This window comes from Oncorhynchus keta, unplaced genomic scaffold (assembly GCF_023373465.1).
Source record: "Oncorhynchus keta strain PuntledgeMale-10-30-2019 unplaced genomic scaffold, Oket_V2 Un_scaffold_5444_pilon_pilon, whole genome shotgun sequence".
NCBI classification, from domain to species: Eukaryota; Metazoa; Chordata; class Actinopteri; order Salmoniformes; family Salmonidae; genus Oncorhynchus; species Oncorhynchus keta.
Window position 1 is genome coordinate 487350 of NW_026290960.1, and position 67651 is coordinate 555000.

At 43.3% G+C, this 67651-nt stretch overlaps 5 protein-coding genes and 3 long non-coding RNA genes across 65 annotated transcripts in view; 5 read left to right on the forward strand and 3 right to left on the reverse strand.

The window, feature by feature from the left end:
* Nucleotides 1-10458: 10458 nt before the first annotated feature.
* nnt2 (nicotinamide nucleotide transhydrogenase 2) lies at nucleotides 10459-33773 on the reverse strand. Of its 2 annotated transcripts, XM_052516807.1 has the most exons (23): nucleotides 33606-33773; nucleotides 32551-32738; nucleotides 31184-31413; nucleotides 30418-30635; nucleotides 30213-30300; nucleotides 29998-30086; nucleotides 29730-29917; nucleotides 29380-29513; nucleotides 29174-29274; nucleotides 28823-28913; nucleotides 24867-25020; nucleotides 24615-24776; nucleotides 24136-24246; nucleotides 23906-24051; nucleotides 23591-23786; nucleotides 22228-22461; nucleotides 20645-20805; nucleotides 19516-19695; nucleotides 19130-19289; nucleotides 12858-12939; nucleotides 12338-12456; nucleotides 11512-11627; nucleotides 10459-10883 (listed from the first exon to the last, which is right to left on the reverse strand). In XM_052516807.1, the coding sequence occupies exons 2-23, from the start codon at nucleotides 32684-32686 to the stop codon at nucleotides 10737-10739; spliced, it is 3243 nt and encodes a 1080-aa protein (XP_052372767.1). In that variant the 5' UTR covers nucleotides 32687-32738; nucleotides 33606-33773; the 3' UTR covers nucleotides 10459-10736. The 2 variants fall into 2 exon arrangements, with proteins under 2 accessions (XP_052372767.1, XP_052372766.1); XM_052516806.1 differs by lacking the exon at nucleotides 33606-33773 and having other exon boundaries at nucleotides 32551-32937.
* Nucleotides 16207-17793, forward strand: LOC127929158 (uncharacterized). Of its 2 annotated transcripts, XR_008133474.1 has the most exons (4): nucleotides 16207-16355; nucleotides 16706-16761; nucleotides 17095-17122; nucleotides 17506-17793. It is a non-coding gene; the product is annotated as an uncharacterized LOC127929158 (long non-coding RNA). The 2 variants fall into 2 exon arrangements; XR_008133475.1 differs by lacking the exon at nucleotides 17095-17122.
* Nucleotides 33774-34371: 598 nt separating the features above from the next.
* Nucleotides 34372-47776, forward strand: spata5l1 (spermatogenesis associated 5-like 1). The gene is made up of 11 exons (XM_052516808.1): nucleotides 34372-34529; nucleotides 37583-38280; nucleotides 41116-41301; nucleotides 41534-41818; nucleotides 43018-43203; nucleotides 43602-43760; nucleotides 43973-44182; nucleotides 44376-44603; nucleotides 44842-44976; nucleotides 45514-45639; nucleotides 46869-47776. Exons 2-11 carry the CDS (start codon nucleotides 37615-37617, stop codon nucleotides 47004-47006), a joined length of 2319 nt encoding a protein of 772 aa, XP_052372768.1. The 5' UTR covers nucleotides 34372-34529; nucleotides 37583-37614; the 3' UTR covers nucleotides 47007-47776.
* LOC127929159 (uncharacterized) lies at nucleotides 45667-46855 on the reverse strand. Of its 3 annotated transcripts, none has more exons than XR_008133477.1 (4): nucleotides 46663-46855; nucleotides 46506-46520; nucleotides 46175-46349; nucleotides 45667-45937 (listed from the first exon to the last, which is right to left on the reverse strand). It is a non-coding gene; the product is annotated as an uncharacterized LOC127929159 (long non-coding RNA). The 3 variants fall into 3 exon arrangements; XR_008133476.1 differs by having other exon boundaries at nucleotides 45667-46160; nucleotides 46208-46349; nucleotides 46506-46615; XR_008133478.1 differs by having other exon boundaries at nucleotides 45667-46207; nucleotides 46506-46615.
* Nucleotides 47777-49134: 1358 nt separating the features above from the next.
* On the reverse strand, nucleotides 49135-60261 carry slc30a4 (solute carrier family 30 member 4). 4 transcript variants are annotated; one of them, XM_052516809.1, is made up of 8 exons: nucleotides 60124-60261; nucleotides 58551-59104; nucleotides 57596-57742; nucleotides 57160-57313; nucleotides 53512-53740; nucleotides 52474-52579; nucleotides 51656-51790; nucleotides 49135-51162 (listed from the first exon to the last, which is right to left on the reverse strand). In XM_052516809.1, the coding sequence occupies exons 2-8, from the start codon at nucleotides 58963-58965 to the stop codon at nucleotides 51008-51010; spliced, it is 1341 nt and encodes a 446-aa protein (XP_052372769.1). In that variant the 5' UTR covers nucleotides 58966-59104; nucleotides 60124-60261; the 3' UTR covers nucleotides 49135-51007. The 4 variants fall into 4 exon arrangements, 3 of the variants coding, with proteins under 3 accessions (XP_052372769.1, XP_052372770.1, XP_052372771.1); XM_052516810.1 differs by lacking the exon at nucleotides 60124-60261 and adding an exon at nucleotides 59692-59837; XM_052516811.1 differs by lacking the exon at nucleotides 60124-60261 and adding an exon at nucleotides 59408-59747.
* Nucleotides 52586-53505, forward strand: LOC127929157 (uncharacterized). Its single transcript, XR_008133473.1, has 3 exons — nucleotides 52586-52927; nucleotides 52968-53123; nucleotides 53163-53505. It is a non-coding gene; the product is annotated as an uncharacterized LOC127929157 (long non-coding RNA).
* On the forward strand, nucleotides 59821-63262 carry bloc1s6 (biogenesis of lysosomal organelles complex-1, subunit 6, pallidin). Of its 2 annotated transcripts, XM_035768606.2 has the most exons (6): nucleotides 59821-59909; nucleotides 60861-60961; nucleotides 61655-61835; nucleotides 62177-62264; nucleotides 62416-62502; nucleotides 62731-63262. In XM_035768606.2, exons 2-6 carry the CDS (start codon nucleotides 60889-60891, stop codon nucleotides 62848-62850), a joined length of 549 nt encoding a protein of 182 aa, XP_035624499.1. In that variant the 5' UTR covers nucleotides 59821-59909; nucleotides 60861-60888; the 3' UTR covers nucleotides 62851-63262. The 2 variants fall into 2 exon arrangements, with proteins under 2 accessions (XP_035624499.1, XP_052372772.1); XM_052516812.1 differs by lacking the exon at nucleotides 62731-63262 and having other exon boundaries at nucleotides 62394-62502.
* Nucleotides 63263-65325: 2063 nt separating this feature from the next.
* Nucleotides 65326-67651, forward strand: part of LOC127929160 (uncharacterized) — a 5134-nt gene continuing 2808 nt past the window's right edge. For 19 of the 50 annotated variants that reach the window (XR_008133494.1, XR_008133508.1, XR_008133489.1 and 16 more), the window contains exons 1-2: nucleotides 65326-66270; nucleotides 66503-66815. Coding sequence is in view for 14 of the 50 variants with exons in the window: in XM_052516814.1 (XP_052372774.1) it covers nucleotides 66050-66270; nucleotides 66503-66592; nucleotides 66636-66836; nucleotides 66911-67024 (626 nt within the window). In the remaining 36 variants the exon portion in view is untranslated. Of the gene's footprint in view, nucleotides 66292-66377; nucleotides 66837-66910; nucleotides 67025-67651 lie in introns of those variants that run through there. The other 31 variants (XM_052516815.1, XM_052516819.1, XM_052516824.1 and 28 more) reach the window with 22 other exon arrangements.

A 67651-nucleotide genomic window follows, 5' to 3' on the forward strand; every position in this document is an offset into this window, starting at 1 on the left:
GTCTATCTGGCTCTATGTCCATAATAATGTCATGTAGACTATAGCTACACTGTATCTGTCTCTATGTCCATAATAATGTCATGTAGACTATAGCTACACTGTATCTGTCTCTATGTCCATAATAATGTCATGTAGGCTATAGCTACACTGTATCTGGCTCTATGTCCATAATAATGTCATGTAGACTATAGCTACACTGTATCTGTCTCTATGTCCATAATAATGTCATGTAGGCTATAGCTACACTGTATCTGGCTCTATGTCCATAATAATGTCATGTAGGCTATAGCTACACTGTATCTGGCTCTATGTCCATAATAATGTCATGTAGACTATAGCTACACTGTATCTGTCTCTATGTCCATAATAATGTCATGTAGGCTATAGCTACACTGTATCTGGCTCTATGTCCATAATAATGTCATGTAGGCTATAGCTACACTGTATCTGGCTCTATGTCCGTAATAATGTCATGTAGACAGACTATAGCTACACTGTATCTGTCTCTATGTCCATAATAATGTCATGTAGACAGACTATAGCTACACTGTATCTGGCTCTATGTCCATAATAATGTCATGTAGACAGACTATAGCTACACTGTATCTGTCTCTATGTCCATAATAATGTCATGTAGACTATAGCTACACTGTATCTGTCTCTATGTCCATAATAATGTCATGTAGACAGACTATAGCTACACTGTATCTGTCTCTATGTCCATAATAATGTCATGTAGGCTATAGCTACACTGTATCTGTCTCTATGTCCATAATAATGTCATGTAGGCTATAGCTACACTGTATCTGTCTCTATGTCCATAATAATGTCATGTAGACAGACTATAGCTACACTGTATCTGTCTCTATGTCCATAATAATGTCATGTAGACAGACTATAGCTACACTGTATCTGTCTCTATGTCCATAATAATGTCATGTAGGCTATAGCTACACTGTATCTGTCTCTATGTCCATAATAATGTCATGTAGACTATAGCTACACTGTATCTGTCTCTATGTCCATAATAATGTCATGTAGACAGACTATAGCTACACTGTATCTGTCTCTATGTCCATAATAATGTCATGTAGGCTATAGCTACACTGTATCTGTCTCTATGTCCATAATAATGTCATGTAGGCTATAGCTACACTGTATCTGTCTCTATGTCCATAATAATGTCATGTAGGCTATAGCTACAGTGTATCTGTCTCTATGTCCATAATAATGTCATGTAGACTATAGCTACACTGTATCTGTCTCTATGTCCATAATAATGTCATGTAGAAAGACTATAGCTACACTGTATCTGTCTCTATGTCCATAATAATGTCATGTAGGCTATAGCTACACTGTATCTGGCTCTATGTCCATAATAATGTCATGTAGACTATAGCTACACTGTATCTGGCTCTATGTCCATAATAATGTCATGTAGAAAGACTATAGCTACACTGTATCTGTCTCTATGTCCATAATAATGTCATGTAGACAGACTATAGCTACACTGTATCTGTCTCTATGTCCATAATAATGTCATGTAGACTATAGCTACACTGTATCTGGCTCTATGTCCATAATAATGTCATGTAGACTATAGCTACACTGTATCTGGCTCTATGTCCATAATAATGTCATGTAGACTATAGCTACAGTGTATTTGTCTCTATGTCCATAATAATGTCATGTAGACAGACTATAGCTACACTGTATCTGTCTCTATGTCCATAATAATGTCATGTAGACAGACTATAGCTACACTGTATCTGTCTCTATGTCCATAATAATGTCATGTAGACTATAGCTACACTGTATCTGTCTCTATGTCCATAATAATGTCATGTAGACAGACTATAGCTACACTGTATCTGTCTCTATGTCCATAATAATGTCATGTAGGCTATAGCTACACTGTATCTGGCTCTATGTCCATAATAATGTCATGTAGGCTATAGCTACACTGTATCTGTCTCTATGTCCATAATAATGTCATGTAGGCTATAGCTACACTGTATCTGGCTCTATGTCCATAATAATGTCATGTAGACTATAGCTACACTGTATCTGGCTCTATGTCCATAATAATGTCATGTAGGCTATAGCTACACTGTATCTGTCTCTATGTCCATAATAATGTCATGTAGGCTATAGCTACACTGTATCTGGCTCTATGTCCATAATAATGTCATGTAGGCTATAGCTACACTGTATCTGGCTCTATGTCCGTAATAATGTCATGTAGACAGACTATAGCTACACTGTATCTGGCTCTATGTCCATAATAATGTCATGTAGGCTATAGCTACACTGTATCTGTCTCTATGTCCATAATAATGTCATGTAGAAAGACTATAGCTACACTGTATCTGTCTCTATGTCCATAATAATGTCATGTAGGCTATAGCTACACTGTATCTGTCTCTATGTCCATAATAATGTCATGTAGGCTATAGCTACACTGTATCTGTCTCTATGTCCATAATAATGTCATGTAGACAGACTATAGCTACACTGTATCTGTCTCTATGTCCATAATAATGTCATGTAGACTATAGCTACACTGTATCTGTCTCTATGTCCATAATAATGTCATGTAGACAGACTATAGCTACACTGTATCTGTCTCTATGTCCATAATAATGTCATGTAGGCTATAGCTACACTGTATCTGTCTCTATGTCCATAATAATGTCATGTAGGCTATAGCTACACTGTATCTGTCTCTATGTCCATAATAATGTCATGTAGGCTATAGCTACACTGTATCTGTCTCTATGTCCATAATAATGTCATGTAGACTATAGCTACACTGTATCTGTCTCTATGTCCATAATAATGTCATGTAGACAGACTATAGCTACACTGTATCTGTCTCTATGTCCATAATAATGTCATGTAGACAGACTATAGCTACACTGTATCTGTCTCTATGTCCATAATAATGTCATGTAGGCTATAGCTACACTGTATCTGTCTCTATGTCCATAATAATGTCATGTAGGCTATAGCTACAGTGTATCTGTCTCTATGTCCATAATAATGTCATGTAGGCTATAGCTACACTGTATCTGTCTCTATGTCCATAATAATGTCATGTAGACAGACTATAGCTACACTGTATCTGTCTCTATGTCCATAATAATGTCATGTAGGCTATAGCTACACTGTATCTGTCTCTATGTCCATAATAATGTCATGTAGACTATAGCTACACTGTATCTGTCTCTATGTCCATAATAATGTCATGTAGACTATAGCTACACTGTATCTGTCTCTATGTCCATAATAATGTCATGTAGACAGACTATAGCTACACTGTATCTGTCTCTATGTCCATAATAATGTCATGTAGGCTATAGCTACACTGTATCTGGCTCTATGTCCATAATAATGTCATGTAGACAGACTATAGCTACACTGTATCTGTCTCTATGTCCATAATAATGTCATGTAGGCTATAGCTACACTGTATCTGGCTCTATGTCCATAATAATGTCATGTAGACTATAGCTACACTGTATCTGGCTCTATGTCCATAATAATGTCATGTAGAAAGACTATAGCTACACTGTATCTGTCTCTATGTCCATAATAATGTCATGTAGACAGACTATAGCTACACTGTATCTGTCTCTATGTCCATAATAATGTCATGTAGACTATAGCTACACTGTATCTGGCTCTATGTCCATAATAATGTCATGTAGACTATAGCTACACTGTATCTGGCTCTATGTCCATAATAATGTCATGTAGACTATAGCTACAGTGTATCTGTCTCTATGTCCATAATAATGTCATGTAGACTATAGCTACACTGTATCTGTCTCTATGTCCATAATAATGTCATGTAGACAGACTATAGCTACACTGTATCTGTCTCTATGTCCATAATAATGTCATGTAGACAGACTATAGCTACACTGTATCTGTCTCTATGTCCATAATAATGTCATGTAGACAGACTATAGCTACACTGTATCTGTCTCTATGTCCATAATAATGTCATGTAGGCTATAGCTACACTGTATCTGTCTCTATGTCCATAATAATGTCATGTAGACAGACTATAGCTACACTGTATCTGTCTCTATGTCCATAATAATGTCATGTAGACTATAGCTACACTGTATCTGTCTCTATGTCCATAATAATGTCATGTAGACAGACTATAGCTACACTGTATCTGTCTCTATGTCCATAATAATGTCATGTAGACTATAGCTACACTGTATCTGGCTCTATGTCCATAATAATGTCATGTAGACTATAGCTACACTGTATCTGTCTCTATGTCCATAATAATGTCATGTAGACAGACTATAGCTACACTGTATCTGTCTCTATGTCCATAATAATGTTATAGAATAGCTACACTGTATCTGTCTCTATGTCCATAATAATGTCATGTAGACTATAGCTACACTGTATCTGGCTCTATGTCCATAATAATGTCATGTAGACAGACTATAGCTACACTGTATCTGTCTCTATGTCCATAATAATGTCATGTAGACTATAGCTACACTGTATCTGGCTCTATGTCCATAATAATGTCATGTAGACTATAGCTACACTGTATCTGTCTCTATGTCCATAATAATGTCATGTAGAAAGACTATCCATAATAATGTTATGTAGGCTATAGATACACTATATCCATAATAATGTTATGTAGGCTATATCTACACTATCCATAATAATGTCATGTAGGCTATAGATACACTATCCATAATGTCATGTAGGCTATAGATACACTATCCATAATGTCATGTAGGCTATAGCTACACTGTATCTGTCTCTATGTCCATAATAATGTCATGTAGACAGACTATAGCTACACTGTATCTGTCTCTATGTCCATAATAATGTCATGTAGACTATAGCTACACTGTATCTGGCTCTATGTCCATAATAATGTCATGTAGACTATAGCTACACTGTATCTGTCTCTATGTCCATAATAATGTCATGTAGGCTATAGCTACACTGTATCTGGCTCTATGTCCATAATAATGTCATGTAGACTATAGCTACACTGTATCTGTCTCTATGTCCATAATAATGTCATGTAGACAGACTATAGCTACACTGTATCTGGCTCTATGTCCATAATAATGTCATGTAGACAGACTATAGCTACACTGTATCTGTCTCTATGTCCATAATAATGTCATGTAGACTATAGCTACACTGTATCTGGCTCTATGTCCATAATAATGTCATGTAGACTATAGCTACACTGTATCTGGCTCTATGTCCAGACTATAGCTATTTGTCTCTATGTCCATAATAATGTCATGTAGACTATAGCTACACTGTATCTGTCTCTATGTCCATAATAATGTCATGTAGACAGACTATAGCTACACTGTATCTGTCTCTATGTCCATAATAATGTCATGTAGACAGACTATAGCTACACTGTATCTGTCTCTATGTCCATAATAATGTCATGTAGACAGATATAGCTACACTGTATCTGTCTCTATGTCCATAATAATGTCATGTAGGCTATAGCTACACTGTATCTGTCTCTATGTCCATAATAATGTCATGTAGACAGACTATAGCTACACTGTATCTGTCTCTATGTCCATAATAATGTCATGTAGACTATAGCTACACTGTATCTGTCTCTATGTCCATAATAATGTCATGTAGACAGACTATAGCTACACTGTATCTGTCTCTATGTCCATAATAATGTCATGTAGACTATAGCTACACTGTATCTGGCTCTATGTCCATAATAATGTCATGTAGACTATAGCTACACTGTATCTGTCTCTATGTCCATAATAATGTCATGTAGACAGACTATAGCTACACTGTATCTGTCTCTATGTCCATAATAATGTCATGTAGACAGACTATAGCTACACTGTATCTGTCTCTATGTCCATAATAATGTCATGTAGACTATAGCTACACTGTATCTGGCTCTATGTCCATAATAATGTCATGTAGACAGACTATAGCTACACTGTATCTGTCTCTATGTCCATAATAATGTCATGTAGACAGACTATAGCTACACTGTATCTGTCTCTATGTCCATATAATGTCATGTAGCTATAAAGACTATCCATAATAATGTATGTCTATAGATAATGTAATGTAGGCTATAGATACACTATCCATAATAATGTCATGTAGGCTATAGATACACTATCCATAATGTCTAGGCTATAGATCCACTATCCATAATGTCATGTAGAGGCTATAGCTACACTGTATCTGTCTCTATGTCCATAATAATGTCATGTAGGCTATAGTACACTGTATCTGTCTCTATGTCCATAATAATGTCATGTAGGACTATAGCTACACTGTATCTGTCTCTATGTCCATAATAATGTCATGTAGACTATAGCTACACTGTATCTGGCTCTATGTCCATAATAATGTCATGTAGACTATAGCTACACTGTATCTGTCTCTATGTCCATAATAATGTCATGTAGACTATAGCTACACTACTATGTCCATAATAATGTCATGTAGGCTATAGATACACTATCCATAATAATGTTATGTAGGCTATAGATACACTATCCATAATGTCATGTAGGCTATAGATACACTATATCCATAATAATGTCATGTAGGGCTAATATGATAGGCTATAGATACACTATCCATAATGTCATGTAGGCTATAGATAATGTCACTACACTATCCATAATGTCATGTAGGCTATGCTACACTATCCATAATGTCATGTAGGCTATAGATACACTATATCCATAATAATGTTATGTAGGCTATAGATACACTATCCATAATGTCATGTAGGCTATAGATACACTATATCCATAATGTCATGTAGGCTATAGATACACTATCCATAATGTCATGTAGGCTATAGCTACACTATCCATAATGTCATGTAGGCTATAGATACATATCCATAATGTCATGTAGGCTATAGCTACACATAATAATAATGTCATGTAGGCTATAGATACACTATCCATAATGTCATGTAGGCTATCCATATGTCATGTCCATAATAATGTCATGTAGGCTATAGATACACTATAGCAATAATGTTATGTAGGCTATAGATACACTATCATAATGTCCATAATATCCATAATGTCATGTAGGCTATAGATACACTATCTAATGTCAGGCTATAGATCCATAATAATGTCATGTAGGCTATAGCTACACTATCCATAATGTCATGTAGGCTATAGATACACTATCCATAATGTCATGTAGGCTATAGATACACTATCCATAATAATGTCATGTAGGCTATAGATATGTCACTATATCACATAATGTCATGTAGGCTATAGATACACTATCCATAATGTCATGTAGGCTATAGATACACTATCCATAATAATGTCATGTAGGCTATAGATACACTATCCATAATGTCATGTCATGTAGGCTATAGATACACTATATCCATAATAATGTCATGTAGGCTATAGATACACTATCCATAATGTCATGTAGGCCACTATCCATAATGTCATGTAGGCTATAGATACACTATCCATAATGTCATGTAGGCTATAGATACACTATCCATAATAATGTCATGTAGGCTATAGATACACTATCCATAATGTCATGTAGGCTATAGATACACTATCCATAATGTCATGTAGGCTATAGATACACTATCCATAATGTCATGTAGGCTATAGATACACTATATCCATAATAATGTCATGTAGGCTATAGATACACTATATCCATGTAGGCTATAATACACTATCCATAATGTCATGTAGGCTATAGATACACTATCCATAATGTCATGTAGGCTATAGATACACTATATCCATATCCATAATGTCATGTAGGCTATAGATACACTATCCATACACTATATAGGCCATAATAATGTCATGTAGGCTATAGATACACTATCCATAATGTCATGTAGGCTATAGATACACTATCCATAATGTCATGTAATAGATACACTATCATAATGTTATGTAGGCTATAGATACACTATCCATAATGTCATGTAGGCTATAGCTACACGTCATGTAGGCTATAGCTACACTATCCATAATGTCATGTAGGCTATAGATACACTATCCATAATGTCATGTAGGCTATAGATACACTATCCATAATGTCATGTAGGCTATAGATACACTATATCCATAATAATGTTATGTAGGCTATAGATACACTATCCATAATGTCATGTAGGCTATAGATATACTATATCCATAATAATGTCATGTAGGCTATAGATACACTATATCCACAATAATGTTATGTAGGCTATAGATACACTATCCATAATGTCATGTAGGCTATAGATACACTATCCATAATGTCATGTAGGCTATAGCTACACTATATCCATAATAATGTCATGTAGGCTATAGGTACACTATCCATAATGTCATGTAGGCTATAGATACACTATCCATAATGTCATGTAGGCTATAGCTACACTATCCATAATGTCATGTAGGCTATAGATACACTATATCCATAATAATGTTATGTAGGCTATAGATACACTATCCATAATGTCATGTAGGCTATAGATATACTATATCCATAATGTCATGTGGGCTATAGATACACTATATCCACAATAATGTTATGTAGGCTATAGATACATATGTCATGTAGGCTATAGATACACTATCCATAATGTCATGTAGGCTATAGATACACTATCCATAATGTCATGTAGGCTATAGATACACTATCCATAATGTCATGTAGGCTATAGATACACTATCCATAATGTCATGTAGGCTATAGATACACTATCCATAATGTCATGTAGGCTATAATGTCAGATACACTATCCATAATGTCATGTAGGCTATAGATACACTATCCATAATGTCATGTAGGCTATAGATACACTATCCATAATGTCATGTAGGCTATAGATACACTATCCATAATGTCATGTAGGCTATAGATACACTATCCATAATGATGTCATGTAGGCTATAGATACACTATCCATAATGTCATGTAGGCTATAGATACACTATCCATAATGTCATGTAGGCTATAGATACACTATCCATAATGTCATGTAGGCTATAGATACACTATCCATAATGTCATGTAGGCTATAGATACACTATCCATAATGTCATGTAGGCTATAGATACACTATCCATAATGTCATGTAGGCTATAGATACACTATCCATAATGTCATGTAGGCTATAGATACACTATCCATAATGTCATGTAGGCTATAGATACACTATCCATAATGTCATGTAGGCTATAGATACACTATCCATAATGTCATGTAGGCTATAGATACACTATCCATAATGTCATGTAGGCTATAGATACACTATCCATAATGTCATGTAGGCTATAGATACACTATCCATAATGTCATGTAGGCTATAGATACACTATCCATAATGTCATGTAGGCTATAGATACACTATCCATAATGTCATGTAGGCTATAGATACACTATCCATAATGTCATGTAGGCTATAGATACACTATCCATAATGTCATGTAGGCTATAGATACACTATCCATAATGTCATGTAGGCTATAGATACACTATCCATAATGTCATGTAGGCTATAGATACACTATCCATAATGTCATGTAGGCTATAGCTACACTATCCATAATGTCATGTAGGCTATAGATACACTATCCATAATGTCATGTAGGCTATAGATACACTATCCATAATGTCATGTAGGCTATAGATACACTATCCATAATGTCATGTAGGCTATAGATACACTGTATCTGCAAGCTGTTGGTTGGAACACACATGCCAAGGCCAGAGTGGAACCATTTCCTATATAAACGCAACAAAACCATCAGAGGTAAATGTGATGGAACCCCATTTATTTTTTAAAGTTACTTCTATGTGCACTACATCAGCTTTTTATCCACAACAAGTCCATTTGATATGCATTTTCCCACCAGAGATGTTTATTTTCATAATCTAATGAAACCCATTAATTAGATGGAAACCCAGCTACTGTCTCAGATTTATGTGGAGGACAACTTATAGCTCTAATTTGATCCAAATGTAACAGATTGAAACTGTTGGTGCCGTCTTGGTTGTTACTGTGCAACATGTCATGTTGAATTATGAACGGTATCACCTGGTCTGTGTTTGGGTATAAAATGACCAAAGGAAATGTACTGTGAGTATATGTGAATACAGAAGGGTAAAGATTGATAAAGGCTGGGGTTGAATTCATTACGCTGGACATCTGTCAATGCAGCTTGTTCTTCATTTGTATGTATGGTGAACGCTGTGCATGTAGGTTCCATGACCTTTAACAGGCTAGATCAACACGCTGTTGGTGTTTACTGGTTGAGAGCCAGTCTACCGTTAGCTACTGGGAGCATGTGGTTTCAACTCCAATTGGTGCTGCTCAGTGCTTTTGTGTGAAATTATACCTGACAAGCTCTTACAAATACAATTGAATAGGGAACTCTAGCCAACAGATCACATTCAAAACAGATTTTTATTTACAAATCAGGGCAGGCAGTGCATGGGTTAATTTAAATGTAATCTAATCGTCGTGTCCACACCTTTGGTTCAACATCACTGCCCAACATCCAATAATCATATGTACTGAGGTCCTCTATAATCATCAAGCCACTAAGTGTAAAAATATTCAACGTTGTTTACTAATCTTAACCATACACCTGCATCTGGATTAAAGACAAATAAATAGATCCGTAAAGCCGATAGGGAGTGTGTGTGTACTGTCCATCTCTGTTCTAGTAGTAGGCCTCTCTGATCTTGGCCTGTAGTGTGTCACAGGTCTTCTTGGCGTCTCCCAGCAGCATGGATGTGTTGGGCTTGTAGAAGATGGGATTGTCTACTGCAGCATAGCCCACACCCATGGTCCTCTTCATCACAATCACCTACAGTACAGGGAGGGGAACAGGGTTGAGACATGGCTAACGTCACCTTTTATATTCCTCTTCCCACATCCCCCCTCTGTTTCCAACTGTTTAAATCAGGGGTACAGAAGTACTGTTTGAGAAGGTCAGGGTCACACACATTACCTAGGTGGCAAATGTCCAGATGGACATTGTCATTTATCGGCGTAACAAACCACCTCACACCCCTCTTGTTGGCGGAGAGAAAACTGCAGCTAATTTCCTGCAATTCTACACATTTTGTCATGTCTTATGTGTGTTCATATGAGACCAGGGGTCGAGGCATGACTAACCCTCATTTATCATTTTAGTTCAGGACCCACGGCCCGTCTGTTGCGTATGACTGGTCTAAATAAATAGTGTCAGAAATGTTTAAAATAACTAGTCGGAGAGCTCATCACAATCCCCTACAGAGAAACAGAAGACAGCACACTTCACAATCTCATGTTATACCTTTATACTCTATACCTGTGAGAGTCCTTGTCAACCAAAGAGTAGGAGGACTCAACACCAGAGAGCAGAACAAGACAATATTTTGCATCCTTCCTTCCTTTTGTAAACCAGCGACGGCCCTGTACTAATACTCTTATACTACCTTCTTCATTCCTACCTGTTTGGACTTCCAGACCTCCAGGACTGGCATGCCAGCAATGATGGAGTTGGGGTCCTCCTGGGCTGCTGAGTTCACTGTGTCGTTAGCACCCACCACCAGCGTCAGATCAGTCTCTGTGGGGGGACACACATGAAGTAAAACCAGTACAGAGACCCTGGCGAAGCTATGGATGGAACCAGCCAGGCAGCGTGACAAACACAACCAAGTGTGAGGGATGCCTGCTGGTCGTTATGATCAAATCAATGAATACATCAATCTACACTCAACACAAATATAAAACGCAACAATCTCAAAGATTTTATTGAGTTACAGTTCATAGAAGGAAATCAGTCAATTTAAATAAATTAGGCCCTAATCTATGGACTTCACATGTATGGGCAGGGTCACAGGGCCTATGCCATAAATACTCCTCAGACAATCTGGCAGGTGAAGAAGCCGGATGTGGAGGTCCTGGGCTGGCGTGGCTAGACGAGGCCTGCGGTTGTAAGGCTGGTTGGATGTATTGTCAAATTCTCTAAAACGACGTTGGAGGCAGCTTATGGTAAAGATATAAACATTTAATTTTCTGGCAACTGCTCTGTCGGACATTCCTGCGGTCAGCATGCCAATTGTCAGGTGGACAGATTATCTTGGTTAAGGATAAAATGCTCACTAACAGGGATCTGAAGACATTTGTGCACAACATTTTAGAGGTAAAGCTTTGTGTGTATGGAACATTTCAGGGATCTTTAATTTCAGCTCATGGAAAATGGGACCAACAATTTCATTGTTGCGTTATATTTTTGTTCAGTAAATTGATCAGTGTGAGTGTGTGTGTGCTGACCTTTGAAGTCCTCATTGATTTCATCCATCTCCAGAACCACGTCGTATGGAACACCTGCCTCAGCCAGGAGCACGTTTAGCTGACCTGGCATACGACCTGCCACAGGGTGGATACCAAACCTAGAAACACACACACACAGAAAAACACAAGCACACACATTAATGTTGTCTTTATGCAATTCCTCAGTCAGTCAGGGCTTCACAGCTTCGCTCCGAATTTGGAGAATAAAGATGTTTTCCACTAAAGCTTTTAGGCCCAGATGTGTTTTGTCTTCCTTGAACTTAAAAGGTGACCTGCCAGTGTTCCTGACCAGGAAACTCAAGACGGTCAGTGGGATTGAAAAACTAAATGGAAAGAATGTTATTTTAGAAGTCAGACTAATACAGGAAGATATCGTTCTCTCACTGTGACAGGAGGACTGATGGTCCCCAACAAAAATAAACAGAGTGGAGAGAGAGAGAGGAAGAGAAAGAGATGATTGAGGAGAGAGAGAGAGAATTATATTATTGTGAAGACCTACCTGACAGACTTGCCCTGCTCTACCAGCATCTTCACCATGTCAGCAATGGGGTACTGGGCCTTAGCCGCACACAGACCCCAACCTACACACACACACACACACACGTTATAAGCCGACCAACCTACACAATCACAGTGTCACTGTAGGTAAAGTTAAAATGTTACTGTTAAAAGGTATGACTCAGCGATGCACAAAGTAAACAGCAGTGGTGTTAAGTACTTCAGTAAAAATACTCAAAAAGCACTACTTAAGTAGTTTGTGGGATCTGTACTTTACTATTGATATTTTTGCCAACTTTTACTTCACTACATTCCTAAAGCAAATATGTACTTTTTACTCCATACAGTTTCCCTGACATCCAAAAGTACACGTTACATTTTGACAGGAAAATGGTGCAATTCACACACTGATCAAAAGAACTTCCCTGGTCATCTCTACTGCCTCTGATCTGGTGAACTCATTAAACACAGATGGTTAGTTTGTAAACGATGTCTGAGTGTGGTAGTGTGCCCCTGGCTATCCGTCAATACTAATAAATGGTGAGTTTGTAAACGATGTCTGAGTGTGGTAGTGTGCCCCTGGCTATCCGTCAATACTAATAAATGGTTCGTTTGTAAACGATGTCTGAGTGTGGTAGTGTGCCCCTGGCTATCCGTCAATACTAATAAATGGTTAGTTTGTAAACGATGTCTGAGTGTGGTAGTGTGCCCCTGGCTATCCGTCAATACTAATAAATGGTTAGTTTGTAAACGATGTCTGAGTGTGGTAGTGTGCCCCTGGCTATCCGTCAATACTAATAAATGGTTAGTTTGTAAACGATGTCTGAGTGTGGTAGTGTGCCCCTGGCTATCCGTCAATACAAATAAATGGTTAGTTTGTAAACGATGTCTGAGTGTGGTAGTGTGCCCCTGGCTATCCGTCAATACAAATAAATGGTTAGTTTGTAAACGATGTCTGAGTGTGGTAGTGTGCCCCTGGCTATCCGTCAATACTAATAAATGGTTAGTTTGTAAACGATGTCTGAGTGTGGTAGTGTGCCCCTGGCTATCCGTCAATACTAATAAATGGTTAGTTTGTAAACGATGTCTGAGTGTGGTAGTGTGCCCCTGGCTATCCGTCAATACTAATAAATGGTTAGTTTGTAAACGATGTCTGAGTGTGGTAGTGTGCCCCTGGCTATCCGTCAATACTAATAAATGGTTAGTTTGTAAACGATGTCTGAGTGTGGTAGTGTGCCCCTGGCTATCCGTCAATACTAATAAATGGTTAGTTTGTAAACGATGTCTGAGTGTGGTAGTGTGCCCCTGGCTATCCGTCAATACTAATAAATGGTTAGTTTGTAAACGATGTCTGAGTGTGGTAGTGTGCCCCTGGCTATCCGTCAATACAAATAAATGGTTAGTTTGTAAACGATGTCTGAGTGTGGTAGTGTGCCCCTGGCTATCCGTCAATACAAATAAATGGTTAGTTTGTAAACGATGTCTGAGTGTGGTAGTGTGCCCCTGGCTATCCGTCAATACAAATAAATGGTTAGTTTGTAAAATGTCTGAGTGTGGATGTCTGCTAGTCAATACAAATAAATGGTGGTATGTGTGTGCCCCTGGCTATCCGTCAATACTAATAAATGGTTAGTTTGTAAACGATGTCTGAGTGTGGTAGTGTGCCCCTGGCTATCCGTCAATACTAATAAATGGTGCCGCCGTCTGCTTTGCTTAATATAAGCAATTAGAAATGGTTTATACTTTTACTTGATAGTTAAGTTAATTTTAGAAATTCCATTTACTTTTAACACTTAAGTATATTTAAAACCAAATACTTTTAGACTCTTACTCAAGTAGCATTTTACTGGGTGACTCACTTTTACTTGAGTCATTTTCTATTAAAGATATCTTTTCTTTTACTCAAGTATGACAATTGAGTACTTTTTCCACCACTGGTAAACAGAATATTGGGCCGATTTCCACAACAACTAAGAGTGTTGAAGCGCGAGGTTGAACCTCTGCTGTTTTGGTCCGGACCATGTTGTAGCAGCAAGGAGCACACACACACACACACACACACACACACATATATATATTCCCAGCATTGTCTTGCTTCATGCTCATCTTAATATCTGCGGTGCTGCTCGTGGCCACGTCATAACTATACATTTAATGATAAATACATGATAGAGGTAACTAATGACCAGATAATGATAGAGGTAACTTAATGACCAGATAATGATAGAGGTAACTAATGACCAGATAAATGATAGAGGTAACTAATGACCAGATAAATGATAGAGGTAACTAATGACCAGATAATGATAGAGGTAACTAATGACCAGATAAATGATAGAGGTAACTAATGACCAGATAAATGATAGAGGTAACTAATGACTGAGTGTAATAATGACCAGATAAATGATATCCGTAATGACCAGATAAATGATAGAGGTAACTAATGACCCAGATAATGATAGAGGTAACTAATGACCAGATAAATGATAGAGTTAATGACCAGATAATGATAGAGGTAACTAATGACCTGGCTAATGACCAGATAAATGATAGAGGTAACTAATGACCCTTAATGATACAAGATAAATGATAGAGGTAACTTAATGACCAGATAAATGATAGAGGTAACTAATGACCAGATAATGATAGAGGTAACTAATGACCAGATAATGATAGAGGTAACTAATGACCAGATAATGATAGAGGTAACTAATGACCAGATAAATGATAGAGGTAACTAATGACCAGATAAATGATAGAGGTAACTAATGACCAGATAAATGATAGAGGTAACTAATGACCAGATAATGATAGAATAACAAATAAATGATAGAGTTTGATAATGACCAGATAATGATAGAGGTAACTAATGACCAGATAAATGATAGAGGTATGACCTTAATGACCAGATAAATGATAGAGGTAACTAATGACCAGATAATGATAGAGGTAACTTAATGACCAGATAATGATAGAGGTAACTAATGACCAGATAATGATGGTAACTAATGACCAGTAAGGTAACTAATGACCAGATAAATGTAACTAATGACCAGATAAATGTAGAGTTTGTTAATGACCAGATAAATGATAGAGGTAACTAATGACCAGATAAATGATAGAGGTAACTAATGACCAGATAAATGATAGAGGTAACTAATGACCAGATAAATGATGTAACTAATGACCAGATAAATGATGATAATGATATGATAGAGGTAACTAATGACCAGATAATGATAGAGGTAACTAATGACCAGATAAATGATAGAGGTAACTTAATGACCAGATAATGATAGAGGTAACTAATGACCAGATAAATGATAGAGGTATGTTTGTAATGACCAGATAATGATAGAGGTAACTTAATGACCAGATAATGATAGAGGTAACTAATGACCAGATAAATGATAGAGGTAACTAATGACCAGATAAATGATAGAGGTAACTAATGACCAGATAATGATAGAGGTAACTAATGACCAGATAAATGATAGAGGTAACTAATGACCAGATAAATGATAGAGGTAACTAATGACCAGATAAATGATAGAGGTAACTAATGACCAGATAAATGATAGAGGTAACTAATGACCAGATAAATGATAGAGGTAACTAATGACCAGATAATGATAGAGGTAACTAATGACCAGATAAATGATAGAGGTTGTAATGACCAGATAAATGATAGTGGTAACTAATGACCAGATAATGATAGAGGTAACTAATGACCAGATAAATGATAGAGGTAACTAATGACCAGATAATGATAGAGGTAACCTAATGACCAGATAAATGATAGAGGTAACTAATGACCAGATAATGATAGAGGTACAGATAATGATAGAGGTAACTAATGACCAGATAAATGATAGAGGTAACTAATGACCAGATAATTGATAGAGGTAACTAATGACCAGATAATGATAGAGGTAACTTAATGACCAGATAATGATAGAGGTAACTTAATGACCAGATAAATGATAGAGGTAACTTAATGACCAGATAATGATAGAGGTAACTAATGACCAGATAATGATAGAGGTAACTAATGACCAGATAAATGATAGAGGTAACTTAATGACCAGATAATGATAGAGGTAACTAATGACCAGATAAATGATAGAGGTAACTAATGACCAGATAATGATAGAGGTAACTAATGACCAGATAAATGATAGAGGTAACTAATGACCAGATAAATGATAGAGGTAACTAATGACCAGATAATGATAGAGGTAACTAATGACCAGATAAATGATAGAGGTAACTAATGACCAGATAATGATAGAGGTAACTAATGACCAGATAAATGATAGAGGTAACTTAATGACCAGATAAATGATAGAGGTAACTAATGACCAGATAAATGATAGAGGTAACTAATGACCAGATAAATGATAGAGGTAACTAATGACCAGATAATGATAGAGACCAGTAACTAATGACCAGATAAATGATAGAGGTAACTAATGACCAGATAAATGATAGAGGTAACTAATGACCAGATAAATGATAGAGGTAACTAATGACCAGATAAATGATAGATAGGTAACTAATGACCAGATAAATGATAGAGGTAACTTAATGACCAGATAATGATTATGACCAGATAATGATAAGTAACTAATGACAGATAAATGATAGAGGTAACTAATGACCAGATAAATGATAGAGGTAACTAATGACCAGATAATGATAGAGGTAACTAATGACCAGATAATGATAGAGGTAACTTAATGACCAGATAAATGATAGAGGTAACTAATGACCAGATAAATGATAGAAGTAACTTAATGCAGAAGTTATTCTTGGAAGACTAAAAACAGAAGTGAATAAGGTCTGTTTGAAACTATTTGTTATCTTCTGTCTCCTCTCCTGACCAAGGCTGCAGTACCTCTTTCCCCTCCTCTCTCCCAATACTCTTCCTTTATCTCTCCCCCTTTTCCCCTCCTCTCTCCCAATACTCTTCCTTTATCTCTCCCCCTTTTCCCCTCCTCTCTCCCAATACCCTTCCTTTATCTCTCCCCCTTTTCCCCTCCTCTCTCCCAATACTCTTCCTTTATCTCTCCCCCTTTTCCCCTCCTCTCTCCCAATACCCTTCCTTTATCTCTCCCCCTTTTCACCTCCTCTCTCCCAATACCCTTCCTTTATCTCTCCCCCTTTTCCCCTCCTCTCTCCCAATACTCTTCCTTTATCTCTCCCCCTTTTCCCCTCCTCTCTCCCAATACCCTTCCTTTATCTCTCTCTTACCTCTCCCTCTTTTCCCCTCCTCTCTCCCAATACCCTTCCCTTATCTCTCCCCTTTTTCACCTCCTCTCTCCCATTACCGTTCCTTTATCTCTCCCCCTTTTCACCTCCTCTCTCCCAATACCCTTCCTTTATCTCTCTCTTACCTCTCCCCCTTTTCACCTCCTCTTGCCCCATTTCACCCTCTATTCTCACTCCCCCCCCCTCCCTCTCTCCCCTCTGCTCTCCCTTCTGTCTTAAATCATAGGATTTCTACAGTCTGGGGGTGGTGCGTGCGAGGAAACCCCTTTCCCCTGCCTGTAAGCGTTATGGGGTTGTGTGTGTTATGGGGCGGGGGGTGAAGAAGAGGGCATGCGTGCGAGAGGAACCCCCGCTCCCATGTGTCTGTCTAACGCCTGCTTGTGTAACTGTCCTGAGGTATCAGCATACTGGATAGAGGTGTGTTCTGATACTGAGTAGAGTTGAGAGGTGAGAGGCCAGTGCTGTATGTTGATTACAACTAATCAACTATATTTGGAACAAATACCCCTGACCTCTAACCCCTGGGCCACTGTAGTCTTCTATATTACCAGTTACCTCGGAGGTCTGACTGCCTGCCTGTCTGTCTGTCTGCCTGGCGAGCAAGCTAGCTCCGCTTCACAGGGACATAGACAAACCGCACCCTCTACTGGACATTCCCTGTCCCCGTGTCAGGCTCCAGTACAGATGTTATGCCAGGGTTCATCACTAAATGACCTGGTAGCAGATTTCAGTCTGGGAGGAGAGCAGAACACACAGACAGATATATAGATACACGACTCTGCACACAACCCTCCTACAGTGATGACCACTGGAACACAGGTGTGTTCCATAAGACTACCTCTGAACCCTACCCAGAACTTGCGTGTTGTGCGAACGCATGATTGCATTTGTGCTGCGTGTGTGCGTGTGTGTGAGAGAGAGAGTGTGTGCGTGTGTGTGTGTGTGCGTGTGAGAGAGAGAGAGTGTGTGTGCGTGTGTGTGTGAGAGAGAGTGTGTGTGTACCTGGGGTGATGATGATGCTGTTGGCCTCTTTGATGAGTTCGATGGACTGGTCCACATTGACCTCTGTGTGGGTGCCTGTGATCTCCATGGGTTTCCCCCCCGCCGTGGAGCTGGTACCGAACCCTCCCAGGATCACGTTGGGCAGGGAACGGTTCATTGCCTGGAAAGAGGGGTGTAACCAGGATTAAATCCAACATTTATATTATATCTCTATGGGGAGCGTGATAAATCTTTTGATGAATTCCAAAACCAAAAAAATCTCAAAGTGCAAGAGCAAAACTAAGATGACAAAGCCACCTGACTGGCAGGTGAGTGAGTGTCTGAGTGAGAGGCTGAGAGAGAGTATGTGTGTGAGTGAATGCGACTGAGTGTTTAGCAGTACTCACCACACACATGATGTAGGAGAGGATAGCACCAGACGAGCCAATGAGAGCTCCTACAATGGTCATGAGGTTGTTGTCCAATAGGAATCCCTCGGCACACAGCGCCCAACCAGAGTAGGAATTGAGCACAGTGATGACCACGGGCATGTCAGCGCCCCCGATGGCCATCGTCAGGGTTACACCCTACAGGAACACAATCACAATCACGGTCAGGACAGGCTTCAGTCACTAGTAGGGTTGCAAAAGGTTTTCCAGAAATACCAGTTGGAGGATTCCTGGATTTCCTCTTAATTCCAGTAATCTTCCAACCTCGATTTCTCAAAGCTGCGATTCTTTGGAAAGTTACTCAAATCTTGGAACAATACCCAGCAAACCGGGAACATTCCCAGAACATTAGCTAAGATTCCCATTATGTTCCAGGTAGTGTTTTATCTAACATTAGGATAACATCCCAAAAACATTTTAAATGTATTATCCTTGGAATGTATTCCTAACATTCACTGAAAGGTTGTGCACGACACCTGTAACAACCACCACAGAACATTCCCCAAACGTTCTCATTAGGGTTCCAGGTAAGGTAGTAATGCACCAGTAATGTTTTTAGAGCACACTGCCGCAACGAAATATAGGATCAATGTTCTGGGAATGTTCTGGCAACATCAGGCAAATTTTTTATACAAACATTGTGTAATCATGAGCCAACTGGCCAGGTTTTGTGTTATGAGAACATTTGCCGCAAGCTAGCGAATGTTCTGGGAACTATTACAAAGCCAATTTTGGTTTGCTGGGTAGTCAATAGATAAACCCCTCACAGTGACTGTATGATACTGGGTTATTTCCTCTAGATCAGGGGTAGGCAACTAGATTAAGCCGTGGAACAATTTTTGTTGGAGCTGAAACAAACTAAACAAAAAAATGTTAACACTCAAGCCAGTTCTGGCCAGCGGGTCGCCTGTTGCCTAACCCTGCTGTAGATTGTGGTTGTCGTTGTAGCCTTTATCAAGGTCAGTCCCACCAACATTGTTGAGTGTCAAAGTTTTTCTTATTCTGATTAGAGCTGAATAACACTATTGGTCATTGGTGGGCTTCACCATGTCTGTATAAAACATGACATCTTTAGCCATGTTCTCACCATGACGGTGGAGAGGCCAGACACTCCAACCAGACAGCCCATGCCAGTAGCGTAGTCAGCACTGAGCATGAAGGGAATCATACCACCGACAGACGCCGTCATCAGACCGGCGTTCATCATGTGACGCCCCGGCAACATCAGCGGGGCGGAGTTCAGAACACCTGAAAGGAGGGAATACAGAACAATGTTCACAAAACTGCACCCAGAACTCAAAACTCTGAACTCACAATTTATCATTCTGAACTGGAAATTGGGAACAGAGAGGAGGGGAACGGGGAATCCTGGAAGGAGAGATGGTGCAGGGTTGTATTGATATATCACATTGATTAGAGTGAGGGGTGGAGGTCATGTGGAGCGTTGTAATATATTGATAACAGACCACAGATCTGGCAGGGACTCCTGCCTTCGGTCGGTCTCTCATTACCAGTGATCACAGAGGGAATAGAGAACTGACGGTTTCTAAACACAATAGAGAGACAACCGTTTCTCACGTGGGCTAGAAAAATAACTCCCCTCCGTAGAAAAGCAGCCCCCCCCCCCCACACATTTAAAGAGAAGATACACCCATTTTGAATGTTACATTACTTTTGTGTATCTCTGAGTGATTTTCTATCGATTTCCTGGGTCATTTAATGTTTATCGGAGTTACTGGTGTTCCAGCAGGCAGAAATCCATCCGGTTTGACGTAGCACTGTGATAAAGTCTCTCTCACTACCCTGGAAGTTAATAGGAATAGGACTTTTAGACAGTGAAAACATCTATCATGTCAGATTTCAATACTGTCTGATGTCATAACACGGCAGGATGTCTTCTCTCAAATGACTCAATGATCAGATTTTTTGCGATATTCCTACCTTCGAGAAATTTAGAATTTAACAGAGGGTTTAGCACATTTCTCCTATTTGTCTGCCTCTTCAGTCCAGGGTGCATTGCATGGTGCCGTTGCGAATGTCAAACTCCACTCTGAGGCACATCGATCTGCAGGTTGAACAGGTGAGATTGTAGACTCCTTAAATTGATAGTGCAGTTTGTTTTGGCAATTTTACAGCCAACTAGCTACTTCATATACTGATCTTGTCTTTGGTATTATTGTGTGTAGTTAAGTTTGCTAGCTCGCCAGCCAGCCCATAGAGAGCATTGCATTGTGGATTTGGTAGTCGACTTGAGCTGCAACATATTTCCACATAGATTTTTACGTTTCTACCAACCTTATTATAAACACCAAAATTAAACATTTGATCACAAAAAATATTGCTCTCACATATGCGTTACTTAACACTATACATCGTAGTGGTTTTGGGTGGATTTTTCCTTTAACAACTGTTACCTTACCAACATAGAACTCCTACAAACCTCCCGGCACTTCCACTCTGTCAGGCACAGCCAGCCAGCCAGCCAGCCAGCCAGCCACACAGCCACACACACACACACACTCCTGGCCTGGATTTCCCATGGGATCTTGGGCTTTGGCTAGATCAAAAGGAGGCAATCAGTACCACAGGACAGAGAGCTCAGAGCGAGAGAGTGTGTGTGTGTGTGTCTGCGTTCCTGCATCCACGTGTGTTAATGGCGGTCTACAGTACCTTGCAGCTTGCCATAGGCCACCAGTGACCCGCTGAAGGTGACCCCTCCGATGTATGTGCCGAGGTAGGCCACAGTCTTCACCATGTTGGCTGCAGGGTGTACGTCCAAGTGAGGGTACTCGATCATGTACTCTGCCACACAGGTCAGCACTGCAGCCAGACCCACCAGGCTGTGGAAGGCAGCTACCAGCTGGGGGAGATCAGTGATCTCAATACGCTTGGCAATGGTCAGACCTGGGGAAGCAGAGTAGCAGAGGGTCAGAAACACGCAGTAGGGCACAGGGGGAAAACAGACACCTTCACATTAGAGACCTTCAGTTCTATACATGTACCGATGGCTGTAGGTCCTAGCAGTTGATTTGGAATTCAGCAACAACAACAAAACAGCCCTGAATCTCTGAAGGACAAATGTATAAGACATTTTCTATGGAAATATTTTCTCCTGGTCTCAGTGCTTCACATAGAGTTGGACTAACTCCTAGTGCTACAACATACTGTATTTGCTGGGAAGGCAACCATCTGGACTGAATTACTTTTGTATTCATATTGGGCATTAACATCAGAAGTAACAGAATAGTCTGGAGGCACGCTCTAAACAGTGTTGTCAAAAACCCTAATAAAATAACAACTAGTTCTCTAAAAGGATAATATTACTAATATCAGACTGCATAAACACACATGCCCTGGGGGTGTGTGTGTGTGTGTGTGTGTGTGTGTGTGTGTGTGTGTGTGTGTGTGTGTGTGTGTGTGTGTGTGTGTGTGTGTGTGTGTGAGAGAGACAGCTGCCAGGGCCTAAGAGAATAATAACATCATATCAGTATAACACACCACTACTAAAGTACACACACACACAAAGTACTCTGACACCATGAAGATATCAGAACATGTATATCTGTCAATCTAGATCGCATGATGGATGGTCCATCATAGTTTCAATAATTCACACTCATTTTCCAAAGACTTCGGAAATAATATGCAAAGTCAATAACATGTAAAAACCTTAATCATGGTTTTACACACTTTTAAACAAATGTGGAATGGTGTATGAGATCAGATATCTGCCTGTGCCTGTGTTGTCCAGACCAAAATCCTCATCACCAATGGCAGAAGGAAAAGCTCAGAGGTAGAAACATGGCATCTTGCTGGAAAAGTTGACTTGGGCCCGTTTCCCAGACACGGATTAAGCCTGGTCTTGGAGGAAGGGCCTACTTACCCAGGGTCTTCTGGTGGCCATGGGCTTTTTACATTTCCATTTCAATCATAAAGTCTTTTTAGATGTTTAAACACACTTTCAATACATGTTGATTAGATTTGAGATGGTGTGTATCTGTATATGGCTGTGTGGTGTGGCAGGTCCACCTACCCAGGGTTCCTCCGGTGGCCATGGCAGCACTCATCTGTGCCAGCAGCTCAGGAGAGGGCTTCAGGGAGCCCAGGGTGGCAGCGATGCCCCCTGCTACCCCCATCATGCCCAGGGCATTACCCAGACGACTAGTGCCCTGTGAAGACAGCCCTGCCAATGCTCCCACACAGCACATACCAGACCCCAGGTACATCATCTGGAACACACAGTGATACACAACATAAAACACCTACACAACACAATTGGCTTCCTAACCCCAGGTAGTTACATCATTTGTAGAACAGCACTTCAACAACAACAGCACATCAGTGTCACCTGCTCGATGTGGTAGCCAGCTGCCACAGAGGCCCCGTAACCTCCTATGAAGACTCCTATTGGTAGACCGTACAGGTAGTTGTACTCTGGAGGGTCTGTAGGACGTTTAAACATGTCCAGCATCCTCTGGGTGATCATGAACCCACCTGGGAGGACAGAGACAGGTAGAGACAGTGAGTGAGTGCTTGCTTGTGTGTGTGCATGTGCGCATGTGTGTGTGTGTGCCAGACCTGCGATGTTGATGGAGGAGACGAAGGCTGCAGCCAGAGCCAGGCCCTCGGGGAAGGAGGAGGGGTGGAGACCTCCCCCCATCAGGACCAGACCACCCACAGCAGTCAGACCTGCCACGGGGAGAGAAGACAATATGTTCACACACCTTGTTCAACGTCCAGGTGCTTGAAGGAGTAAAGAAATGGAATAATGTAACAGTTTCTGCAGGGGTTTCTTAGAGGGAGAAAATAAGCGGAGGGCTTTGTTACACTACAGACACACCCAGTATGGAGAACAGGGTGACCATTACCTGCTGACACACCAGGGTCCTATTCACTAGACACCAAACAGCTGAAAACTGACCCACACGAGGAGGGACAGACAAAGCTTGTCTAATAAGTGCTCGTTTTTCATTGCAAAGCGTTTTAATACATTTTACTAAGGTGTGCACAAATAAATAGGACCCAGCAGTGACACTATTTGAGCCCTGACCTCTGACCTGAGATGGCATTGGTGACGGACATGAGGGGTGAGTGGAGGGCGGGGGTGACGCCCCACACCGTGTGGTACCCCACGATGCCGGCCAGGCCGAAAGTAGTGACCATCTGGGTAAAGGCTGAGTTGGGAGCTGCCAAGCCCAGCGCCAGACATGTAGAGAGACCTGAAGACAGGAGAGGACAGCAGAGAGAGAGGGAGTTAGGGTGTGTGTGCGTGTGTGTGTGTGTAAGTGTGTACGGTGTGAGTGTCTGACCTGCGGTGTAGACACCAGCGTTGGTCAAGGTCTTCTGGAAAGGTGAGACCACAGCTGCCTTCTCTGCCGCTAGCTCTGCTACACTTTTCTGTTTGACTGGAGCGGCCGGGGGTTGTGTCTTAGGTTGGGGGGATGGGAACAGGCTCTTGCCTTCCTGGAGATGTGACAAACACAATGTGAGAAACACACAATGTGAAAAACACACAAGATGAAAAATACACGTTGTTAGAAATCCACATGACAAATATACACATTGAGAAACACGTGAGCAATTGAGGAATATTCTAAATGAAAGGTTATTGTTAGAAATGGAGGGATCCTGTCATGATTTAATTGGAAACCTTGCTTTTTAAAAAGTGAGTTTCTACGGCACCAAGGTTGAATATAAGAGACTGACCAATCACGTGCAAGTTGAGGTTCTTAACTAGAAGACAGGATTCTTCATGTCACCTAAGGGACCTGAGTAACAACCGTCACTATCGGCTGCCTTTGATACTGTGAACCATCAGATCCTCCTCTCCACCCTCTCCGAGTTGGGCATCTCCGGCGCGGCCCACGCTTGGATTGCGTCCTACCTGACAGGTCGCTCCTACCAGGTGGCGTGGCGAGAATCTGTCTCCTCACCACGCGCTCTCACCACTGGTGTCCCCCAGGGTTCTGTTCTAGGCCCTCTCCTATTCTCGCTATACACCAAGTCACTTGGCTCTGTCATAACCTCACATGGTCTCTCCTATCATTGCTATGCAGACGACACACAATTAATCTTCTCCTTTCCCCCTTCTGATGACCAGGTGGCGAATCGCATCTCTGCATGTCTGGCAGACATATCAGTGTGGATGACGGATCACCACCTCAAGCTGAACCTCGGCAAGACGGAGCTGCTCTTCCTCCCGGGAAGGACTGCCCGTTTCATGATCTCGCCATCACGGTTGACAACTCCATTGTGTCCTCCTCCCAGAGCGCTAAGAACCTTGGCGTGATCCTGGACAACACCCTGTCGTTCTCAACTAACATCAAGGCGGTGGCCCGTTCCTGTAGGTTCATGCTCTACAACATCCGCAGAGTAAGACCCTGCCTCACACAGGAAGCGGCGCAGGTCCTAATCCAGGCACTTGTCATCTCCCGTCTGGATTACTGCAACTCGCTATTGGCTGGGCTCCCTGCCTGTGCCATTAAACCCCTACAACTCATCCAGAACGCCGCAGCCCGTCTGGTGTTCAACCTTCCCAAGTTCTCCCACGTCACCCCGCTCCTCCGCTCTCTCCACTGGCTTCCAGTTGAAGTTCGCATCCGCTACAAGACCATGGTGCTTGCCTACGGAGCTGTGAGGGGAACGGCACCTCAGTACCTCCAGGCTCTGATCAGGCCCTACACCCAAACAAGGGCACTGCGTTCATCCACCTCTGGCCTGCTCGCCTCCCTACCACTGAGGAAGTACAGTTCCCGCTCAGCCCAGTCAAAACTGTTCGCTGCTCTGGCCCCCCAATGGTGGAACAAACTCCCTCACGACGCCAGGACAGCGGAGTCAATCACCACCTTCCGGAGACACCTGAAACCCCACATCTTTAAGGAATACCTAGGATAGGATAAGTAATCCTTCTCACCCCCCCCTTTTAAGATTTAGATGCACTATTGTAAAGTGACTGTTCCACTGGATGTTATAAGGTGAATGCACCAATTTGTAAGTCGCTCTGGATAAGAGCGTCTGCTAAATGACTTAAATGTAATGTAAATGTAAACAACCACGGGGATATAACGATGGAACATAGCTAGCGAGAAAAATCACCTTTAAATAGCATGAATAATTCTTTGTTTAATACGTGGTAAGGTGACACACCTCGTGCTTTCTCTGCTTCTCTAGTCTGCCATAAACACTGTCAAAATGTCAAAACTTTCAAATCAAGACATTCCTGGAAAAGTGCATTTAACTGTTAGGGAAGTCGAGAATTTAAGCAGCTTTTCACAGCTTTTTGTTAAAAATCGCGCAACATTTCAGCGCCCTGCTATTCATGCCAGGAATATAGTATATGCATATGATTAGTATGTGTGGATAGAAAACACTCAGACGTTTCTAAAACTGGTTAAATCACGGCTGTGACTATAACAGAACGTGCGTTTCATCGAAAAGTGCATGAAAATCTGATCACTGAAAATGGAAATAAATATCCATGCGCGACTTCAAGGAATTGTTCAAAGTGAACCGAATTAAATTAGGCCGAGGTTGCAGTGCCTACAGCTTCCACACGTTGTCTAGAGTCTTGTCATTTGATTCAGCTTTGATTCTTGGTCTAACCGAATCAAGGGAACCGATTCCCTCCGGTCTCCGACCGGATGTTTTGGTCGAGCTCTCTCCAAGACATTTTTTCGAGACGGACATCTATAGAATTTACATCGCCTCCTGATGAATTTTATCGCTTATTAACGTGTACTAATACCTAAAGTTGCATTACAAAAGTATTTCGAAGTGTTTTGTGAAAGTTTATCGTCAACCTTTTTAATTTTAAAAAATGACGTTATGTTAGAAAAAGCTATTTTTTTCCGTTGTTCACACAGTATTCTTAAAATCGATATCTAGGCTATATATGGACCGATTTAATCGAAAAAAGACCCTAAATTATGTTTATGGGACATCTAGGAGTGCCAAGAAAGAAGCTCGTCAAAAGTAATGAATGTTTTATATTTTATTTCTGCGTTTTGGTTCGCGCCGGCTAATGCAAAATCTGTCGTGTTAGGTGACGTTGCAGTATTTTGAGGGTGCATGGTATCAGATAATAGCTTCTCATGCTTTCGCCGAAAAGCATTTTACAAATCTGACTTGGTGGATAGATTCACAACGAGTGTAGCTTTAATTCAGTACATTGTATGTCCATTTTAATGAAAGTTTGAGTTTTATCAACCTCTATAGGTGGCGCTCATGAACATTTCCGCTGATTGATGTTCCCACCACGGGACCACGTCCCTAACAAGTTAAAAAATATATTTCATAACTAGCATTCCTGTTTCTCACATAAACTGTGCTATGTGCAGCCAGCTGGATTCCAGCTGAGAGAATATAGCAGGGTGGCTTATGGGTCATGGTGACGCTTCACTCAGAAATAACAGCATGCATCCCAAATGGCACCCTACTTCCTATATAGGGAGCAACTTTTGACCAGGGCCCATGGGATGCCATTTGGGAGGCAGAGAAAGTCTGAGCATGAAGGGACGTGGACTCTTCAACTCATTCAACAGAGAATATCTGCCAAACTTTGATTTTGGAGTGAAATATCACATTTAAAACTCCCTGCTTTCTTCAGTCTCAGTGTGACTGATTCACCTACTTTGTAGCTCTTTACTTATCGTGTCAATTGAAACAAAACCAAATCCAACCTTCTTTCACGGGAGAAGACAGTATTTGCACCCACAATTTGACGGGGAAAAAAATACTACCAACCTCAAGAGACATCTGAAAGAGAGTCCTCACAATATATACGTTCAGGTAATAACAGATTATTAATGCTAGTTAAGTAGTAACTAACTATGACAGAACTTTGATTGCAATACGCTACAGTATGTCAAAGGCTGTGATGTATCATCTGCTGCAGAGTAATGTGTTCTGACAATCTGGCTGTTGGGAAAATAATCTACAATAGAATTTTATGCAGAAAAATATGTTGGTAGGACAAGGCTGTGTGTGTTTGTGCACATGGAAGTCAGTGATTTATGTTTACTAAAGGTTAATGAGATAATGGAAATGGGACGACTAAAATGGGACTAAATCAAAAGGGCATTTAGTTGACTAAAACGGCCCGCTGTTTTATTCATTTTGACAATAACTAGACTAAATCATTATTCAAATGACAAAAATGTGACTTAATGATATTTGTGTCAAAATGAACTAGACAAAACAATAAATAAAAGGGTCCCAAAATGGACATATTCTACATAAAGTATCAACAGAGACACATACTACACACCTGCATGACCATGGTTCCTCTGATGACGTGGTCCAGTGTCCCGTGATCAAACTGTTCTTTGGGCTCAAAGTGGAAGTAGTCTTTGTCTGGGCTGATGGTGATAAGCACAATTAAAAACATTAATATATCACATTTATATACTGAACCACCTTTATCAAACTCCAATCCTTTTAGACTTGGCCAGGAACAACTCAGGGTCTGTGGGGCTATAACATAGGCCAGGTGTTTTTCCTGGTCAGGTAACGTGATCGGTCCTAGGGAAAACTACTGTCCCTGTCCATGTCTAGTAGTATTATAAAGTGTCCATCTATCCATCCAAATACCTGTCCACCCACCCACCCGTCCCTTTACCTGATGGCCTTGAGCAGTTTGAGCACGTTGTTGGAGTACAGGGTGCTGGCCTGGGTGGGCATGCGGCTGGGCAGGTCCGTGAAGCCGATGTGTGTCACACCCTGAGGAGAAACACACACAGTTCTCAGTTACACACACACACAAGCTCCAACTATACACACTCTAGGGACAGTATTATTCTTCCAGAACTGAGGTGGTCTCCCCACCTTGTGTACGTGCAGCTCTCCAGGCTTGGTGGTCTCAATGTTTCCTCCAGCCTCAGCAGCCAGATCCACCACCACAGAGCCATCCTTCATAGACTCCACCATCTCTGTCTTGATCAGGATGGGAGCTCGCTTCCCTACAGACAGAGGGCATGGTCACGGATCATTATAGAAAGGGAAATGATTAGGATAGAAAGAGTGGAATGATATTCATGGTGAGAGAAAGGAGGGAGAGACGTAGGAGAGAAACAAAGAGAGGAGAACAAGCAGACAGAGTATGTATGAATGAATGAATGAGATACTGAATGAATGAGAGCATGAATGAATGAGATACCGAATGAATGAATGTTCACCTGGGATGAGAGCAGTACTGATGAGGATGTCCACGTCTTTACACTGCTTGGCAAACAACTCCATCTCAGCTGCAATGAACTCTGGGGACATCTCCTTGGCGTAACCTCCAACACCATCCCCTGACTCCTTAATGTGCACCTCCAAAGGCTCCGCCCCGAACGACTTAAACTGTTCCAGAGCTGCTGGTCTGAGGGTGGATACAGAACATCATCAATACTGTACCTGGTATCGAAGACTAACTACAACTCATCTGGTACTGCAACTCACCTGGTATCAAAGCCTCTGACGATCGCTCCCATAGACTTGGCGGCTCCAGCTGCAGCCAAACCAGCCACTCCACCTCCAATGACCAGGACCTGGAAGGGTTAACAAGATGGCAAAACACTAGAATGTAGTTAATGCTCTGACATGTCACAGTTGTTCAGTTTTGACAGGTACATTCACATTGATCTAGTTGATACAACTGCTATAGAAGGACTTACCTTGGCTGGGGGGACTTTCCCTGCTGCTGTGATCTGGCCGGTGAAGAATCTGCCAAAGTGGTTAGCAGCCAGAACAACAGCCTTGTACCTGCAGGACACACACAGTTCTATGAACACATTGAACCAGTTTCAGAGCTGGAGGCTAAGACATATACGTATGCGTGTGTGTCTGCATGTCTGGGTCTCTGTGCAGGTCTCCCCTTACCCTGCAATGTTAGCCATGGAGCTGAGTGCGTCGTAGCCCTGTGCGATGGTGACTCGCGGGACCTGATCCATGGCCAGCACGGTGGTCTGACTCTGGGCCAGCTTCTCCATGAGATCAGGATTCTGGGCTGGGTAGATGAAGCTCACCAGGGTGGATTTAGGCTTCAGCAGCTCTGACTCATGTTTGCCAGTAGCCTCGTTCAACACTGGAGCTCTCACCTGGAGAGAAAGTTCAAGAGAGAAGATGGGTCAGAAGTTATCAGGGGCCAACAATGTCTAAGAGATTGAAATGTTTATTTTGTTTCCTCTACTAGCTCAAACAACCAGCAACAACGATTTACTCAGACTTTACCAGTGTTATCCCATACCTAATACTTTGGAATGGCAAAACTCATTCCTCACTCAATTTGTTATGTAAAACTCCCATTAACATACTACTATAAGTGTGAAGTATGGTTTACAATAAAGTTACATTTCAACATGTGTATATCTGAAGTTAGGATCTGACCCTCAATAGTTCAGTACACATTTTGTTTCCTAACAGCACGTGCGAGGGGATCTGCCTGAGCTAGGAGCTGTGTGGGATAACTAATCTTGATCTCATAATGAGTAGTTCATGGAATGTAGATCCATGATTCTGCACAGAGCCTTGATCAGGCCGATCCTCTCAGATGTAACCCTGCAGCCCTGGGTTCAAGTTAACTCCCTGCCCAGTATTGACCACACTGAGTTTGAGTTTAGTTTGAGTTCCATAGCCCAGTACTGACCTTGAGGACCAGGTCAGATCCGAAGGCCCCGTTAGTGTCTGTGATGGAGGCCCCAGCGTTTATGTACATTTGGTCAGAGAACTTAGCGTGGTCTCCTGCTCCAGACTCCACCTGGACGTTGAAGCCCTGTTTGACGAGCAGCTCCACCCCCGCAGGGGACACAGCCACACGACGCTCATTCTTAAAGATCTCCTTAGGAACTCCTACCACCAGGTCCTTATACAGCCGTCCTGCATCAACACACACAACCTCCTTTTAACAAACACTTGAGGACAACCACATAAGATATAACACACCTCGTGGAAAAACAAGGGGTGTGATTTACACACACAATCAGTGCGCACACACAAACACACCTGTACAGATACATGAGTGGAAGATATGAGTAAAGCATTACAATTAACAGCATGAAGAGTAACCCAATTATGAGTTCAGAAAACAATGCTGTTTGCCATTATCAAGACAAGGTGAGAATCTGGGAGAGACTGACAGGTTCAGGGTAAAAGAGGCTGCAGATGAGACTGTGGAAGAGGCAGGGAAGGGAGTAAGGAAGAATGGAAGTGAGGCAGGGACTAAGGCAACCTGTAGTGTACTCGGCCGTAGTGACTACTACCGTAGTGTGTGTAAGTTAGTTTAGTTAGTGTAGTTCTGCAGCGGAAAGTGAGTTGGGCCGGCGAGGCCGGTGGAGAGTCGGGTTTCACATATCAGCCCATACACGGTGTGGTGACCTCCCCAGCACAGAAACATTATTAGCAGCTGGTTGGCTGCGAGCCAGTACCCACACCACGACGAGGCCTGCTCTGTCTGTCACACACAGACCCAAACCCTGCTACGCTAAATGTCCCAGTAACACACAAAACTTCCACAAACACACAACATACACTCCAGCACAGCTACCTCAGTCAGTGACAACACAGGGTAGTGTTTATAAAAAGTAGATCTGCCACGGAACAGCAGAATACACATTTCACCTTTAACTGACCTCTCTTACATGTTCTCTTTGCAGGTTAGCAACAGAGAGTAGAGTTAGCCACGGTCATGTTAGCACCCCATAGAAATCTTAGCTAAGTTGATTCACGGTCCTATTGTTTCCTATTTCAACAAATTCCCTATCAACCCCTATTCCAAACACAACCGCCACTGCTGTGTGGGAGGTTTTCCACTCCTCCAGCCAGGGGAGAAAATGTCCTTAACTGAACTGCTGTTTAGTTTCCCAATGCCTTTAGTAGGATAGAGAGGAGAAGCTATAAAACAACAAGCAGCCAGGCCTAGACTGCCTACTGTGGCACAAATACAGATAAGACAGTTATCAGAAGACAGTGTTAAGGAGTTTGTGTGTTTGTTAAGGAGTTGTAGTTGTGTCCTACCTTTAGCAGGCTCACAGTTCCAGAGCTGTGGGAAGGTCCTGAAGGCCCGTCGGCCAGGTGTGTGGTGGCGAACACCTTGCTGGAGCAAGGTGACAGTGGAGCCGCAGCAGGAGACACAGCGCAGCAGAGAGGACATGACTAGTGCTGCTGAGGGACAGGCCTGTAGCTGTACCTCTGGTCAACAACACCTAGAGACACAAACAGTTGTGTGTGTGTTGCAGGTGAGGACGTCTTCTAACACTACGTCTGCTTGCTGCTTCCTCAGCCAGCCTTGCTTATCTTAACTGCCCCCGGAAAGTCCTAAACACACACACACACACTTTCTCTTCAGCTGCTGGGCCTAGCGACGGCAGTGTGACATTTCAGCTGTGCAGGACAGGACACAGGGCTGTATACACACTACACAAAGCTACGCGAGATCTGGAAATATGACAGTGTGGTTGTGACAAGAACACTCCTGACTGCTGGGTGAGAGCATAGGACAGGGGAGGGGGTTGGGTAGGAGTAGGGACAGGGACAGAAAGAGTAGGGCTGGGGTAGAGGCTGGAGACAGGCAGTAGATCTACATGCAGAAACTGGGGCAGAGAGAAAGAGGGATTATATCCACATGCCATGTTGTGGGTTAGCAGAGCACAAGGCAGCAGCAACTCAAACGACACACACAGCCTCTCTCTAATTCATTCATACACTCACTCCCTCCCTCCCTCCCTCACTCACTGCTGCTGTTGGACCATTGGAGTACAACTCAGACATGGTGGAAAACTGGGACACAAGTCTCTATTACAACAACCTGTAGCTGAACATTTTGTCTGGGCATGACTGTTGCTTCCATATATGACATGACTGTTGCTTCCATATATGACATGACTGTTGCTTCCATATATGACATGACTGTTGCTTCCATATATGACATGACTGTTGCTTCCATATATGACATGACTGTTGCTTCCATATATGACATGACTGTTGCTTCCATTCATTCCTGCAGGAATAAACAGAAAAGTAAGAGAAAGGTGTTTATTATTAGGGTAGCTACAAAAAGATTTCTCACTAACCTTCTGGTAGTTTTCGTCTCAGCCGGAAATCAGTTCCCGTTTAGTCAGTTATAAAATACAGTAGTGCAATTTGTTTGGTCGGAACGACCTTCACTTTTTCATTTGTCGGGCGCACGGAACGAAGTTTCGGTATCGCAGGTTTATTGGCGCGTTCAGATGAAAGTCGGAACTAGGAAACTCGAACATGTCCGACTTGCTAATTGGTTGAGCGCGGCACGTGTACAACTACAGCCAGTTAGCAAGTCAGACATTTCCGAGTTTCCAAGTTCTGGCTATAACGTTAACAATGCATATATCATTGACTATAGAGACTATGCGAGTCTCTCATAACCACATTAATACCACTGCATGCTGACATTCATCGAGATTTGGTGACATTAATGGAGAATGCTCAAAGAACTTTCTGTAAATAAAATCACATGTTTTTTTTCACAAGGTATATCGCCATCAATAATGTGATGTTGCACAGACGTTGTTTGTATATCGTTGTACACGTAATGTTGCACAGACGTTGTTTGTATATCGTTATACACAAGATAACGCCAGTGAGACATGTTTTGAATGATAGCTTTATGTATCTGGCCGACTGTGATAAAAACCGGGGTTTTAAAGAGGCAGAAACTTACGCGCATCTGCTTCCAAGATGTTTCATCACTTCAAAGTTATTTATCAACAACTCTCGAGCATATATTTTTACAAACTACAATGAAAAATAATATCTTAATTATAATCCCTTACCAGCTAACCCCCACAAATCGTTCGAGGGAATGCTTATAGTTGGCCATCTCATGTTCAACACACATGGCTGCTGTAAACATAGAAATGCAGCATGATAGCTTCTAGCTAACGTTAGCTGTCAAACTATTTGTCTAGTGAAATAAGAGTGAAACAAACGTGGTTGAAGATCGTTTAATACTCATATTGGTAAGTTGCTATAGCTCACTAGCTACTGTGTCTTTATATGTGTGGCCTTTATGGTGTTGTTAGAAGTCAGCCGTTGCTAACTAGCAACCGTGACCAGACAGCATAAGTAGAAATCAGGCTGGGATAGGGTTGCTAAACTGTTTTGGTGATGGTAAAGGTGATTTCACAACTTATAACGGAGCAAATGTTCCATCATGGCTCCCAATTTTGGGAGCTTTGCGGTCCGACCTTAGCAACTCTGGGTCAGGGAGCGCTTCGTTGAGGAAGGAGAGGTGCCTAGTACTAGAGTATGTGGCTGAAAAAATATAGTTCGATCACTGCTGCAGACGACTATTCCTACATAACCCTCCCAAATCGGCGCAACGAAAATGCACATGAGCAGAAATGATGAGTGATTGGGAAGCGGAGTCCCCATTTAACGTGGACGAGAAGGCTATACCTTTGAAGTAGAGGAAGAGTTTCTGACCATGACAGAGTTGTATCTGCAACGCTATTGCACTCTCCTTCAGCCTGCCACGAAACCAGTAGACAACAATGGGATATGGGTATGGCCTAAGGGGGTACAAAGGTCCGGACCAAAAGAGGAACTGATGGTGAAGCTGTCGTGATCCCTAACAACATCCTGCTGGGGCCACACAGCAGCAGAATATTCTACCCAGGACAGACCACCCGCTGCTATATCTGTGATGCCATGGACCACCAGGTGAAGGATTGCAAGACTGTTACGTGCTGGAGATGCAGTGATTTCGGCCACAAGTCCAGAGACTGCACGAGTGAAAGCAAGTGCACACCCTGCAATGGTGATGGGCACACCTACTTCAACTGTCCACAAGCCTACAGCAACAGAGCAAAGAACTGTGGAAGGGTAGTAGAAACTGAAATGCAACAACCAACACAGCCAGTAGACGAGCCACAGATCCCACAGCACGTCCCCAAACAAGATGAACAGCAGAGAGGTGGGGAAGAGGAGGACAAGGGAACCCGAGAGGTCAAGAGGAGAAACATCACAAACCCGAGAGCAACAGCCACAATGAGTAGGAGAACGATGACAGCTTCGAGTCTTCAGGGAAGAGCCATCACAAGACACTTCCCTCCATGATGACACAGGTCCTGCAGCAGACTGGTCCACTCAAATAGAGGCTCATGATGACGATCCACCAAACCTTGCCAGTACTCTGGCCACCTCCCTAGTGGCTACCCTCCTCTGCCCCCAGACACTTCCAGCTCCAATGAAGGTACCCATCCATCAAAAACTGGTAAGAAATAGCCTGTCTCTTCCCCTCAGGAAAAGGGACCACAAAACGCCCCCAGGTGGTGAGGTTAGGTAACAACATCTCCACCCCGCTGATCCTCAACACTGGGGCCCCACAAGGGTGCGTTCTGAGCCCTCTCCTATACTCCCTGTTCACCCACGACTGCGTGGCCACACACGCCTCCAACTCAATCATTAAGTTTGCGGACGACACAACAGTGGTAGGCTTGATTACCAACAACGACGAGACGGCTTACAGGGAGGAAAATAACCTCACACTCAACGTCAACAAAACTAAGGAGATGATTGTGGACTTCAGGAAACAGCAGAGGGAACACCCCCCTATCCACATCGATGGAACAGTAGTGGAGAGGGTAGTAAGTTTTAAGTTCCTCGGCATACACATCACAGACAAACTGAATTGGTCCACCCACACAGACAGCATCGTGAAGAAGGCGCAGCAGCGCCTCTTCAACCTCAGGAGGCTGAAGAAATTCGGCTTGTCACCAAAAGCACTCACAAACTTCTACAGATGCACATTTGAGAGCATCCTGTCGGGCTGTATCACCGCCTGGTACGGCAACTGCTCCGCCCACAACCGTAAGGCTCTCCAGAGGGTAGTGAGATCTGCACAACGCATCACCGGGGGCAAACTACCTGCCCTCTAGGACACCTACACCACCCGATGTCACAGATCATCAAGGACAACAACCACCCAAGCCACTGCCTGTTCACCCCGCTATCATCCAGAAGGCGAGGTCAGTACAGGTGCATCAAAGCTGGGACCGAGAGACTGAAAAACAGCTTCTATCTCAAGGCCATCAGACTGTTAAACAGCCACCACTAACATTGAGTGGCTGCTGCCAACACACTGACTCAACTCCAGCCACTTTAATTATGGGAATTGATAGGAATTGATGTAAAATATATCACTAGCCACTTTAAACAATGCTACTTAATATAATGTTTACATATCTTACATTATTCATCTCATATGTATACGTATATACTGTACTCTATATCATCTACTGCATCTTTATGTAATACATGTATCACTAGCCACTTTAAACTATGCCACTTTGTCTACATACTCATCTCATATGTATATACTGTACTCTATACCATCTACTGTATTTTGCCTATGCCGCTCTGTACCATCACTCATATATCTTTATGTACATATGCTTTATCCCTTTACAATGGTGTGTATAAGGTAGTAGTTTTGGAATTGTTAGTTAGATTACTCGTTGGTTATTACTACATTTTCGGGACAAGCACAAGCATTTCGCTACACTCGCCTTAACATCTGCTAACCATGTGTATGTGACAAATACAATTTGATTTGATTTGAAAAAATACTTTGAAAAGAGATTTAAAAAACAGCCCTCAATGAGTATCATTAAATATAAAGGCCATTAACAACTGTATACAAGCAAAATTACAACCATAACTTTTTTATCAGTAGTGGTCTGTCATCTAATATTTCTAAATGTATGAAACGTTCAGGTGATTATCTCTGTCCAACAAATGTCAGTATTTATCTTTGAAATGTCTGCCTTCTATTATGCAATGTGTATTTCAGAAAATATTGTCACGTTATTAATTATTGAAAGATTATTTTAAAACTAAAACAAACTACAACAAAAACAATAATATATGATTAAAATAACTTATCTGTATCTCATAAACAAGAAAAGTAAATGTGATTGTGTGTGTCTATCATTTAGTGTCTGTATTTCAGTGAGAGAGTTCTTGATGAATAAACCCCATATCCCTGCCTCTCAATCTCTTCCTCCCACAGACAAGCCTGTCTTCTCTCCAGCTGTGACTGCGATGGAGGAGGTGTCTCTGAGAGTGCTGCCAATGGACCCAGCAGACCGGGGAACCCAGAGGGTCAGACTGGGCCCAGGGCTGATGTCCTCCCTGGGGTTGGGGCTGGGCTCTCCTGTTCTGGTGTCTCTGTCTGGAGGGTCCTGTCTCTGTACTGCCTGGTCCAGGCCTGACCTGGCTGACGGATTCATACAGATAGACATGAAATGTTGTTCTTCAAATCTTATCTTAAACAAAGCTACACCCACACACCTCAGTCTACCACTAACCCCCAGCCCTAACCCTAGCCCCAGCTCTAGCCCACTTCCCCCCAGCCCATGCCTAAGTCCTAGTCTCACCCCAGTCTCCTGCCCCAAGCTGAAAGGCATCCGAATAACAGTGGTGGTTCAGAGTGTGGAGTTCCGGAAAACCACCCCTCCCAGTTTCATCCATGAACTAGTGAAGGACATGCTGAAAGGGACATATGTCCACCAGAAGCACGTGATAGATGTGGGTGACTATGACACGGACATTAAACTGATCGTCATCGAGAGCCTGAACCCAGAGTCCACCGTGACTGGTTTGGTTACATCTAAGACAGGGGTGGAAATAACAGGGACGAGGACCCTCCAGTATTACAGAGGACAGCTCCAGGAGCAGCCCCAGGTCCTACTGGGAGGACTGGAAGAGGTGAGGACCCAGGAAGAGGCTGCTTCTCAATAATCTACAGTGACGTCTTCTACTGTCCTCCTTCTCAATAATGTACAGGGACGTCTTCTCCTGTCCTCCTTCTCAATAATGTACAGTGACGTCTTCTCCTGTCCTCCTCCTCAATAATGTACAGTGACGTCTTCTCCTGTCCTCAATAATGTACAGTGACGTCTTCTCCTGTCCTCAATAATCTACAGTGACGTCTTCTCCTGTCCTCCTTCTCAATAATGTACAGTGACGTCTTCTCCTGTCCTCCTTCTCAATAATGTACAGTGACGTCTTCTCCTGTCCTCCTCCTCAATAATCTACAGTGACGTCTTCTCCTGTCCTCCTTCTCAATAATCTACAGTGATGTCTTCTCCTGTCCTCAATAATCTACAGTGACGTCTTCTCCTGTCCTCCTTCTCAATAATGTACAGTGATGTCTTCTCCTGTCCTCCTTCTCAATAATGTACAGTGACGTCTTCTCCTGTCCTCCTTCTCAATAATGTACAGTGATGTCTTCTCCTGTCCTCCTTCTCAATAATCTACAGTGATGTCTTCTCCTGTCCTCCTTCTCAATAATCTACAGTGATGTCTTCTCCTGTCCTCCTTCTCAATAATCTACAGTGATGTCTTCTCCTGTCCTTCTCAATAATGTACAGTGATGTCTTCTCCTGTCCTCCTTCTCAATAATGTCTCCTGTCCTCCTTCTCAATAATGTACAGTGATGTCTTCTCCTGTCCTCCTTCTCAATAATGTACAGTGATGTCTTCTCCTGTCCTCCTTCTCAATAATGTACAGTGATGTCTTCTCCTGTCCTCCTTCTCAATAATGTACAGTGACGTCTTCTCCTGTCCTCCTTCTCAATAATGTACAGTGACGTCTTCTCCTGTCCTCCTCTCAATAATCTACAGTGATGTCTTCTCCTGTCCCTCAATAATCTACAGTGATGTCTTCTCCTGTCCTCCTTCTCAATAATGTACAGTGATGTCTTCTCCTGTCCTCCTTCTCAATAATCTACAGTGATGTCTTCTCCTGTCCTCCTCCTCAATAATCTACAGTGATGTCTTCTCCTGTCCTCCTTCTCAATAATCTACAGTGATGTCTTCTCCTGTCCTCCTTCTCAATAATCTACAGTGATGTCTTCTCCTGTCCTCCTTCTCAATAATCTACAGTGATGTCTTCTCCTGTCCTCCTTCTCAATAATCTACAGTGATGTCTTCTCCTGTCCTCCTTCTCAATAATGTACAGTGATGTCTTCTCCTGTCCTCCTTCTCAATAATCTCTTCTCCTGTCCTCCTTCTCAATAATGTACAGTGATGTCTTCTCCTGTCCTCCTTCTCAATAATGTACAGTGATGTCTTCTCCTGTCCTCCTTCTCAATAATGTACAGTGATGTCTTCTCCTGTCCTCCTTCTCAATAATGTACAGTGATGTCTTCTCCTGTCCTCCTTCTCCTGTCCTCCTTCTCAATAATGTACAGTGTCCTCCTTCTCAATAATGTACAGTCTTCTCCTGTCCTCCTCCTCAATAATCTACAGTGACGTCTTCTCCTGTCCTCAATAATCTACAGTGACGTCTTCTCCTGTCCTCAATAATGTACAGTGATGTCTTCTCCTGTCCTCAATAATGTACAGTGATGTCTTCTCCTGTCCTCCTTCTCAATAATGTACAGTGATGTCTTCTCCTGTCCTCCTTCTCAATAATGTACAGTGATGTCTTCTCCTGTCCTCCTTCTCAATAATGTACAGTGATGTCTTCTCCTGTCCTCCTTCTCAATAATGTACAGTGATGTCTTCTCCTGTCCTCCTTCTCAATAATGTACAGTGATGTCTTCTCCTGTCCTCCTTCTCAATAATCTACAGTGATGTCTTCTCCTGTCCTCCTTCTCAATAATCTACAGTGATGTCTTCTCCTGTCCTCCTTCTCAATAATGTACAGTGATGTCTTCTCCTGTCCTCCTTCTCAATAATGTACAGTGATGTCTTCTCCTGTCCTCCTTCTCAATAATGTACAGTGATGTCTTCTCCTGTCCTCCTTCTCAATAATCTACAGTGATGTCTTCTCCTGTCCTTCAATAATCCTGTCCTCCTTCTCAATAATCTACAGTGATGTCTTCTCCTGTCCTCCTTCTCAATAATGTACAGTGTCTTCTCCTTCCTCCTGTCCTCCTTCTCCTACAGTGATGTCTTCTCCTGTCCTCCTTCTCAATAATGTACAGTGATGTCTTCTCCTGTCCTCCTTCTCAATAATCTACAGTGAGTCTTCTCCTGTCCTCCTTCTCAATAATGTACAGTGATGATGTCCTCTTCTCCTGTCCTCCTTCTCAATAATGTACAGTGATGTCTTCTCCTGTCCTCCTTCTCAATAATGTACAGTGATGTCTTCTCCTGTCCTTCTCTACAGTGATGTCTTCTCCTGTCCTCCTTCTCAATAATGTACAGTGATGTCTTCTCCTGTCCTCCTTCTCAATAATCTACAGTGATGTCTTCTCCTGTCCTCCTTCTCAATAATGTACAGTGATGTCTTCTCCTGTCCTCCTTCTCAATAATGTACAGTGATGTCTTCTCCTGTCCTCAATAATCTACAGTGACGTTTTCTCCTGTCCTCCTTCTCAATAGTCATTTTCATTTGTCACATGTGACTCAGTAGGTGAAGGCAATATGGACTCTAGGATGCCTCTTGAATCTTTTTTCTCTTCTCCTGAAGTCTTCAGTTAGTCAGTGCAGTTGGAGGAGACGAGACGAGTGGAGGAAGTCGCTGTAGACTATTGAGGTGGAGAGAAAGACTCTTCAGTGTCTATAATCGTGTCTTTATTGTCTGCGATTCCAGGTGTCAGCGTCTCTGAGAGAGATGTTGCACCTGCCTCTGCAGTACCCTGCTACCCTGGGCTCCCTGGGTCTCTCCTGCCCCAGAGGAGTGCTCCTTGCTGGGCCGCCGGGGGTCGGAAAGACCCTGCTGGTCCGCTGCCTGGTGGGGGAGGTGGGGGCCAGCCTGATCACAGTCAGAGGACCAGAGGTAAGAGGACATATATACACATATAAACATGAACGCACACACAGTAACATAGATATGCATGCACATACACACACAGTATTACACAACACACACTTGAATACTTGCTTACTTGAAGATAGATTTACCCAGCCTTCTTACATATGTTGTTTAGCTTGTGGGCTCGATGTTACACAATACACACACATACTGGCTGAATGTAATTGGACTTTCGCTTGCCTCCTCCACACCCCAGGTAGTAGGGTCTCGGCCAGGGGAGAGTGAGGAGAGGTTGCGGGCGGTGTTTGGTCGGGCGCGGGCAGCGGCAGAGGAAGGGCCTTGTGTGTTGTTCTTGGATGAGCTGGACTCTCTCTGTCCCAGACGGACTGGATTCTCCGCACCCGAGAACCGGCTGGTCGCTCAACTGCTCACGCTCATGGACGGCATGGACCAATCAGATCACTTCCTTATCGTAGGAGCCACTAATCAGCCGGACAGCTTGGACCCGGCGCTACGGAGGCCCGGGAGATTCGACAGAGAGGTGACTTAATGTTGTTATTCAAACTTAATTGAAAGCAGGAAGTTCCACAGGAGGCACAGTAATGAGTGTGTTGGTCTGCACAGTAACATTCTATCCTGTGCCTGTTGGCTCCAGGCAGTCATTGGTGCAGCAGTAGTTGTCCATCCTGTCTGTTATGTTTCCTCTCTCTCTGTTGTCCAGGTGGTTATCGGTGCCCCCACAGCACAGCAGTAGTTGTCCATCCTGTCTGTTATGTTTCCTCTCTCTCTGTTGTCCAGGTGGTTATCGGTGCCCCCACAGCACAGCAGTAGTTGTCCATCCTGTCTGTTATGTTTCCTCTCTCTCTGTTGTCCAGGTGGTTATCGGTGCCCCCACAGCACAGCAGTAGTTGTCCATCCTGTCTGTTATGTTTCTCTCTCTCTCTGTTGTCCAGGTGGTTATCGGTGCCCCCACAGCACAGCAGTAGTTGTCCATCCTGTCTGTTATGTTTCCTCTCTCTCTGTTGTCCAGGTGGTTATCGGTGCCCCCACAGCACAGCAGTAGTTGTCCATCCTGTCTGTTATGTTGTCCATCCTGTCTTTATGTTTCTCTCTCTGTTGTCCAGGTGGTTATCGGTGCCCCCACAGCACAGCAGTAGTTGTCCATCCTGTCTGTTATGTTTCCTCTCTCTCTGTTGTCCAGGTGGTTATCGGTGCCCCCACAGCACAGCAGTAGTTGTCCATCCTGTCTGTTATGTTTCCTCTCTCTCTGTTGTCCAGGTGGTTATCGGTGCCCCCACAGCACAGCAGTAGTTGTCCATCCTGTCTGTTATGTTTCCTCTCTCTCTGTTGTCCAGGTGGTTATCGGTGCCCCCACAGCACAGCAGTAGTTGTCCATCCTGTCTGTTATGTTTCCTCTCTCTCTGTTGTCCAGGTGGTTAGCGGTGCCCCCACAGCACAGCAGTAGTTGTCCATCCTGTCTGTTATGTTTCCTCTCTCTCTGTTGTCCAGGTGGTTATCGGTGCCCCCACAGCACAGCAGTAGTTGTCCATCCTGTCTGTTATGTTTCCTCTCTCTCTGTTGTCCAGGTGGTTATCGGTGCCCCCACAGCACAGCAGTAGTTGTCCATCCTGTCTGTTATGTTTCCTCTCTCTCTGTTGTCCAGGTGGTTAGCGGTGCCCCCACAGCACAGCAGTAGTTGTCCATCCTGTCTGTTATGTTTCCTCTCTCTCTGTTGTCCAGGTGGTTATCGGTGCCCCCACAGCACAGCAGCGGTTGTCCATCCTGTCAGTGCTGTGCCAGGCCATGCCAGTGTGTGTCAGTGTGGACTGGGCAGAGCTGGCCCAGAGGACTACAGGATATGTGGGTGCTGACCTCAGTGCTCTCTGCCGTGAGGCTGCCATGCTGGCTATACGACACAACACACCGGTAAGCATAGACACACACACTGTAAAGTCAGATCGTATTGGTCCTTTGAGCCAGATCATCCACAAACACACACACACACACTGTAAAGTCAGCTCATATTGGTCCTTTGAGCCAGATCATCCACACACACACACACTAAAGTCAGATCGTATTGGTCCTTTGAGCCAGATCATCCACACACACACACACACTGTAAAGTCAGCTCATATTGGTCCTTTGAGCCGGATCATCCACACACACACACACTGTAAAGTCAGATCGTATTGGTCCTTTGAGCCAGATCATCCACACACACACACACCACACCACACACACCTGTTCTAACTTCTATCCAGGTTATTGTCATTGAGATAGTCTTAACATTATTGACTCCTCCTGTGTGTTGTGTATGTTGTCAGGGTTCAGGGGAGCAGACTATCACCATGGAACACTTCCTGTCTGCCCTGAAGACTGTCCGTCCATCCTGTCTGAGGGGCAGTCTGGGACGGACAGACCTCCCAGCCGTCTCCTGGGAACAGATAGGAGGCCTGGAGGAAGTCAAAGTCAAACTACAACAGGTACTGGTGGAACTATACCGGGAACACTGCAGCATTCCTTTATTCATTCATTCATTCATTCATTCGACCAACACTGAAGAGCAGCAGGCAATAACAGATACAACAGACACACAGCTCTGCTCCAAAGTAGTGCACTAGAGAGTAAGGTGAATAGGGTATCATTTGAGACTTGTCCTGACTTCCTGTCCTCTGTTTCTGCTCCCTCCTTGTAGAGTATAGAGTGGCCAATGCGTTACCCGGAGGCGTTTGTGCGTCTGGGTCTGTCCCGTCCCAGGGGGGTGTTGCTGTACGGTCCCCCAGGCTGTGCTAAGACCACCCTGGTCAGGGCTGCAGCTACCTCCTCCCATTGCTCCTTCCTGTCAGTCAGCGGGGCTGACCTCTACTCTCCATATGTAGGAGATTCGGAGAAGGCCCTGGCTCAGGTAGGGGTTTGGAGAGCCCCTCGTCTTAACTGAATGTTCCTATTGTTCTTGTACTAGCATGTAGTGTTAGACATTTTCTGAAGCAGTTCAACTTTGTTATCTGGAGGAATGTTGCTGTCATGCTTTAATCAATAGAATCACTTTGGTAGATGTTATTGTGTGTACGTGAATAACCTTGTGTTCCTGTATGTAGCTCTTTCGTCAGGCGCGGGCCTGCGCTCCCTCCATCCTGTTCCTGGATGAGGTGGACTCTCTGATTGGCTCCCGGTCAGAAGGCCATGTCCCTCAGAGTGCCCAGACCCGCCTCCTGTCTGTGCTGCTGAATGAGCTGGACGGGGTAGGCTTTAGGACCCTGGAGAGGAGAGGAGCAGGGAAGACCCTACAGGCTGAGGGGGTGGAGCACCACCAGCAACAGGAACATGTCAGACATTACATCCTACTACTGGAGCACCAATCAAAACATACACCATATAATCACACAAAAAACATACACACCAACAGCACACTTTATATGTAGATTCTGCTCAGAATCACTGAATTACAAATCACTTAAAGAGTAGCGATTCTGAGCTTCACATTGTTCAAACTGATCGCTTCAAACGTCCTGACAATCGCTTCTGTTGTTGTTAACATGATGTCCTGTCTGCCCTCCCTGTCAGTTGGAGTACCAGGAGGTGTGTAACAAGGAAGTGATGATCGTAGCGGCCACTAACAGACCAGACTTTCTGGACAGTGCCCTCCTAAGGCCTGGAAGACTGGACCAGATCATCTATGTACCCCCACCTGACTTACAGGTATCTATTACCACCTTCACCTGACCTACAGGTATCTATTACCACCTGACCTACAGGTATCTATTACCACCTGACCTACAGGTATCTATTACCACCTGACCTACAGGTATCTATTACCACCTGACCTACAGGTATCTATTACCACCTTCACCTGACCTACAGGTATCTATTACCACCTGACCTACAGGTATCTATTACCACCTGACCTACAGGTATCTATTACCACCTTCACCTGACCTACAGGTATCTATTACCACCTGACCTACAGGTATCTATTACCACCTGACCTACAGGTATCTATTACCACCTGACCTACAGGTATCTATTACCACCTGACCTACAGGTATCTATTACCACCTGACCTACAGGTATCTATTACCACCTGACCTACAGGTATCTATTACCACCTGACCTACAGGTATCTATTACCACCTGACCTACAGGTAACTATTACCACCTGACCTACAGGTATCTATTACCACCTTCACCTGAACTGATCCCTCTGATCTCACCCCCTCTTTCTCCTCCCCCCTCCAGGCACGTGTGTCCATCCTGCAGGTGTGTACAGAGAAGATGCCTCTGGATGATGATGTGTGTCTGGAGGAGCTGGCTAGACACACTGACCTTTACTCTGGAGCAGACCTGGAGAACCTGTGCAGAGAGGTACAGAGTACCAAAACACACCTCCCCTGTAAATACAACATACTGTACCTGTCCCTTTAAACCTTCACAATGTGGTACAGAGTACACCAATACACCTGTCCCTTTAAACCTTCACAATGAGGTACAGAGTACACTAATACACCTGTCCATTTAAACCTTCACAATGAGGTACAGAGTACACTAATACACCTGTCCCTTTTAAACCTTCACAATGAGGTACAGAGTACACTAATACACCTGTCCCTTTTAAACCTTCACAATGAGGTACAGAGTACACTAATACCTGTCCCTTTTAAACCTTCACAATGAGGTACAGAGTACACTAATACACCTGTCCCTTTAAACCTTCACAATGAGGTACAGAGTACACTAATACACCTGTCCCTTTTAAACCTTCACAATGAGGTACAGAGTACACTAATACACCTGTCCATTTAAACCTTCACAATGAGGTACAGAGTACACCAATACACCTGTCCCTTTTAAACCTTCACAATGAGGTACAGAGTACACTAATACACCTGTCCATTTAAACCTTCACAATGAGGTACAGAGTACACCAATACACCTGTCCATTTAAACCTTCACAATGAGGTACAGAGTACACCAATACACCTGTCCCTTTTAAACCTTCACAATGAGGTACAGAGTACACTAATACACCTGTCCATTTAAACCTTCACAATGAGGTACAGAGTACACCAATACACCTGTCCCATTTAAACCTTCACAATGAGGTACAGAGTACACCAATACACCTGTCCCTTTTAAACCTTCACAATGAGGTACAGAGTACACCAACACACCTGTCCCTTTAAACCTTCACAATGAGGTACAGAGTACACTACCTGTCCCTTTAAATACACCTGTCCCTTTTAAACCTTCACAATGAGGTACAGAGTACACTAATACACCTGTCCCTTTAAACCTTCACAATGAGGTACAGAGTACACTAATACACCTGTCCCTTTTAAACCTTCACAATGAGGTACAGTTTACACTAATACACCTGTCCCTTTAAACCTTCACAATGAGGTACAGAGTACACTAATACACCTGTCCCTTTAAACCTTCACAATGAGGTACAGAGTACACCTAAAGTATAGACACTGCCTTCACCAGTCACTTTTATAAAATGGCATGTTTTAACGATAGGAGAGATTCAGCAACATGTTTGTTTCTACCATAGAATGAGAGCTGCTGGGATTTAACTGTAATGTTGTCTGCAGGCAGCTCTGTTGACCCTCCAGGATGAAAGTATGGAAGCTTCTAGTATCAAACGCCGATACTTCCTCCAGTCTTTACAGAGGATGACTCCCTCTCTTTCTACCCAGCAACTACAGACATACAAAACCCTCTTCAGATGACCAACTATAGACCCACCCCATCAGATGATGCCTTGGACTTGGAAAATAAAAATGTCATTGTTTCCTTTCCTTTTTTGGGGGTCTGTTGGCTGTTTATGGTGATGAGTTGACAGTATGTAGGCCTAATTACATTAGTACATTGAGATGATTGTAATACATCAGCACAAGCAGGATCTCCAGTCCTCCAACAACACACACTTAATGTACACCTGTACAAAAACACCTGATTCAACTTTAAGGGCTTGATGATTAGAATCAGGTGTGCTTATCCAGGACCACAACAAAAATATACTGTTGGTGTAACTAGAGGACCAGAGGTCAGAAACTGCTCGTTCATGGTCTTGCCCAGGGAGTCAATGTCAGGAACCCCCAACCTGGGAAAACCGGTGCCCCAGGGACCCCCTTCCTGATTCACTCTGTCTTATTGGGTAAAGGATCATGGCCAGGCAAAGCCATTGAAATGTTTTGACCTCCCCACAGTTAATGAAATACACAAGTGTGAACTTTTAAGTCTATTTTAGCTAGAAAAGGTAACTCAAAGTACCCTGCTCAAAAAAATAAAGGGAACACTTAAACACAATGTAACTCCAAGTCAATCACACTTCTGTGAAATCAAACTGTCCACTTAGGAAGCAACACTGATTGACAATACATTTCACATGTTGTTGTGCAAATGGAATAGACAACAGGTGGAAATTATAGGCATTTAGCAAGACACCCCCAATAAAGGAGTGGTTCTGCAGGTGGGGACCACAGTCCACTTCTCAGTTCCTATGCTTCCTGGCTGATGTTTTGGTCACTTTTGAATGCTGGCGGTGCTTTTACTCTAGTGGTAGCATGAGATGGAGTCTACAACCCACACAAGTGGCTCAGGTAGTGCAGCTCATCCAGGATGGCACATCAATGCGAGATGTGGCAAGAAGGTTTGCTGTGTCTGTCAGCGTAGTGTCCAGAGCATGGAGGCGCTACCAGGAGACAGGCCAGTACATCAGGAGACGTGGAGGGCAACAACCCAGCAGCAGGACCGCTACCTCCGCCTTTGTGCAAGGAGCAGTGCCAGAGCCCTGCAAAATGACCTCCAGCAGGCCACAAATGTGCATGTGTCTGCTCAAACGGTCAAAAACAGACTGAGGGTCCGACGTCCACAGGTGGGGGTTGTGCTTACAGCCCAACACCGTGCAGGACGTTTGGCATTTGCCGGAGAACACCAAGATTGGCAAATTCGCCACTGGTGCCCTGTGCTCTTCACAGATAAAAGCAGGTTCACACTGAGCAGATGTGACAGTCTGGAGACGCCATGGAGAACGTTCTGCTGCCTGCAACATCCTCAGCATTACCGGTATGGCAGTCGTGGGGTGGCATTTCTTTGGGGGGGGGGGCCCGCACAGCCCTCCATGTGCTCGCCAGAGGTAGCCTGACTGCCATTAGGTACCGAGATGAGATCCTCAGACCCCTTGTGAGACCATATGCTGGTGTGGTTGGCCCTGGGTTCCTCCTACTGCAAGACCTCATGTGGCTGGAGTGTGTCAGCAGTTCCTGCAAGAGGAAGGTATTGATGCTATGGACTGGCCCGCCCGTTCCCCAGACCTGAATCCAATTGAGCACATCTGGGACATCATGTCTCGCACCACAGACTGTCCAGGAGTTGGCGGATGCTTTAGTCCAGGAGGAGATCCCTCAGGAGACCATCCGCCACCTCGTCAGGAGCATGCCCAGGCGTTGTAGGGAGGTCATACAGACTACTGAGCCTCATTTTGACTTGTTTTAAGGACATTACATCAAAGTTGGATCAGCCTGTAGTGTGGTTTTCCACTTTAATTTTGAGTGTCACTCCATGGGTTGATAAATTTGATATCCATTGATAATTTGTGTGATTTTGTTGTCAGCACATTCAACTATGTAAAGAAAAAAAGTATTTAATAAGAATATTTCATTCAGATCTAGGATGTGTTATTTCAGTGTTCCCTTTATTTTTTTGGATCAATGTATATTGGCTAACAGCCAATTTAAGAAGTTGGACAGTCATTTTAGCCAACACATGGCTAAGTCAAGGAAGTTTACCAGCAGCATCCAGTGTTAAATACCTCTAGTCCCCTTTAGAAGCAGAACAAAAACACAACTCTTTAGGTCGGTGTTCAAAGGAAGATATTTATTTCTAAATGTAACAGGTTCTTCATTCACATGTTTCCAGTCAATGTATCTGCCAGTTGAGTAAAGGGAAGTGTGAGTGAGACTCACAGGTCTCAGTCTAGTGATAAAGTGACTCAAAAGATTGATAACCATGCCTCATTTAAACAAACAGCTGATCATGTGATCAACAGGCAATACTGCATCCTGATTTTAAGGGAATAGAAGTCTAAGTTCTCATGCCCATATTAGTTTACCAATTAAAGTATGCCATTTGGGACGTATCCATACTTCGTTCTACGTAGTAGTACACAAGTGTGGATATTGGAGCAGAGCCTTAAGTGTTCAGGTTGAAGTAATGAATGTGCAAATCACTGAAACACTGGTGAGTGCTGCTGTAGAGCCAAACCTGACAATGTGATCGACCAAATACCTTTTAACATAAAATAAATCAAACAAGAGCAACACAAGGCAGGTAATGCATATATATATACTGATCTGCAGTCAGAGAAAATGTCATTTTAGTCTGTTCCAACCAACATGTTGATAAGCTTGGACAGGAAGACTGAGTGGTTTAAGGAACCAACCAAGACCTGAAGACACAATGCCAAATGTATTTATATACCCACACAATGACTGAATTATGCATATTATCAATATTGGCATCTCACAGCCCTCAATGGTTATGAAATAATACTGCATTTCTGAAATGTTGACAGAATCAATCTGATAAGCAAATAAAACTGTCTGATATTAACTAGAAGCAGTAGTCATGCATTTCCCTACTACAGTATTAAACATTATTCAAAGTCAGTTTCATTGTCAGTTTCCTGATTTCAGCTAGAATAAGTTAACTGTTAAAGAAACAAGTAAGATAAACAAAAAGAGTGTGGTCAGAACTCTACACATAAAAACACATCCTCTGTCTACTGGTTCAACACGGTCAGTAAAGGAGAAGGCAATATGGCCACGATCATCAGATCAATAATACAATCAGATGTATGGATTAACCTTTTAGAGACGGCCTGGGCCTCATCTCTGGCTGTGCCTGAAAACGTTACTAGTTGCCCCCCCCCCCCCTCAATTCCTCTCAAAGCTCATTGGAGGTGGTCATCACAGGGTAGTTAGTACCTTGGATCCTCTCCGCCAATTAACTTTGAGGAGTTGAGGAAACAAAGACAGCGGGAGAAAGGATTGGACCGCTAGTAACATTTTCAGACACAGCCTCATATCAACCTAGTCAAACACCGATACAGGCCTCTCCGCTACAAGACCAAGACTAACTTCAGATAATCACAGTTAACTTGCATTGGCGTGCATATACAGGTGCATATCTCATGTTAGGATTGGTCCTTAACAGGTCAGAGTAGATCCCAGTGGTTCTACCATGTGAGGAGAGGATGACAGACACAGTGAATCTGAGGTTCCTCCCCCCGGACCTTCTCCTCCGATGTGTTAAGGATGCGGCAAGAAGAGAGGATGCAAGGAATCAAAGAAATAGAATTGAGATGAGCCCACAGAGACACATTCCCTGTTGTCACCCCACTGGAACAATAGAACACCTACAGTGAAAGTATAGAGTGCTCAAACAAACACATTAACACAGTTCAATTATAGAAGCACCAAAAAAAGAGGAATAATGTTAAACATTTACAGGCTTTAATGGTGATTATTATAGATCTTTTGTTGAAAAGTTAAGATTTGTTCAACCCCTCTTCAGAAAACTTTGCAACAGCCCAGGAGGAATCAGCTGTCCTTTAAAAATAAAATGTGCATCTGACTGTCAGTCCGAATATCCTGGCAATGGCATAGACCAGTTCACTACGCTTTGGCACCAGTCTGGTTTAACGTCCTCAGACGGTCTTTAATTCAGGCTATGCAGTGGACTCTCGGCAGTGTGTACAGGTGCGTGTAGCCCTGTTTCTGTGTGTCTGGACCTGTACGGTGCACCTGGTCAGGCCGTAGGTGTGGATCAACAGGTGTCTGGCCTTGGCCTGCACGTCCTCCCACGCACTGGCACTAGAGGGCGCTAGAAGCACAATGCACAGAAATAGGTTAGGACACTGGCTCTTCATTTATCTTTCCTCGATTCCTCACATCCTCGACGCCTCCTTGTTAAAATCCATTGGAGAAGTAGGTCCGAGGGGGAAGGACCTTGGAATTCCAACAGTTGAGAAGGGTCAAGGACATAGGATGTGAAGAATGTGCACCCCTTTAGTCCCCCAGGACTCCCGAGTGGCGCAGCGTTCTAAGACACTGCATCTCAGTGCTAGAGGCATCACTACAGGCCCTGGTTCAATTCCAGGCTGAATCACAATCAGCTGTGATTGAGAGTCCCATAGGACAGCGCACAATTGGCTCAGCATCATTGTAAATAAGAATTTATTCTTAACTGACTTGCCTAGTTAAATAAAAATCACAGACTAATTGAGATACAACCAGTGTAGAGTTCCTAAACCCATCAACAGAATGAACGTCACATGCACAACTAACAAAAGGAGAGGAAGTCAAAGGTCACTCACAGAGCCGCAGGTGTGCGAGGGCGGTGGTCTTGTCGCCGGTTAATGCCCAGACGTTGAGCTCGTCAACTGATTGGACGTCCTCCAACTTCAGAAGGTCTTCTCTGATTCGCTGAACGTCCACATGCCTGGGTGCCCCTAACAGCAACACACACTTTCAGTTTCATGAAACTCAGAACGTTAACATTGTTTCTCTCTAACGAGTCTTGATGCCATGTACTGTAAGTTGATAGTTTCATAGCATGAGAACAATCTACTATTATTTAAACATTATGGGACATTTTTACAGCTCCAGATTAGACAATTGAAAGTTTAGGTGCAGGACTGTATATTAAAGCAGCTCTATATAATCATGGTTAGAGTTCATGGCAGTTTCAGACAGGAAGTAAATAGAATAAGCATCTGTTCTGATAGATCTGTCTGGTTAACAAAGAGCAAAAATATGCAGTTTATCTCTGTCCCTCCAGGACATTATGGATTGATCTAGAGCAGCAGTTCCTATTCCTGATACTGGGGACACAAAGGGTCCTAGCAAACCAAAGGCTTGATAAACTAAAATGTGCCCCCCTTTATGCCCCCAAGACCAGGACTGAGAACCACTGATCTAAATCACATACAGTACACAGGTTAATACACTGGTTCCCAACTCCAGTTTTGTTGTAGCTCCAGACAAACACCTGATTCAACTAATCATCATCCCCTCAATGAGTTGAATCAGGTGAGTTTGTCCGGGGCTACAACAATATTTGCTGTTGGGGGGACTGGAGGAGGGAAACACTGGGCTAATATATGAACTGTAATATGTGTAGCCGTGGTCTCACCCTCGAGGATGATGACTCCCGTGTCTCGTATGATGCGTATCGTTGTGAATAGCACCAGGATAGAGAAGATGTAGGTACAGATGGGGTCCGCCAGCTTGTACTCTGGCTGGGGGGCAATGGTCAGGTCAATCTAACAGCTTGGTCTTTAGGCTCAAACTGAAGGAAACAGACAAACAGTTCCTTTCTATGTGGACTCGTCCAATAAGGCAGCGTTTCCCAAACTCGGTCCTAGGGCTCCCCCTGGGTACAGGTTTAGGATTTTGCCGTAGCACGACACAGCTGATTCAAATAACCAACTCCTCATCAAGCTTTGATGATTTGAATCAGTTGTACAAAACCAAAACGTGCTCCCAAGGGGGGCCCCAGGCCCGTAGGTACAAAACGTGCTCCCAAAGGGGGGCCCCAGGCCCGTAGGTACAAAACGTGCTCCCAAAGGGGGGCCCCAGGCCCGTAGGTACAAAACATGCTCCCAAAGGGGGGCCCCAGGCCCGTAGGTACAAAACGTGCTCCCAAGGGGGGCCCCAGGCCCGTAGGTACAAAACGTGCTCCCAAGGGGGGCCCCAGGCCCGTAGGTACAAAACGTGCTCCCAAGGGGGGCCCCAGGCCCGTAGGTACAAAACGTGCTCCCAAGGGGGGCCCCAGGCCCGTAGGTACAAAACGTGCTCCCAAGGGGGGCCCCAGGCCCATAGGTACAAAACGTGCTCCCAAGGGGGGCCCCAGGCCCGTAGGTACAAAACGTGCTCCCAAGAGGGGCCCCAGGCCCGTAGGTACAAAACGTGCTCCCAAGGGGGGCCCCAGGCCCGTAGGTACAAAACGTGCTCCCAAGGGGGGCCCCAGGACCGTAGGTACAAAACATGCTCCCAAGGGGGGCCCCAGCACAGAGTTTGGGAAACCCTGCAATAAGAAACTAAATGTGCGTTTACCATTGCATGGACTAATGAACACAACCCTGACCCGACCAAGCAAGCCCTTAAACCATCCCATTCAGCCCTTCAACATTAAACAGTTCCTGCTCCCAGGTCAGACGTTGCAGCCTACCTTGAAGCGTACGATGTAGGCAGCTATGAGGACCCCTATACTCTGGACCAGGTCTCCCAGTGCATGGATGAAGGCTGCCCTGACCGCCAGGCTGCCCTGGGGCCCCTGGGCTGGGGGTCCATCGTGACTGTGGCCGTGTGAGGGTGGAGGGGGAACCCCGTGTGAGTGACCATGACCCCCGTGGGAGTGGAGGTGACCGTTACCTGTCTGGTTCAGGAGGAAACCCATACTATATAAATAATTATGAGAGAGAGAGGAGAGAGAGAGAGATCAGTTTAACTTCTGGTGGCCGTTTATATACTACTACGTTTAATCATTACTATACATGATTGAGGCTACACTATCAATCATCTACACTTTACACACGGCACGCAACATTTTTTAAAAACCTTTATTCATACAGGTTTTTCCTCATTGAGTTAACATCTTTTAAAGAGAGACCTGGTCCAATAGCAGCAGGGGGAACAACATTTCAGACAACTTGCATACACTAACACTACATTAAAACAAACCTATACACAAACACACACACACACACAGTACAATGATATTATGTAAAAATAAAAATAATGACTAAAAACAGCTGTCCTAAACAATTACACTGATATTTACATGGAACAGGTGTTGAAACTCCACCAACATGACTAGATCAAATGTTTAGGAGAGAGAGTCAGGACCACGGAGCTGAGTAGCTAAAACTATTTCTACCATGACCGGTTCTAATTCTTGGTACTGTTAAAAGCGAATGGGACCGTAATTTATATTTATTTACTGACATGATAAAAAAGTGGCATTTTACCCAGTATGGCCTCATAAATTAGTGTATACCAGTGTTTAAGCCTACGCAAGGTCAATGACGACCAGCCAACACCACTGTTGAGATCAATGTGTTAGACGTTTTTGATTTGTAAGGAACCTGAGGACCACATGATATACTGAATCAAGTGCTCTCAGGGTAGTGGTTGAGGCCTGCATATATAGAACACCACTCAAATCTAAAACCGGCATTAATGTACATCGTACCAGCTCCCTTCTGGCCTCCAAAGAAAAACAAGACTTATGCCGGTAATAAAAACATTCTCAGCTTGAACTTCCTTATCAAGTTCTCCACATGAACAGTGAAGCTCAGCTTGTCACCATCCCACACATTTGTACACTGACTTGCTCTATAGTATGTCCAGCCAATGTAGCAATGACATGATTGGTAACATGCCTGGCATTTGAAAATACCATCCATTTTGTTTTACCCGGATTCAGAACCAGCTTTAAAATCATACAGATTCTGTTGTATGATGTTACATGCTCTTCAGGCATTCTCAAAAGCTAAATATACACTACAACCACTTGAATAAAGAACAGTATCATCTGCATAAAAATGAGCATCCGCTGTTTCAATATGATCCCCAATGTTGTTCATTTACAAAATGAACAGTGAGCCCAAAGGTAGACCCTTGTGGAACACCTGAGCACAACTCTATGAACAACCATCCACCATTACACATTGTGTACAATTTGATAGGTAATTTATAAACCAATCTAGAGCATGACCAGTAACTCCAAAACAACATGTTCCACGGTGTCAAATTCCTTCGACAAATTATTAGACACACAATGTAACTTCTTATCAAGAGAAGTGGATGTCATTTAAAACCTTCATTGTTACTGAAAAAGAGCTGTGGCCAGACTTAAAGCCTGATTGCATTCAGCACACGACACGTTCATCAACACGCCACGCTTATCACACTACAGTCGTGACCAAAACTTGAGAATGACACAAATATTAATTTCCACAAATTTTGCTGCTTCAGTGTCTTTAGATATTTTTGTCAGACGTTACTATGGAATACTGAAGTATAATTACAAGCATTTCATATGTGTCAAAGGCTTTTATTGACAATTACATGAAGTTGATGCAAAGAGTCCTGGCATGCTGTCAATTAACTTCTGGGCCACTGATGGCAGCCCATTCTTGCATAATCAATGCTTGGAGTTTGTCAGAATTTGTGGGTTTTTGTTTGTCCACCCACCTCTTGAGGATTGACCACAAATTCAATGGGATTAAGGTCTGGGGAGTTTCCTGGCCATGGACCCAAAATATTGATGTTTTGTTCCCCGAGCCACTTAGTTATCACTTTTGCCTTATGGCAAGGTGCTCCATCATGCTGGAAAAGGCATTGTTTGTCACAAAACTGTTCCTGGATGGTTGGGAGAAGTTGCTCTCGGAGGATGTGCTGGTACCATTCTTTATTCATGGCTGTGTTCTAGGCAGAATTGTGAGTGAGCCCACTCCCTTGGCTGAGAATCAACCCCACACATGAATAGTCTCAGGAAGCTTTACTGTTGGCATGACACAGGTCTGATGGTAGCACTCACCTCGTCTTCTCCGGACAAGCTTTTTTCCAGATGCCCCAAACAATCGGGAAGGGGGATTCAGAGAAAATGACGTTAACCCAATCCTCAGCAGTCCAATCCATGTACTTTTTGCAGAATATCAGTCTGTCCCTGATGTTTTTCCTGGAGAGAAGTGGCTTCTTTGCTGCTCTTCTTGACACCAGGCCATCCTCCAAAAGTCTTCGCCTCACTGTGCGTGCAGATGCACTCACACCTGCCTGCTGCCATTCCTGAGCAAGCTCTGTACTGGTGGTGCCCCGATCCCGCAGCTGAATCAACTTCAGGAGTCCTGGTCCTGGTGCTTTCTGGACTTCTTGGGCGCCTGAAGCCTTCTGCACAACAATTGAACCGCTCTCCTTGAAGTTCTTGATGAGCCGATAAATGGTTGAATTAGGTGCAATCTTACTGGCAGCAATATCCTTGCCTGTGAAGCCCTTTTTGTGCAAATCAATGATGACCGCACGTGTTTCCTTGCAGGTAACCATGATTGACAGAGGAAGAACAATGATTCCAAGCACCACCCTCCTTTTGAAGCTTCCAGTCTGTTATTCGAACTCAATCAGCATGACAGAGTGATCTCCAGCCTTGTCCTCGTCAACACTCACATCTGTGTTAACAAGAGAATCACTGACATGTCAACTGGTCCTTTTGTGACAGGGCTGAAATGCAGTGGAAATGTTTTTTGGGGATTTAGTTCATTTGCATGGCAAAGAGAGACTTTGCAATTCATCTGATCACTCATAACATTCTGGATTGTATGCAAATTGCTATCATACAAACTGAGGCAGCAGACTGTGAAAATTAATATTTGTGTCATTCAACTTTTGGCCACGACTGTACACACTACACGCTTATCTACACACGCCATGCTTATCACACTACGCGCTCATCAACACTACACACCGCACTTATCAACAACACTCTACACACGCCACGCTCTAAACAAGTGAGTCACACAATAGAAAAGTAATTTAGCTCCAGTAGTGTGGAGTGGAGACGAGAAGACCTTTGGACTGCAGTAGTTTATGACATGTCATCATACACTGACTGGATCTTTTACAGCCAGACACACTGCTGTCCTTGGCTGGAGACAAGGAAGCTTTATCATTCATTCAGTCTAACTGGAATCAGGAATCCCTCCCTCCTCCCCACTGTCAGGGCAGATGAGCTGATGAGTGTTCTGGTGCATAATGACTGCTCTCTCTGTGTGAGACAATGCATGCGTGTGCATGCAGGTGTGTGTACTCAGCTACTCACACTAGGTTGACAGCCACCCCCACAGCTGCAGTGATGAGCATGGCATCTCCGTTGATTTCAAAGTCCTGACTGACAGTTCTCTGCACCGCCTCGTTCAACAACACCCCCGTTAGGATGTAGATGAGTAACACACTGATACCGGCTGAGACCACCTCTATGGGGGGTAGAGACACAGACCAAATAATGTACCGACACGTTTATACTGGACATCTGAATGTAATATGTTAACAGTTTACTGTCTGCATCTATTAAAACAGGAGGCTCTGAAACAGTAGTAACCTCTGAGCTTCTCAATCACAAAGTCACTTTCCTTACACAGTCTGAGGAGTGAAACAGGATACAAGATCAAAACACTGCTGACCTCACATTCCATCTCAAAATTAAGATACATCTAGAAAGTTGTGTTTATGGAACAAGAGGAGTAATAGTAATGTACCTAGGCGATGCAGTCCGAAGGTGAATCTGTTGGTGGGTGGTTTAGCAGAAAGCCACAGTGCCAGCAGAGACACCACTATCCCAATCAGGTCAGTTAACATGTGGAGAGCATCAGTCATTATGGCCAGACTGTTAGCTACATAACCACCTAGAGACATTACAAATACATTATCGGCAACACATTTTCACTTAGGGCCCCCAAAAGGCTAGGGCCTATGACTGCACATGTGGGTATGGATGGAACTGGGTACGTAGACCTGAGAGCCACTGCTGCCCCTCATGATGAGTTCAGATTGTGGCCCCACCCCATCAAAGTTGCCTATCCATGACCTACATTATAACCTGCTAATACATTAGGCTACATAGACAGCTGTTAGTTCATTCAAAACTGGCATTTTTCAGAACATAATCAAACACATTACATTTCTCATCTTAGGTGTGTGTGTGTGAATTGTTATAGCAGCAGGTGATTGTACAGATGCATGTATGCTAATATCACCATGTGTTGAGCATTCCTCCACTCTTCACCTGGGGCCAGGTATGAGGGGGGACAGGTATGCCCGACTAAGACTACAGATCCAATCACAACGTTGATGTGGGAGATGTAGGATCTGAAAAGAAACTAACTGAGTAGTCTACAGCTGTCCCCAGCCCTGGTCCTGGAGAGCGTACACTGTGCAGGCTTCAGTTTCAGCCCATCACTAAACACTTAATTCATCTAATAAAAGGTGTTGATGATTAGTTGGTTAGTGGAATCAGGTGTGCTCTAGCTCGTGAGTAGGTCTACTCAGGCCACTTCAGATTGGAACTTGGAAGTCAATACTCCAAACATCATACCAAATTGATTTGATTGGAACTTGAAGGCCACAGCTTTAACCTCACAGTACTAACAGTGTATAATGAGAGTCTGTAGTCAGTACTGTAACAGACTAGTGTAGTGTGTTTTGTTTGCTCACCTATCAGTTCTCCAATCATGAAGAGGAAATACAACACAGAGGCACACGCCAACTTCTTCATCACTCTCCTCCGTTTAACCCCCTCTCTCTTCCTCGTGCAGCTCTCACACTGCGACCGGTCCATGTTGACACCGGTGCTCCCCAAACTCCCCGAGGACGAGTCCAGCAGCGAGTCGTCATCATCCACCACCACCACTGTGTTCACCGAGACGCCGTTCGACGGTGCCCCTGCTGCGTAGTCCTCCATCTCACCGGAAACCACCACTTTGAGTTTGTTGAACTTGGGCGCCTCATCCTCCGCGAGCTCGTCCCCAGAGAGGTCAAAGGGGACCGTGTCGCTCAGGTCCCAGTCCTCAGGCTCCTTCCTAAAGGCGGACCGCACCTTGCTCATGAAGCTCGCACCACCTGACATCATTAATGCCAATTGTTGACAGTTCAGGAGCTGTTAACTTTCAATAATGCCGGTCCGAGCTTGGTGTGCTTCTCTCCAATGTCACCGTCTTATAAAGTGAATCAGAGGTTGTGGCTGTAACGTTACATCGGTGTTGACACACCTGAAACGTGGAAATCATTCATCACTAGCAGAAAGAAAAAACGTCCTATCGTTACTTAGAACACACCCAGTGTCTGTTAAAACGACACAGTAGAAGAAAGATACTTGATTTTTTTTTTTTAAATGTAATATCTAACTGCACAACAGGTTGACATTTGTAAGTATGTTTCGATCCTCCGTGTAACAGAATATTCCGAGGTGGACATTGATTTAAGGTAGCCTACATATTCAATATTTCATGCACTGAAAACGATAACTATTCCATTTCAGAGAATTCTAATGATTCAATTGGGGATAACAGCACCTCCAACAGAAAAGCACACAATGACTCCACACTCGGCTGAATCAAAATAGCTTGCTAGTTGTCTGCATGCAAATTCCTCGTTGTCATTAAAGAAATTAACGTTGAAAACATCTTGTTGACTACACTATGTCTGGCAACAACTAGCCGGTCCAACAAATCGATTCACCATTGACAGAAGAGGGAGAGGCTTGATTGGTTATCCAAGCGAGCTCGGAGACTCGATTTCTGTTTTTAACTGAGCTGAAAACATCACATTCCTCTTACAACATTAGCGCTAAAATTACCGATCGTCAGCCTTTTCTAGGGGAGACCATTTCCTCACTGTGATTGTATTCAAAACCATTTCTCTAACATCAACATCGCACTGTTAATAGTTTGAGAAACAAGTAATCAAGCTAAATTCGTTCAAACAGGAAGTTCAAACAGTCACATGAGTGACGCCCTGTCTGTCACATGATGTTTTCCAGACGTTGCCATTCTTGATGGAGAGCTCATTTCAAAGGTAAAGTGTTCAAAATGATCTGTATATTTTACAATATAACATGATTGCCTCCATTTGGAATGACTTGAATGTGTTTTGCTGCCTTAGCTAACTGTAGAGTAGACAGCATTTCTAGATTAATTTAGAATGACATAGCTAGCTAACATAGCCAGGCACCATAGCACTCTCCTAGACGTGCTGATATCAAACTAGCTAGCTACTATTTGATTGATACCTGGTTGTGTTGTCTGAGTCAAGCATTCATTTACAAAGGACATTCAGCCAGGGCTTTCCAATCCTCCCCTGGATAGCTACTGGCTTTTCAGGCATTTGCTCCAGCCCTACTGTAACACACCTGCATCTACTAATCACCTTTGATCAGCTGAATCAGGCGTTTTAGAGCAGGGCTGGAATAAAAGTCTGCACACTTTTTCCAAGAGGAAGTGGGTTTGCAAACCCTCAGTAGGTTCAAGGGTCCAAGTGGCTATCATATCCAGTGTTTCCCTTATATTAATTTAGCAGTGGTGGGGCACCATTTAAAAAAAAAACAAGTTAACTTTTAAAAGTTCATATTGTGTTAACTCCTACCCAAATAATGTTGTTGACTCATCCTATACTTGTATTTGCATAAAATAAAAAACCCATCTTAAACTTTTTTTAAATGCTTGCTATTTTGTCATGTAGTGTGATGTTATACTCCTCAGAGGGATGAGCTGGCCAATCAGTGGTCTAGAAGAGGATGAGCTGGACAATCAGCAGTCCACTTGCATTAATATTTTTAATAACCAGTATACGCCCACACCATCCCAACACAGAAAAGCTTTGTTGACATACTTAATTACAATTTTCTTGGAAGGAAAACTATTTCACTGATATTGTAAGTAAGTATAGGTCCTATTTCGTAGGAATCTGGAAACACCAGACACACCTCTAAACATGGCTAATTGTGCCGCTGCTGCTTGCTTTCTTTAGGCTGTAGAATCAGACAGTGACGAACAACATGGAGACAGAGGGGAGGGCAGATGAGAGTTCCTCGTCTCAGCGTGACCCTCCTCAGAACACTGGCAGCTACGGTAACTAGTAATGAGTTGCACATGCTTATCTCAACTCTGAATCAGACCCTTATGCCTGATTTGGACTACAGAACCAAACTGAACCAAGTTGAGAAGTACTGGGCTGGCCTGGTCACATATTCACAAGAGTTTCTGAAACCATGCTGGACAAGACATTGTGAAAATGAAATATTGGAGCCAGGACAGTACGGTTCGTGTCTAACCCAGAGTGTGAATCAGTCACTTTTCAGTGCTTTTCCACTGGCAGGCTTTGCACTAGTTTTTGGTCCAAAGATGTTTATTATAATAATAAAATAATTTGGTGTATGCTTACCTTATATTTGTCTTATTGGAATTGGAAATGTGTTCTTTGTACATCTTTGTATATCCCCCTCTCCCTGAGATACTCTGAGTGTGAGATCACGGTCAGGGTCTGCCATTATCAACGGCGGCCCTGGAGCAATTAGGGTTAAGAGCAATTAGGGTTTTTAACCCGTTTTTAACACGTTGATTCGAACTAGAGACCTTTTGGTTACTGGCCCAACACTCTTAACCGCTAGGCTACCTGCCACCTCCAAGACCTGTCCCAAAAAAGCCCCAAAAAGTCTAGGGCCATGGACCTACCCTGACATGAGGTCAGACTGAAGGGAGTGGGACTGGTCTTTCTACATATGACCGGTTAGAATTGTCAGTGTGTTTGTTATTGCCCCTCAGAATTCAGCCTGACTCCCCAGGACTCTCGGCCTACAGAGGACTCCCAGCCTGCAGAGAAATCAGTCCCTATTGAAGAGCCCATTGTAGTGGACAGAAAGGCCATAGAGAAACTGACAGAAGGCCTGCTCTCTCATTACCTGCCTGACCTCTACAGCTCCAAACAGGCTCTGTTGGAACTTAAGTTAGTATTCAAATCACATCAGACATTAAAACAAACCCTTGGGTTGCATCCCAAACAGAACTGTATTTCCTTTAAGGTGCACTATTTTTGACCAGGGCCCATAGGGTAGTGCAATATGAAGGGAATAGGGTGCCATTTGGGATGCACTTCTTTTTTCCTCTAGTCCAGTTTCATCTTTCACTTTTAGTTTATTAGGAGGATAATGATAATTCACAGATCACGTCTGAATTAGATTCTACTTTACAAGTTAGTTAGTATTCTCTGTTCCTGTTACAGGTGTTGTGGTGTGTGACTGTCATGTGTTTGTGGCTCTTATGTTCCTCTCCTTTCCTCTTGACCAGTCAAAACCAAGTCATCCTGCTGGACACACTGGACCAAGAAGTCACCAAATTCAGAGAGTGCAACTCCCTACTGGATCTAAACTCACTGGTACGTCTCTGTCTGTCGCGCTGTCTGTCGCGCTGTCTGTCGCGCTGTCTGTCGCGCTGTCTGTTGTTTCAAACATACATAGCATCTGAAGAGAATTCTTTCATTGTCCACCTGTCCTGCTCCCTGTAGGACTGATGGATGTTTGTTTCAGTTCACAGAAGCCAAGTTTTATCACGGTAAACTGGTGAACATACGTAAAGACATGATCATGCTGCACGAGAAGACAACTAAACTAAAGGTGGGTGAATGTTTCTTTTTCCCCCCATAATGGACTATTGTTGCTTAGCTATTGCTCACCACATAATTTCTCCTCCACCTCCTCCATGCATTCTCTCATTTTCTATGGTAGCAGTTGATAAGAAATGGTTGTTTTAAATGTAAACTTAAATTTGAAATGACTGACATTGAATTGAATGGGAAACTGTGATGAAATGTTTTTTTCAACAATTTGTCTCTCTGTCTCCAGAAAAGAGCGTTGAAACTGCAGCAGCAGAGACAGAAGGAGGCGATGGAGAAAGAACAACAGAGAGAGAAGGAGCTGGAGAGAGAGAGGCAGCTGATTGCCAAACCTGCCCAGAGAACATAGAACCTTCCATGAACTCTGTCCTAACTCTGTCACTGCCAACTATACCATAGAGCCAATGACGGGGGATGCATCACACATGTCGAGGGCTCCGATCCTGACCCCATCTCTGGTTGTTGAACAGTAGACCAACTCTATTCCTCAAGATGACACAGTTCATCCATGGTTGTTGTCAGAAAGTCAGACATGATTTGGTCTATTGTATGCAGAGGTGTTAGGACAAGTACTGCTTGTAGGTAGTTTTATATTCAGAGGTGTCAAGACGATTACTGCTCCTTGTTAGTTTTTGTGGCCAATCATGCTGTTTAGATCAGAAACAGCACACGCCAGCAGTCATTATTCCTCACTTCCTCCGAAATGGCTGTAATAATAGAGATGTCTGAGGTGAATAAAAGAGAAGAGCAGATGAAGTCAATCAGAATCAATCTGGTTTAATACAAGTTGTAAAAGAGAGACTCCTCCAGCACAGAAGCAGAGAAAACGTCTCTAACCCGTTTCTCTAAGTGTGTTTTGAGTAAGTTTGAGGGGTGAATGCAGCATATGGGGATGTGTGAAACTTCCTCCTCAGCATGAAGTGTCCCCACTAAGACACTTCAGAATGGCTCTCACCTGTGCTAGCAAAGCAGAGGTCCTGGGGTTCCAGCTGAATTAGGAGGAAGCAGTACTCACTAAGACACTTCAGAATGGCTCTCACCTGTGCTAGCAAAGCAGAGGTCCTGGGGTTCCAGCTGAATTAGAAGGAAGCAGTACTCACTAAGACACTTCAGAATGGCTCTCACCTGTGCTAGCAAAGCAGAGGTCCTGGGGTTCCAGCTGAATTAGGAGGAAGCAGTACTCACTAAGACACTTCAGAATGGCTCTCACCTGTGCTAGCAAAGCAGAGGTCCTGGGGTTCCAGCTGAATTAGGAAGAAGCAGTACTCACTAAGACACTTCAGAATGGCTCTCACCTGTGCTAGCAAAGCAGAGGTCCTGAGGTTCCAGCTGAATTAGGAGGAAGCAGTACTCACTAAGACACTTCAGAATGGCTCTCACCTGTGCTAGCAAAGCAGAGGTCCTGGGGTTCCAGCTGAATTAGGAGGAAGCAGTACTCACTAAGACACTTCAGAATGGCTCTCACCTGTGCTAGCAAAGCAGAGGTCCTTGGGTTCCAGCTGAATTAGGAGGAAGCAGTACTCACTAAGACACTTCAGAATGGCTCTCACCTGTGCTAGCAAAGCAGAGGTCCTTGGGTTCCAGCTGAATTAGGAGGAAGCAGTACTCACTAAGGAAGCAGTGATCCTTTGCATAAGAAGGCCCTTATATTCTAATGTCACAGCACCAATGTTCTGTAAACACCAGCTGAGAAGCTTGTAGGGAGTCACAACATCAGCTGCTACAGAATCACAGTGTCACAGAATACAATAACAATCAGTGTCCTCCAGTCTGGCGTCCACCACTATCAACAGATATGAGAACAATCCATAACATTCAGTATCAAGTCTAGTGACCATCAACCCGTATCATGTGTATTACACAAAAGGAAAACATCTATTTTAAGCATTGTATTAATTGCTAACTAGCAACAATTAGCGCAATAACTGTAAGCCTGACAATGACTTCCAATCATTGTGCTAACGCTAGTTAGCATTGGTTCGCTAAAGTACCTCTATCTTCATACTGGACAAGTTCATCTGACTCCGGGGAAGTAGATAAAGTGCCTCGCTGCCAAACTCCCGAAGTATCCCTTTAAGTGAATATGCTGAATATGAGCTTTGTGCATCTTAAATTACAGTCCCCTGTTTTAGTCATTTGACATAGCCACCAAAAGTGTCATGCAAATTACCAAGAATCTCAATGCATTTTCAAATGTAACATTACTACACATTTCAAAGTGTGAAGATGCCCACAATTAACCTGTCATTCCACAATTAACCTGCCATTCCACGATTAACCTGCCATTGTCTGTTGACAGACAATGTCAACAGACCCACCAATGTCAACAGACCCACCAATGCCAACAGACCCACTAATGCCAACAGACCCACCAATGTCAACAGACCCACTAATGCCAACAGACCCACCAATGCCAACAGACCCACCAATGTCAACAGACCCACCAATGTCAGCAGACCCACCAATGCCACCCACCAATGCCAACAGACCCACCAATGTCAACAGACCCACCAATGCCAACATACCCACCAATGTCAACAGACCCACCAATGTCAACAGACCCACCAATGTCAACAGACCCACCAATGTCAACAGACCCACCAATGCCAACAGACCCACCAATGTCAGCAGACCCACCAATGCCAGACCCACCAACAACAGACCCACCAATGTCAGCAGACCCACCAATGTCAGCAGACCCAACAGACCCAATGCCAACAGACCCACCAATGCCAACAGACCCACCAATGCCAACAGACCCACCAATGCCAACAGACCCACCAATGCCAACAGACCCACCAAACAGACCCAACAGACCCCAATGTCAACAGACCCACCAATGTCAACAGACCCACCAATGCCAACAGACCCACCAATGCCAACAGACCCACCAATGTCAACAGACCCACCAATGCCAACAGACCCACCAATGCCAACAGACCCACCAATGCCAACAGACCCACCAATGTCAGCAGACCCACCAATGCCAACAGACCCACCAATGTCAGCAGACCCACCAATGCCAACAGACCCACCAATGTCAGCAGACCCACCAATGCCAACAGACCCACCAATGTCAGCAGACCCACCAATGCCAACAGACCCACCAAGGCAGAGGTAAACTTCCAGTTTTCCGGTGTGGTGCTGGTGGTGAGATGCTCTGCTGGTGGGGAGGATCAATCCCCACCATAAGGAAGCTGTTTCCATACTCATTATTTTGTTTCAAAACAGAGGTTAGAACCTACAAGGAATTAAAAATGCATTGGTCCTTCTGCGAATATTTTAGAAGTTAGGTGCTTAGTGTCTAAAATCTCCCCTGTATGAGGTCATGAAATTGATTTCTCAGAACATTTATCCTTCTCTCCCCTCCAGCAGTGTGTTGTTATGGCTACCAAGCATTCAGCTATGCTGAACTCGAAAGCCAGAGAACTTACACGTGTGAAAACACTTTTCTGATATTTAGATACTCAAAATGTTATTTAAGTTCCTTTAAAGGTGAAACATACCTCACTGTGTAAAAAACTAAAAACCTACATGGACCAGAAGGAATGTCGGCCTACTGTATGTCCCTAGCACAATATTATGTTAGGTCTCTATTAGTCTACTGTATGTCCCTAGCACAATATTATGTTAGGTCTCTATTAGTCTACTGTATGTCCCTAGCACAATATTATGTTAGGTCTCTATTAGTCTACTGTATGTCCCTAGCACAATATTATGTTAGGTCTCTATTAGTCTACTGTATGTCCCTAGCACAATATTATGTTAGGTCTCTATTAGTCTACTGTATGTCCCTAGCACAATATTATGTTAGGCCTCTATTAGTCTACTGTATGTCCCTAGCACAATTATGTTATGTTACTGGTCCCTCTGTTAGTCTACTGTATGTCCCTAGCACAATATTATGTTAGGTCTCTGTTAGTCTACTGTATGTCCCTAGCACAATATTATGTTAGGCCTCTATTAGTCTACTGTATGTCCCTAGCACAATATTATGTTAGGTCTCTATTAGTCTACTGTATGTCCCTAGCACAATATTATGTTAGGTCTCTATTAGTCTACTGTATGTCCCTAGCACAATATTATGTTAGGTCTATTAGTCTACTGTATGTCCCTAGCACAATATTATGTTAGGTCTCTATTAGTCTACTGTATGTCCCTAGCACAATATTATGTTAGGTCTCTATTAGTCTACTGTATGTCCCTAGCACAATATTATGTTAGGTCTCTATTAGTCTACTGTATGTCCCTAGCACAATATTATGTTAGGCCTCTGTTAGCCTACTGTATGTCCCTAGCACAATATTATGTTAGGTCTCTGTTAGTCTACTGTATGTCCCTAGCACAATATTATGTTAGGCCTCTGTTAGCCTACTGTATGTCCCTAGCACAATATTATGTTATGTTAGGTCCCTAGCACAATATTATGTTAGGTCTCTATTAGTCTACTGTATGTCCCTAGCACAATATTATGTTAGGTCTCTATTAGTCTACTGTATGTCCCTAGCACAATATTATGTTAGGTCTCTATTAGTCTACTGTATGTCCCTAGCACAATATTATGTTAGCCTCTGTTACTACTGTATGTCCCTAGCACAATATTATGTTAGGCCTCTGTTAGTCTACTGTATGTCCCTAGCACAATATTATGTTAGGTCTCTATTAGTCTACTGTATGTCCCTAGCACAATATTATGTTAGGTCTCTGTTAGTCTACTGTATGTCCCTCTATTAGTCTACTGTATGTCCCTAGCACAATATTATGTTAGGTCTCTATTAGTCTACTGTATGTCCCTAGCACAATAGGTCTTATTAGTCTTGTATGTCCCTAGCACTCTGTTAGGTCTCTACTGTCTATGTCCCTAGCACAATATTATGTGTTAGGCCTCTGTTAGCCTACTGTATGTCCCTAGCACAATATTATGTTAGGCCTCTGTTAGTCTCTACTGTATGTCCCTAGCACAATATTATGTTAGGCCTCTGTTAGTCTACTGTATGTCCCTAGCACAATATTATGTTAGGCCTCTGTTAGCCTACTGTAGGCCTCTGTTAGCCTACTGTCCCTAGCACAATATTATGTTAGGTCTCTATTAGTCTACTGTATGTCCCTAGCACATATTATGTTATGTTAGGGTCCCTACAATATTATGT

Coding starts and splice junctions, on each gene's coding strand:
- spata5l1 (XM_052516808.1), top strand. CDS start 37,615: ATGGAGGAGGTGTCTCTGAGAGTGCTGCCAATGGACCCAGCAGACCGG. Junction 44,977..45,513: donor TACCCCCACCTGACTTACAG/GTATCTATTACC, acceptor TCCCCCCTCCAG/GCACGTGTGTCCATCCTGCA. Junction 45,640..46,868: donor TGGAGAACCTGTGCAGAGAG/GTACAGAGTACC, acceptor TGTTGTCTGCAG/GCAGCTCTGTTGACCCTCCA.
- nnt2 (XM_052516807.1), bottom strand. CDS start 32,686: ATGTCCTCTCTGCTGCGCTGTGTCTCCTGCTGCGGCTCCACTGTCACC. Junction 30,301..30,417: donor TCCATGGCTAACATTGCAGG/GTAAGGGGAGAC, acceptor TGTGTCCTGCAG/GTACAAGGCTGTTGTTCTGG. Junction 12,940..19,129: donor CAGCATCATCATCACCCCAG/GTACACACACAC, acceptor GTGTGTGTGTAG/GTTGGGGTCTGTGTGCGGCT.
- slc30a4 (XM_052516809.1), bottom strand. CDS start 58,965: ATGATGTCAGGTGGTGCGAGCTTCATGAGCAAGGTGCGGTCCGCCTTT. Junction 57,743..58,550: donor CATGATTGGAGAACTGATAG/GTGAGCAAACAA, acceptor TAATGTCTCTAG/GTGGTTATGTAGCTAACAGT. Junction 57,314..57,595: donor CTTCGGACTGCATCGCCTAG/GTACATTACTAT, acceptor TACCCCCCATAG/AGGTGGTCTCAGCCGGTATC.
- bloc1s6 (XM_035768606.2), top strand. CDS start 60,889: ATGGAGACAGAGGGGAGGGCAGATGAGAGTTCCTCGTCTCAGCGTGAC. Junction 61,836..62,176: donor CAGGCTCTGTTGGAACTTAA/GTTAGTATTCAA, acceptor CCTCTTGACCAG/TCAAAACCAAGTCATCCTGC. Junction 62,265..62,415: donor TACTGGATCTAAACTCACTG/GTACGTCTCTGT, acceptor TGTTTGTTTCAG/TTCACAGAAGCCAAGTTTTA.